Source organism: Benincasa hispida, chromosome 10 (assembly GCF_027475165.1).
Source record: "Benincasa hispida cultivar pf3 chromosome 10, pf3_genome.v1.1, whole genome shotgun sequence".
NCBI lineage: Eukaryota > Viridiplantae > Streptophyta > Magnoliopsida > Cucurbitales > Cucurbitaceae > Benincasa > Benincasa hispida.
Genome location: NC_143487.1, coordinates 5924761 through 5996849, shown reverse-complemented (window position 1 = coordinate 5996849; position 72089 = coordinate 5924761). Strand labels below are relative to the sequence as shown.

The following is a 72089-nucleotide window of genomic DNA, read 5'->3' as shown; positions in this document are numbered from 1 at the left end:
GTTATGTTAGCTAAGTGCTTCTCAACCCATTTGGAAGTTTAGTTACTCATGTGTAATGTAAAAAGAGTGAACAGATGTAGAGACGCAAATTCCATTTGATAAATAAAATCAGAATATAGAATGACAATGGAAAGTAGGGATAATGAGTCTGGTAGCAATGTCTTGCTTCCCAAGGTTTTTACATTGTGTTTTTTTTTTTTTCTCTACTCTACCCAAAAGAATGTGCTTGCTTCCGCAAGAGTCGGCCCTCTCTTCGTTTGTAGCGCCTCCCAATAGTCTTCCGAGCTTCCCAGGAGTGATCTCTCGTCGTCCCCAATCCTTCACTCGCCTCCACCTTCTAAGTGTAAGAAAACTATGAACAACGGCTAACTATCTTCTATATGACGAACTATCTATACGGCTAAGCTCCCTTATCGATGGTGGCCTTCGGTATTTATAGAGATTAAGGTGAAGAAGCTTTTCTCTCAAATGATTTCACTGATGGGATGCCATTAAATCTCTGTCTGATGCGCCGATTAATTGTCACCAAAACGTTGAGTGTACTTGCTACAGTATGTTGTTAACGGCTTGTCAACTAAATTCAAATTCGATCATCATAAGCTTTTTGTCCCATCGTGATTTATTAAGCTTTCACTTTGATGTGTCGTCTCTATACGGCCACCTTCTTGAGCAGATCTTCGTGAACGCATACGATCGCATAGCTTTGCGGTCGCAATCTTCTAATGCGCTCGGACGCTAAATTCCCTGATCGCAATTTTGCCTTGTGCCAATGCATTTTCCTGCACAAAATACATAAATTAGTTGTTTTAACGCAATTGGCACATGCGAACGCAATGTTCTCAACTTAATGCTTTTGGACACAATTTTATATATTTTTACTGTCGCAATCCTACATTGTTTATATCTTTGCGTTGTAATAACGTGCATTTCTGCCCGTTATCAGGTATCCTGTGTACCCTTCGTCTACCAACCTGTACCACTCTTTTTGGTGGGAGTATTTTTATCTTGGTATACCCTGGTGGATTTTTCCATTGTGATACATGACCAAGCGGGTTTATTGATTCGACATATGCTAATACTAGGGAATCAACACTATACAATCGGCTGCATAGAGTGAACGGATTAATATTGCACTCTTAGTTGCAGCAATAGCGTGCGAACACGGAATCTTCAAACACTGAAATTGCTTGCAATTATATTCTCGAGTGTTAAGGCTGACTATACCATCTAATCCACCGTCCTTGATATGAAATCTATAACAATCAATTAGATTTACTTGGCATCGCCTTGCTTTTTCACATTCTAAACCCATTATTTCCTCCACATAGATTGAGTGTGTCGATGTACTATTAGGCCACATTGTTCGCTGCTTATGAAACAAACCTTGAAGTACACCTCTTATGTATTCTACCAATGAAGTTATTGGTAACACTCTTGCTTATTTAGTAATATCACTGAAGCATTCAACACTATTGCTGGTCATGTTATCATATCGGTTATCGGACTGGTAACACTGTGCCCACCGTTGAATACCAACATCCTCTAAATATCTAGCAAGGGAACCATTATTGTAGTTTACTATTTGGACCCAATGACACTTAAACTCTAATTCTCGATACGCTTTACAAACATCGTGAAACAATTTTTTAATGGCCTCGCCTTTGAAGTATTTCTCCACGTTCCTTTTCAAATGGAAGGTACAAAGTCCGTGGTAAGAATTGGGGAATATGATATTAACGACATTAGCTATGCTCTATCCATGGTCTGAGACGAATACGAGGTTAAGGCATTCTCCAATTGTTGTTAGGTTTTTCATGAACCACTTCAGGGATCAGTCATTCTCACTATTAACAATTACATATGCTAGTGAGTACAGTTGGTTATTACCATTCATTGCAATACCAACTATCATTGTTCCCTTATGTTTACTCTTTAGATGAGTGCCATCTACAATGATCACGGGTTGATAACTCTTAAAGCCTCTTAGACTCGCACCTAGAGCTATGAACATGTATTTGAAATATTTTGATTATTCAAGCTCAATCTCAAATACAGTTCCAAGATTTTCTATTTTCAAAACCTCACCATATGCATGCAAGACGTCATATGATTCCTCTGGCGTCTCCCTTGAAAGAGCAAAAGTAGTTTCTCTCGCATGCCATGCCTTCGTCATAACTAATATTGACACCATATTGTTGTCGTATATCCTCAATAATACGGTGTGATTTGTCCCCCCGACCAATGCGAAACTTGTCCTTTATTAGGTGACCAATAACGAATGTGTTGGCTTGCCTGTGGTCATGATTCAATACTTAATCGAGCATGTGCGATTGAGCATGCATTTTATGATCTTGAAAATATCATATCCGCCTATTTTAATAGCTTGAACAACCCACTTACAAGTCTTGTGTGAACACCGAACACTATACAATTTTTTGTTCAATTTTTTAACCCGCAGCTCAAAGTTGTTCTTAATGGCCAACATTGCTAACCTCTTCTTCATATCACTCTTGCTGAAGAAAATTTGACCTTCTTCAATTGTATCTACCAACCCTATAGACGACTATGGTTGCATAATCAAGTCCCCAATTTTGGCGTTACTACTAGATGGTACATTGATCGGATTTTGGCGAAGTATACTCCCAACAAAATGGCCAAAATCATTTGACAAAATTGGAGTTGGTTGTTCTTCATTCACGACAAAATGACCACTCCCTAAAAAAAATTTGGATTGGTTGTTCTTCATTCACAACAGAAGGATTTTTCCCTAAAACAACCGAGGTTGTCTGTTCTTTATTCCTAACCTCTTCATCTTCTATCATTGCATTCTCACTTACACATGTCCCAACATCTTCTATTGTCACATTTGGATGCAATACGTTCATTATATTAACATCAATGTTATCATTTTCCAGTGAGACACCCAATGGACAAACATCATGCTCATTTACATCATCTTCACACATGGGTTGGTCTGATCTCTCTTAGCAATCAAATGTTGCCACGATGAATTTCTTCGATTTCCTCAAGACTTACAAATACCTGCAGCCTAGTACGGTCATACTCTGAAAGAAGAAATTTAACATCAGCATCGTTCATTAAGCATACTGGAGGAGAATCAATATTCATCTTATATTTCACCCTCATTATAATATTGAACCATATCGAATTAACTTGCATGATATCTTATACAAGATTTACCAGCTCATTGTCGTCAATGTGCTTGGAATAGCAAACCTTTCAAACGGCCTCCAGTAGAGCATTCTTCTGTATCGTCCCATATACCACCATAACATAAGAATATATACTTATCCATCCTTCAAGAAAAACAATACAGAAAGTGAGCATTTAGGAAAATAGGTAACTGTTAAATACTCGCTACTTGCTACTCGATTCTCGTCACTCGATACTCGGTATTCTCAACTTGATACTTTTCAGGTTTCATAGCTCTTTCTCCTCATCCTCGCTTCACTGGGAGCTACTTGCATGTATCAGTACACACTCACAAACTCACACTCATTCGTTCTATTTACTACATTTGTATGTCTCGCACATCGTCAAAAAAAAATTTAAAAAAAAAATTAGCAGGAAAAAGCACATTTACTTACTTGAGGTGTGAGACAATATAGTGAAATGATCTCAGTGCCTTTATAACTTGATCTCCATCAAGATAAACAGGTTTTGTGAAGTGGATTTTTTGAAGAGAAAGTGATCCCGATTTTTTCTTTCATGTTTCAGTCTTGTTTGTTCTTAGTTAATAAAAAAAAAATTACTTCACATTTTAAGAAATCGATTTAAAATTCACCATGTATATGGCCAGAAAATTCTCCAATTGTGTATGTTCATACATGAACATTAATTATAGAGCAGGTTCCGTATCGAGTGACATAGATAATTCAAAATAATCGAGTATGACGTTGATATGGTCGAATATACACGTGTCGATTGAAGCCGTATTGAGTGACCATGAAGCTAGGTATCGAGTGACTGTGCATCGAAGAACGTGTGAGGAGCCATCAAGGATCGAGTAAATTCGTATTGACAGGCACGAGGGGTGCATCTCAGGGGTGAATCGGTAAAATCACACGCTTATGACGTAACTTTCCATTACTTTCTCTACAGGAGGCCATTTTTCATTTGGGCCTCCCAAATGAGGCTATCCGTACAAGAAACCCAAACATATTATCCAATTTAATTTTTCTTAAAAGTATTATGTCAAAAAAATTGTTAAAAAAATACTTGTCTAACCTTTTACCAAAATAACAATTTAGTTCTTTATTTGTCTTGTAACGATTTGGTCCATGTAGTTTTAATTCTGTAATGATTCAATCCATGAACTTTAATGTGTAACAATTTAGTCCTTATATTTTTTAATTCATAATAATTGAGTCCCTAACATAAACAAATTTATCAAAATTAGATGTTGATTTTTATTATTTTATGATGTAGACTTTGTATTTTATTATCGACTTATTTATGCAAGAAATCTTATTAAATCTTTGACTCTAATTTCTATAGTAGGGACTAAATTGTTTCAAATATTAAAGTACAAGGACTAAATTGTTACACGGTAAAATTCAAGTACTAAATTATTACAGAATTAAAAGTTTAGGGACTAAATCGTTAAAATCAAAGTTGATGAACTAAATTGTTACTCTTTTGAAAGTTTAGAGAGTAAAAGTGATTTTTAACCAAACTTTTTATTATCCACCAATGCATTAATATTTTCATATATATACAAAATTTACTATAAATTTTGAAAATATTATTCACACATTGTATTTCATTATAGGAAAATAATATTTATTTTTTGAACAATTTCAATAAGTTTTAACTTTGAGTATATAAATTTGCCAAAATGAGTTTAGTTTAGTGTCAATTGACATGACTTTTTCCCTAATGGTCAAAGGTCGGACCCTACCCTGTAATTGTTGTACTAAAAAAAATTGAATATAAATTTAAAATTGATTTAAAACACAATAACTAAAATTGAGCAATTAAAAGTACAATGACTAAAATTGAACAAAAATAGAACAACATATTTTAACCTTTATTTTGTTGTTTTTTACAATAACATATTCAAATTTTTATTTTGAATATTAAAATTCGAAATTATTAATATATATATATATATATATTAATTTTCATATCTTTTTATTATTATTTAACAAAATCACCATGTTAGAATTGTGTGACTTTTTTTTTACCTAAAAGTAAATTTTTCATACATTTGTAATTTTAAATCTCTGACCTTTTAACCAAAAAGACATATCTCATATTGATTGAACTTTGTTGATGTGTTGTGATTTAATTAATTAATTACTCATATTCACGTCAGAGTCAAATCATCCTTTAAACCAATGCTATAAGTATTTAAATAAAAAGTTATATATAGTAGCCAGGGTGTAAAAAAAAAATTCCATACAACTCCAATTTATCACAAACTATGTTAGCATCAAGTTAAAAAACATAATAATGACCCATGTTAGTAATATCTAAAAACAATAATAAATGATAAAAGTGTGTTTAACTGCCGACATAGTTCATTTGTAGTGGCTCTTTGAAAACCAACGAGAATGAAAGTGGATTGCACCCCCGAATTTGTCATCGAGGACGATGACAGTTTAAGTGGGGGAGGATGTCACAAACTAACTTTGAGAAAGTAGATTGTGATCCCACTTGTGCAGACAGTGTAGTGGCGACACATGAGTGTCGACATATCTAGCAAAGACAAAGTGTTAGAGGTTCGATGTAGCACCCGGTATGTCGTTTTGATTCGACAAGGGCGCAGAAGGGCCTAAGTCTCGACTATGTCCGGATAGATAGATGTCTAGGAAGTCCCGAGTTGGATTGTTGCTCATGGGTCGGTTGATGATGGTTCTCAATAAGTGTGCCCGAGCAGGAGAGAGAAAGTTGATGACATCCCGACACTCGAGATGGCATCCTGAAGCATCAATGGGACTCGATAGTTCTCGGTTGGCCCGATACTTGCTCGAGTTGTCCTGCTCGACTTATGGTTCTCGAGATGGCCTAATGGTCGCGATTATGTTGTCTTTTTATAATGGTTCGGTGGATATATTGATTGAATTAATTAAGAGTTTTCTTATGTCTTTTTAAAGCAGAACGACCATAGGACAAGTATGGCAGATGATCTTAGCAGTTCGTGTGAGGATGAGGGGCAACATGTTGATGGTTAGGTTGTGTGGGTCTGCCCTCCTAAGTACTGGTTGGCTCTATCATGTGATGCAGCTTAGGATGCTTCGCATGGTAAACGGGGTGTTGGCTAGGTGCTTCAAGATCATAGGGGTGCTCATTACAGCTGATAGAAAGACTATGAAGGGATCTTTTGATGCATTATATACAGAAGTTAATGTGATTACAAAAGGGCTTCGAGATGTGACTCCAAAGGTGAAACCGCTGTTGGTAGTGGAGTCTGATTGCGTCACAGGCCGTTCTTGATTAGGAAGGAAAATGTGCTCATTTCAGTCAAGTCGGTAACAGAAGATATCATAGATATAGAAGTGAATCATGTGAATCAATTTTAGCACATCCAGTATACACAAAATGTGATGACAGATGGTTTGGCTCGACAGCCAGTGAACAAGTTTCAATCTTATTTTTGGCAAGATAATTTTCTTGATTGGTTATGCTTGTTAATTGAGCTATTGTTGAATGATTTGGTTTTCTAAAGATTTCTTTTTAAAAATAATAATAATAATAATAATACTTTGTTAAGGTATATGGGTCATTTTTTAAGAAGCCCATTTGGTAAGCCCAATCCCGTCCAAGAAAAATATGTTCTTGTCTATTTTTACTTGAAATGTATTTATCGATGATCATAGGGATTTTATTTTATTTGTTTTTTTTATATACATAATATGTGGATGAGGGATTGAACCTCAAATCTTAAGGTTGATCTTGATAGTACATATTCATGCCATATGAGATGTGCTCATGTTGGTATTGACTATTATAGTCATCTATTCTTAGTTTATCAATCTTCACTATTAAGAGCATATATATTGCTATGTATATCGTACAACAAGTTATTGTCTCGTGTTTGTGTTTGATATTTGGAGATGTTTTTGTGATGTTCTTGTTATATTAACTCGTTCTAGTATGGATAGAAGCTCGTAATGAGGGTGATGTGATCTTACTCATGAGAGTAATGATATTATTCCTGTAATTAGTATACTTTTTTTAACCTTTGAGTTCACGATGTATGAAAGTGAATATTAAAACTTCTAAAATTTAGGACAACACATTTATAACTTGAAATATGCTCAGATTAAAATAAAACCAATATTTAAGTTTAAAAATGTCATGACACACTACATAAATTAATAATATGACATTAATCTAATCACCAAAAAAAAACTATTGACTAGAATATTCTATGATATTATCTATTCTTTTAAATAAAATTTTGCGACTAATTTATATGGATGATATTTATATCGTCGACACATTTTCCCACTCATAAGAAAATGTACAGTAAATACTTGAATATAAGCATATATATGGAAAAATAGATCCAATTCTTCTCCACTTAAAAAAAATGTTTTTAGTATAATAAAGGATGAGAAGATTCAAGCCACAAACCTTTATATCACTAATATATAATATATATATTTTTTAGTTGAGAAAAAATCTATTTAATAATTGCGTATAGAGAAGTGATGAAGAAACCAAAATCCCAAATAAATTGACCGATAACCAGATGAACATTAAGTAAACGTGTTTTTTTTTTTTTTTTTTTTTTGGAGATCTTGAATTGAAAGAAGAATTTTTTAAGTGATCTAACTCCAATCTAATTTGTTTTCCTTAAATCTATTTTAACAACTGAAATAGTATATTGTACTAAAAAAAAATGAAATATTAAGTCGAAAAGTTTTATATAATATAAACCATAAACTATATTCTAAAAATATATATATAAACTATAAACTAAAAAATCAATAAAATATTAGAGACTATTAATATATTTACCCCTTAAAAGTGACGTTGAAAAACGTTCTATTTTCTTCTTCGTTCATTAATTCCTATAGCTTTTACAAAATTATTTAAATATTCATATTTGCATCCACATTTATATAAAAAATGATATTTTGTCATTTGAATAGTTGTATCATATTAAGATATATACCTTTAATCGAAAAGTCAAACTCTTCTTATTTCATATATTGCTAAACTAAATAAAACATATTTGTATTTATATTGACAATAATCATGTTCTTGATTTTGTCCACACATACCTATACTTTTACATCCACTAAAAAAAGGAAGTTGGGGAGTAAGTACAATAGCACATACTTTTGAATTTGATCATTAGGAATGCTGTAAAGAGGCATTCAATTGGATAACAATAAGTATGTCACAATGGAAATTAGAAAGTTTGATTGCTATTTTCTTTGGGAAAAAAAAACTTTTAAAATCCTTTATACAAATTTGTGGCTTGATTTGAGATTAATCCAATCTAAATAAGTTGTTTAAATTTATATACATTTTTTTTATCTAACTTCACAAATATAAATAAAAGTATCGCTAAAATAATATGATAATTAATTTTTTTGGACTAACAAAAAAATTAATAGATTCTAACTTTTTATTTGTAAAAATAGCAAATCAATACATCTCATTTGTGAAAATGGCAAAATGAATTAAAAATAAAAAAATAAACGAATTTATAAAAGTCTAAACTACCAACAACTATACAAATGAGATTTCGATTGATTTATTAAAAAATACTCGTAATTATATTGTAACTAAAACAAACGTCTAGAGATTATTGGGGCTCTAAGTGCTCCAACCAAGTGTTTGCCATTTTTTTTCTCCGAAATCAACTCCTCCACCAACAGTTGTGACACCTCCAACTTCAATTATGTTTTCATCTCTGGCTCCGTTAGGCATGACTCCCTCTCCTTCCACCAAAACTTTACCATCAGCTTTGACTTCAACTCCTTCTCCACCGGCTTTATTTATTGCTCCTTCGTAGCCACTAGTGATTACTCCAATAGCATCTTCTTCTATCTCAACTCCAACAAAGGCTCTGTTGCCAATCTAACCTCTAACAATGGTGTTGTCGTGAACTATCATTAGAACCATAATTTTCTGCACTTTACTAATTGGTCTATCTTCACTCTTCACTCAAAAATTTTCAAACTAATTAAAAAAACCTTATGTTTGATTGTATGAATTTTTCAAACTAATTAAAAAATCAAAATGCAAAAACATAGAATAAGTTGAAAAATTTAAAAAAAAAAAAAAAACAAAGAAAATGATATTTGAAAAAAAAAAAGGTTTAGTTCTGATATTTGAAAAAAAAAAATACAAAAACAACCATGTGATTTTATGATTTAAAACAAGAAGATATTTTAGAAGAAAATAAAGATGTATGACAAAAGGAACCTACAAGGAAAAAATGAGTTACACTGTAATTCAGATAAGGGTTATGTATAAAGGGTCTTTTGAAAGTTTTTTTGCTATACTTCCAATTAGGTATTTACATGACCTACAAATACGCTGAATTAGTCTCCAAGTTACACCCAACAAATACATTGTAATTGAAGATCAATTAATCAAACAATCTAAATTGCTTTTGAACTTAGCCAAAATTCTATAATAATACTTTTTCTTGTTCTAGACCCAAATTATCATTTTAGAAAGTGAGGGATGGACCGATAAAAACTTTATTTAAATAATTGCATTCATGAATAAATAAGACGATTAAAAATCGATTTAGATTGGAGTATGAAAATCCCAATTAAAAATCGTCACCTAAAATTACTAACCAATTATAATATTGTGTTTGATGCCAATTATGAAGATCTCGGAAGAGAAACAAACAATATTCGACAATGGTAAATTTGTCATGTGGATTTAAGATCCCAAGGCAAACTGGTTGATATTGACACCGTCCATATGCTTGGCCTACGAAATCACTTTGGAAAGAATAGACTTTGCGACTTGAACTCTTGGTTGATGGACGATTAACTTTCATCTATGCACCTATGAATTTGACCGATTAAGTCAAGCCTCCAAAGTAGACTTGTGGTCGATTGAGAACAACAAATAAAATTAATTAAAAAATTGAAAATTGAAAAACTAAATAAAATAAAATTTGAAATTGAAGATAAGATCAAATATAATATTTGAAAAAAAAAAGATTACATTCGATTTTAAAATTTGAAAAGTGGAGGGAGATAATTTAAGAGAATCATAATTCATGCTAAAAAAATCTGCAAATGACAGAATTAGTTGCAATGGAACTGATTTTTCATGGCGTTTCAGGGTTAAAGAAAAGTGGGAACACATGTGAGAGTGTATTTGTTATAAATTTGATGAAATTTCTATTTATTCTTCCCACGGAATCTTTAAAAAAAGATAATATGATTCAAAATTCTAAAATAAGACCAATTAATAAAAATGAGATATTTTATTATATTTTAAGACAAGTTTTTAATAAAGATATTCATGAAAAAATTTAAAAACGTAGTTATGATAACAGAAAATTTAATATAAATATAAAAAATTAGTTAGGAAACTAATATAATATAATATTTGAAAATCCAAAATAAGATAATCATATAAACAACTTAAAAAATAGATGATTTAGTTAGATTAAGAAAGAGTATAATATAAATATAAAAAGTCTATTTAGGAAATGATTTAGTTCAAAACATTTTTTTGAAGATAGGAGATCGTTGGGATACAAATTTCAATTATTTTCAAATTAAATCACAAAATTTATGCCAAATTTCCACATGAAGAGAGACACTTAGTTCCCGATGAAAATCTCAAAGGAAATAAATATAGTTTGTATTATAAATTTGATAAATTAATTATAATATAATTAATAAGATGCAGAATTAATTACAATTGTGGTTAAAAAGGTTGGTGAGGATATTTAAGATTAACGGCAAATCGGCCCACTTATGTGTCACGCAATTTGCTATATTTCAAAAGAATTCTGCGTTTTGCTATTTCTCCCAATGACACTGTAATTACTGTTATATATCTACTATATACCAAAAAAAAATAAAAATAAAAATCACCTTTGGTCCCTAAACTTTCATAAAAGTGTCAATTTAGTCCTTCAACTTTGTTTGTAACGATTTAATCTTTATACTTTCAATTTTATAATAATATTAGTCCCTTAACTTTAGCATATAACAATTTAGTCTTTGTACTTTTAAATTTTTTACAATTTAGTCCCCAACGTAAATAAATTTATCAAAAATAGATGTCAATTTTTATTATTTTATGATGTGTACTTTGTATTTTATACAAATATTGAGCCTCTAATTAGTTTATTGGTTTATTTATACAAGAAATTTCATTAAATCTTAACACTATTTTTTAAATAAGGACTAAATTGTTACAAATTTTAAAGTACAAGGACTAAATTGTTACATAGTAAAGTTTAGAGACTATATTACTACAAAATTGAATATTGAGGAACTAAATCGTTGCAATTCAAAGTTCAATGACTAAATTGTTACTTTTACAAAAGTTTGGGGGCTAAAAGTGATTTTTATCCTATTTTAATCCCTAAACTTTCATAGAAGTAACGATTTGGTCAACTTTGGTTTATAATAATTTAGTCACTATACTTTAAATTTCGTAACAATTTAATCTCTATATTTTGTTATGTAACAATTTAGTTCCTATATTTTAAAATTTGTAACAATTTAGTCTCTATTGTAGAAATTAATTATGAGATTTAATAAGATTTCATGCATAAATAAACCATTAAATTGATTACAGATTCAATATTTTTGTAAAATATAAAGTCTACATCATCGAATATTAAAAATTAACATCAAATTTTGATTAAATTTTTTTAAGTGAGAGACTAAATTATTACAATTTTGAAAGTAACTAAATTGTTACGTAATAAAATTCAAGAATCAAATCGTTATAAAATTAAAAGCATAGAGACTAAATCATTACAAACTAAAATTCAGAATTAAATTGTTAGTCTCGAAAGTTCAGGACCAAAAATAATTTTTAAACTTAAAAATATCATTGAATGAGTCTTTAAAAGATCTTAACTAATGGGACAGATTGTCACTCCATTTTTTTTAATGGGACGTGGGCCAAATTTAGAGCGCGTAAAATTTATCACTTCTTGTTAACATTTCTAGAACTAAATTCTCCGATGATTTTTTTTTTTAAAAAAAAAATATCAATTCATCAATTTAAACCTTAAACTAAGAATTGTATCAATTTAAATCCTAAATTTTGAGGGTTACATCAATTTAAATTTTAAACTTTTAGAGTTGTATCAATTTAAACCCCAAACCAATAGTTGTATCATCTTGAACTCTAAATTTTCATAAATATATCAATTTAAACCTTAAAACTTTCATAAGTATATCTAAATAAAACATAATGGAGGGTTTAAGTTGATACAATTATGAAAGTTTATGGTTAAAATTAATACACTTATAATAGTTCAAAGTTTAAAATTGATATAATTATTAGTTTGGGATTTAAATTAATACAACTCCAAAAATTCAGGATTTAAATCGATATAATTATTAGTTTAGGGTTTAATTTGATAAAATACCCAAATTAAGGATTTAAATTGATAGAATTATTAGTTCAAAGTTTAATTTGATATGACACCCAAAATAAATTGATATTTGTCTTATTATTATTATTATTATTTTATGATTTAGTTAGTAAGGAAGGAAGTCTTATTTTTAAGCAACTATAGCCTCTTGAACTGAGAGAGAGAGAGTTATTTATTTATTTATTGGGAGAAAATAGAGTTTTGCTAACTTAAAGTGGTTGACAGAAGTGAAATGATTAATCAGTGATGTTGTAAGTTTCCTTAAAAATTTCTATTGATTTGATTTTTATTTTTATTTTTTCTAACTGCCGACATGGTCACTACTAAAAATTGGACCCCAGAAAAAAAAACAAAATTTTCATAATAATTTTATTTTTATTAAATTAGAGATAAATTTAACTGCATATAATACATAATTTTTAACATCATAACACATGTCAGGATAAATTGAAGCAAATTAAATTATGGGTTTAATACTGCCGACATGGCCCAATTAACACTAAAAATCACATCTTTTTCCCATCCCCTTTGATTCAAAATTGGGTTAAACTCGCTTTTCCAAGTGATTACTATTAATTAATGATGAAATTAATTTTGAGTCAATAAGCAAAGATAATATTGTCATAAACCAAATTATTTCTCCAACATTAATCACTAGGACTCATATTGGTATTTGCATCATTATGGTTTTGAATTATTACTTCTTTTTAATCTCAAAGCGAATAATATTCAACCGCGAATCTCGACTTGCCACATCGACGATTTTTTTTTTCTTAAAAAGAAAAAAAAAATTGGGTTTGATTTTGTCTTGATATATAATTCATTGGCCCCATGGGAGATATTGTAATGTGGGAATTTTGAAATATTGGGCAATGATGTCAAAATATCAAGGCCAAATAATGCATATACACATACATATAATTTATGGTTGTTCAAGAGCAAACACTTTATTTTTTTCTTTTTCCTTTTATGGTTTGACTTTTGGCTTTTTAATTGTCTTTTTTATTTTTTAAAGAAAATAATAGTTTTGGAACTTTTTGTTTGGTAATTTATTCACTAATACAATTACAATTTCTTCTTTCTTAATCATAAGTACATTCACGTTAACTACCAGTTATAATCGTACAAACGAAGCAATTTTGAGATAAAAACAAAATATTGTACTAAATCAGATTTGTACCAACAATCACTAATTTAACAAAATATATATTATATACAGTTTAAAATATATCTTAGTTTAGGTATTTCAATTATCTCCTAAACCCACTACATATTATCAATTTTCTACAAAGAAACAGCAAAAATATTGGGATGAAACAGTGAATATTCATTTGGTTAAATATAGAGATCGATCCATATGGTCGACCATCAAACCATAAAGATATAATGTCTAAGTATAAAGGCCGATCCAAAGGGACGATCATAGAGTTCGAAGAGGCCAACTCTATGAAGGTAAATGTTTATGCCTAAAGGGCTGCTTAGATTGCAAATATTATGGGTATGGACATTAAATGTGTGGAGTTTAAATGTCTACGTTTTAAATGTATGGGATAATTAATATTTGTGTTGAATTTACAGGATAATTAATGTCTGAAAGTTAAATGAAAATGTTTGATTTACCAATTTTGTAGATAGAAACTAAAACTAAATAATTTTTTGTTTGAATACTATTTGGCTCATAAACTTTGAATCATGATCTATTTGTTGTCCTTAACCTTTTAATAACGACTGTTTTAGTCACTCAACTTTTAAAAAGTGTTTATTTTGGTCCTTACTGTTGAGATTCTATTAACTTTTAAGAATGAAATTGCATCTAACATGGGTTGAACAGGATGAAGGTGAAATAAAATGTCAATGACCAATGCACCCAAGTAGTGAAATAACCAAAATCTTGAACCCAACATAACTTTTGAGATCTCCTATAAAAATTGCTCTAGTACCTAATTCAAAATTGAAACCCTATATTTTTTTAGGCCCCGTAACCATTTGGTTTTTTGTTTTTGCTTTTGAAAATTAAGCCTATGGACACTACTTCCACCTTGTTATCTACTTTTCACCAATTGTTTAAAAAACCAAGCCAAATTTTGAGAACTAAAAAATAGCTTTCAAAAAGTTTATTATTATTATTTTATATAGAATTTGGCTAAGAATTTAACCAATGTACTTAACAAAGATGCAAATCATGATAAGAAATATGGACGAAACAGGCCTAATTTTCAAAAATAAAAACAAAAAATTCACATAGTTACCAAACGGGATCTTAGCGTGTCTAACTTATTTGGCAACCTAGTCATAAAAAAATACAAATCATTTTAACTTTTTTGTTTAAGAGTTGACAAAATTGCAATAGAAGGAACCAAAATAACTAATTGTTAAAAGTTTAAGGACTATAATGGACACTTTTTTAAAGTTTAGGGATTAAAATAGAATAAGATTCAAAATTTGAGGACCAATATAAGATGTAGACCATAATTTTTTTAATTAAATGTAAGAGAAGAAGTATTCATAATTAAATTTAATTATTTAATACATTGTTATATTGATTAATTATTTAATCACTTAAAATATCAACAAATGAATATTTTCAATTCAACATTATTTAAATTATTTTATTTAGTTAATAAAAATAATTAAATAAGTATTAGTCAATTATGATATTGATAAAATTTTGTATTAAATAGTTAAGATGACATAAAATATCAATGATAAATTTATTAGATGAAATTTATTAAGTCTAAATGATATATTTATATTTAATAATTAATTAAAATTAATAGTAATAATTAATTGATATTAATTTATTAATTAATCAGACTTTATTCGTCTCCCAAGTAAAAAAAAAATCACAAGTATGGAGGGTGTTAAAAATCCATGATGGACATTAAAGTTCCTTGGATAATAATATCCTGAATTTTAAAAAGTAAAATCTTATGAAACAAACATAAATATTAAATGTCTGTCTGAAATCCATTGTAATACTTGTGAAACAAATAGACCTAAGTGTTGTACATGTTTGGGTCATTAGTGAAATAAATCAGACAATTTACAATGGTTAGTAATAGCTTGATTAATGACGTGAGAAATTAATTGGCGAATAACCATTACGAAACTCATTTCTATATATTCGAGAGGGCTTATGACATTTGAGGTACACTGAAATATATCCCGACCTCTATACCCTTTACCTCTCTCTAAAGATAACTAACTTGATCATCGGAGTGTTAATAACTAAGCACCAAACTACTGCGAGCTTTTCTATTTTGTAAAGTGTTTGTTCGATTTTCTTCCCAAAAAGTACAAATTCACTGTTGGTATGAAATATCGATATCAACAATATATATAAAAAGAAGGTCAAACCATCAATATGAAATATTTTTAGTAAATTGTTTATATATATATTAGCTTCCAAATTTGTGCATTTACACATATACAGTAGATATTGAAGCCGCTTTTACATATATACAATAGATATTGAAGTCGCTTTGTAATATGTGGTTTCATCTCAAAATCAATTGAAAACGAGAGAAATGAAACTCGTATAGCATATAAAGCTAGAAACTAGTCTAAAAGAAAGTGCAAAGAGACTTAACGAGTAAATTAGGCTTTGGTATCCTTCAGTTAAAGGAAGATTATTTCTTCGTTTTGTAAAAAGTAATTCATGGGATCATGCTTTTTTTTTTTAATTAAAACTAGAAAAGTATCGATTTTTTTTTTTTTTTAAGGAAGTGGCGTGAGTTATTTATATCAAGAAAAGTGAATGTTAAAGTCTCTTGATTTTTTCAACGTGAAATTTTCAACCTAAACCCTAAATTGAGGGACTATAAAATATACTTTGACAGCCTTAAAAGAGAGAAAAAAAAAAACAATTAAATCGTCATTGAACTAATGACCCTCAAACTTTTAACCTTTTTATTATAATCTTTCATGCACAAATCTTGATATAATCATTTCCAAAGTTAGAAAAATATTCCATTTCCATCTCAAGATTCTCATACAATTATGCACTAATTAACAAAGTTGATCGATGATTAGTATAGGTAATTAAAGCAGAATTTAGCAAGTTTCCAATTCCAAAAAACCACAAGAGTCAAGAGCAAAGGGTTTGGTTTGGAGAAGGAAAATTATTAAGTTAGGTACATTAATGATCATAATTTTATTATTGATTTTCTTTTTGTAGAAAGCATAATCTTCTTTAATCAGGTTTCAACATTTACTAATTAGAGGGTAATTAGAGCAATTTCATGAATAAATATGGATAAAATTATGGGCCTTATTGCTTATTGTTTGCTGCATTTTCTGGTTATATCTCAATGTACTTTTTTCTCATTACAAAAAGCAGAAAGCTACTTAGAATTGATATTGTTTGTTTTCCTAAGAAATTAATTAGAACCTTCAAAATAGCTAAATTTACTTATTTAACATAATTAGTTTTCCCTTCCAAAACATGTCACAAACAAGTCCATTTATGTGTTGCTTTTCTTTCTCTTATCCTCCCATACACACACAGTCACACATAATAAAATTATAATAATATTGTCCATTTGAAATTAATATTAATGATTTCGTGAGTTTGAAGAAAAAGTTAAATCAAAGGGAAATAACTTTTAAGACTATAGTATCTAAATTTAGGCATTAAAAAAATAGAAAATAGTATTTTTTTAGAAATATAATAGTCCGTAATGAATCAAGTGTGATGCACGTATATATGAATAACGGATACCTAAGCTTAAAGAATTGTGGTCTATTGGCACAAAAATGGCACTAGTATCATAATATCTTTCAATGAAAAGTTGTGTTCCAAATGTTAAAGGATAAAATAGGTATTTACTAAAAGTATAGGGGCAAAAGAGAAAAATAAAGATTATTGTATAGAGTCCAATTTATACATACTAAATAATAAGTTTTAATTTAAAGTTTATGTAAAATTTTATATATGTAATCAATACATGATATTTAAACAGTTTCTATTATCACGAATTCTCTTAAAAGTAGTAAAATGTGTACTTGTGCATGTCTCTCATTTTTCTTTCTATAAGATGTGCTATTTTTTTAATTTCTTTTTGAACATTTTTCTTTAAAGTTTCTGTACCATTCTAACTTATTTATTCCCTAAAATTTTCTCTTTCTCTAACATTTTTTTCTCTAATACTTTCTCATTTTCTTACTAAACGTCTATGTGTCCAAAACGTCTGTTTTCTTTTATTTTCTCTCCTTTTTTCTTTTTTAGAAAATGAAGTGTCCTTACGTATATTTTAATTAGACGTTCCTCTTTTGTACATTTCTCACTTATCTATACGAATGAAGTATTTATTTAAAAAAAAAATGTATCGACATATTTAATTAGTTATACATGGATTGTACCCGAATGCAATGAATGCATCAATAAGATGTACAACTATCTCTATTCGAACAAGCATGTCTTGCCAACATCAATTATACTGATTGGACTTAATAGACATTTACATTTAAATTGCCACATCCTACAAATATAAATTAAAAAAATACTTAAATTCAACTAGTCACGTATCATCAACAAAAGATAAAATAGATATTACTGATAATATAAGGGCAAAAAAGAAAATGAAATATTTTAAATTATATAGATTTGATGTAATTCTTAAACTCATGAAATGTTTTAAATCACCAGTCGACTCAAAAGCTCAATATAGTAGATGAAAGTAAATTTAATTGTATATTATCTAACAAAATCACACTAAAATTATAGAGGGGTCTTTTAAATTATTTTCTATTTTATTTTTAAAATTGTAGAATTGTTTTGAAGAGATATTTTTATTGCTGTTAAATGATCAATAAATCTGTCTTTTGTTTTTATACTATTTTTGAGGATGAATGTATTTTCATTCATTCTTTCTTTAAATCAATTAATAGTTTTGAGTAATTATTTTATATAGTAAAATTGTTAAAAATATTTTCATATAAAACAAAATGTCATCATCATTGATACATTATTTGTAAACATTTTACTATATTTATAAATAAATTTACTTATTTTTCTACATTTAAAAACAATTAAATAATTTTTTACATTTAAAAAAAGACTTGGAGACAAAAAGAAGATTACCGAACGATTTTCTTGTTTTGTTTCGCCCATTTTCGGCTTTTTAGGTTGATTGCAGATAAAATACGTCAAAAGGAAAACCTCATTTCTAAGGCAAAAGAAAGAAGGGCCAAATAATAATAATAATAATAATAATAACTTTTTCATACAATAGTAACTTGAAACACAATTTTCCATTCTTTTTCATGTCAAAATTTTCAAAATTCCGTACGCTTTTTTGGACTCCTAAAAATATGTCTTTTTCTTTCGAAAAATAAAAAAGTGTCTTTGTTAATTACATTACAATTTTGATTCAATTTCCTAATGCCTGATTGTGATTCATATCACTGCATCATGCTGATAATATAATTAAGCGTTAATATATATATATATATATATATATATATATACCAGACTTAGTTGCCATATTTATAAATTGGTTAAATAAATAAAGGTTTATATATTACTTTGATCCCTATATTTTTTGTTTTGATTCATTTTGGTCTCCATACTTTGTTCATTTTAGTCTTTATGTTTTCAATTTTGATTAATTTTAGTCCATATACTTTCAAAATATTCATTTTCGTTCTTGTACTTTAGACTTTTGTTCCTTTTGGTCTTTGAACTTTCAAAAGATGACTAGTTTGATCTCTTAAAAATGAAATATGAAAAGTAATGGGACTAAAATGGTCATTGCTGGAAAGTACAAGGACCAAAATAAAGATTTTGAAAATATAATGATCAAAATGAACCAAAATTGAAAGTACAAGAATCAAAATAAACATTTTAAAAGTAAAGAGATCAAAATAAAACAAAAATAAAGGTATCAGGACTACAATATTATTTAAACCATAAATAAATAAAACTTTACACGTAGAAAAGAATTTTCTGTACATTACAAGTATATTAATTTTTTTTACTCATTAACAAGATATCTCATCACTAATATAACTAATACAGAAGGTAACCCGCTAATAGATCTTATATTTTTTTTTTATAGGACAGCATATTTATATATTATAAAGATATATCACTCATATGTACAATTTTTGTATCATTGGTAATATTTATTATATATTAATATTCCTAATGTTAAATATATCACTGACTTGTTTAATACGAAGTATACCAATATATATGCATATTAAATGCATAAGTTTTTCTATTTACATCATTTTCGTAATTTTTTTTTCGAGAAAAGGATATATACTTCATTAAGCGTATGAGAAAAAACAAATGAAACATTAACAGTATGAAAGCATGCCAAATAGAGCAATACGCATGAAGTATTAGTTTTTTTTTTTAAAAAAAAAACCAACCTTTTAAGATTTTGTAGACTAATGGAGTGTTTATTTTCAGGAATGAAGTTAGGATGAGTTAGACATCCTAAGTTCAACCCTTGTTTGAAATAAGGATTTTGGAAGGGTTTGAATGAATAGTAAACATTATTTAAATTTATGGGCTACACTTTGTTTTTCTTAATTTAATTTAGAAAGTTCGTTGGCCAACTTTTGGACACCACTTTCAATGACTGCCGTCGGCTAACTCTGACCGTCACCCCAACCTCCGGTCGCCACTTCTGACGACCCTGTCGGTAAACTTTCAGCCCACCGACTCTAACCAAATTTTGGTTGCCACCGATAACTTTGAAAAAAACATTAAAAGAAACATTTTTATTACATAACAAACCAAACAAACTTGTATATAAAAATACTTCTAAGAAAGAGTTGTCAAACATGTGTGTTTTTATGTTAAGGAGTTTTTTTTTTTTCTTAATCAAAAGTGTTTAAATAAAATGAATTTTTTGAAAAAAAAAAAAATTCTTACTCATTCCAAATAGACCTTAGTTTAATTACAATAATATTTTTTAAAAACACATTTTCTCTTTCTTCTAATTATTTTTTCATTTGGAGTTTTTCTTTTTAGTTATTGTTATTTATTAGAATGTCTTTTTTTTTAAAATTCTATCTCTTCCCTCCTTTGTTTATAATGTTGACTTTGTTTTAGGAGATTTCGTTTATTTTCTTTTATTTCTTTTACATGTTTCTATTTATATTATTATTAATATTATTATAAGATTTTTGTATAAAATAATAGCTCATTAGACTGCAGTTGTGTAATTAAGTATATTTACTTAGGTTGTTTGTTTAAAAAACAGTAATTCAAATTAGTTAAAGTGACAAAAGTTTAAATGAAATTTTATTTCAAAATCGAGTAAAATCAAATATTAAATTCTAAAACAATAAATTAAATAAAATTATAATTTTAGTCAAATCTCTATTTCAAAATTCATATATATATATATATCTTTCTAAATTTTTTAGTTTATTTTAAACTTAATTATGTTAAAATAATTAAGATGACAAATTTAAACTAATCTAAAATCTAACCACGGATTAAATACAAAAAAATATTTCACAAATTCAAGATCAAGCTTCTTAAACCTAGACTTCCAAAATCTATTTCTTAAACGTCTATCTAAACCTCCCAACCCAACCCCAGGCTTAACATTTTTAGGCTTAGCATTTCAAATCTACACTCAAAACACAATTTTCTTAAATGTCTATCTAAACCTCTCAACCCAACCCCAGACTTAACATTTCTAGGCTTAGCATTCCAAATCTACGTGTCAAACGCTCCCTAAGAAAAGACCATGATATGAATGTGGATGTAAACAATCAACTTTTATAAAAATATTGATAAAATGTCAATGTTCATGAATATTTATGAAAAAACTATGGATATAAAAATTTGAAAAAAAAAACAATTCAATTTGCAGATAAACATTCCTCTCTTTTTAACTGAATTACATCTTTTTATTATTAATATTAAGTTCACATTAGTGATATTTTGTTGATATATTTTTTTTTATGTTAATGATTTTTCTATAAGTTTTATGAGAATGTCAACTCATCATTCTTCATGTAGTCAATGTTGAATCGATGAACATATAAAAATGTTAATGGAAATGTCTGATGTATTGACACAAATTAAAATTCTTTGAAAAATTACATCTTATTTTTTCTGCAAAATGTTCTACAACGTTGCACATTCCCTAATTTTTTTTAATACAACAACTGCGGGATATGAGATTGAACCTCTTATTTCTATAAAGAAAACATGTCAATTACTGTTGAGTTAAGTACGTTTTGACTATATAATTGTTCACAGAGCCATTCATTTTAATGAATGAAAGTAAATTTTATATTATATTAGAAATGTCCTAAGCATCCAAAACTATAGAGATGTAACAATATTATTCCAACAAATCATGAGATGGGAGACCCTTTTGGATGAGGACCCTCCCCTCAATTTGGGTGGCATATGCTATATATTGTCACAAAACCTAAAATAAATCAACAAATAAAAATATGTGATCTGATAATAAGGAATCTTATATTAATTATTATGAAGAGGACAAATAAGGCCTAAGTATGCACACTTATAGCACAAATTAAATTTAAACAAAATTAATTAAAGACAGAACATCTTACATTTTCTATAGTTATTAATTAGTTACTGACCCTTCGTAGTCCAAAACATCTTACAAAGTTTGGATTGGTCATTTATTTTTTTTTTTTTAAAAATTAAGCCTATATTATCCACATTTCTTATAAGTCAAATTCCAAATTTCAAAAACAACTTTTTTAAAGTTACTTTTTTTAGTTCTCAAATTTTGACTTGGTTTTTTAAATCATTGATGAAAAATAGATAACAAATGAAGAAATTTGAAGGTGAAAGTAATGTTTATAGGCTTACTTTTCAAAAATAACAAACAACAAACAAAATAATTATCAAATGGATTCTTAGAATTTCATTTTGTATGTACCTATACATCGAGACGGTTAATTACACGCAATTTTTTTTTTTACTAAAGTAACCTTACTTGAATGAGAAACTTACCCACCTCATTTTTCTCAAAAAAAACAAAACAAAACAAAAAAAGAAGAGGAAAAGACAATAAACTTGTTCAATTTTCCTTAAAGAGTGCCCCCACTTCATATTAATCCTAATCTTTACTAAAGAATTTTACCCAAAAATGAGTTGATGACGTAGAAGATGAGTCTCTATTAAACATAGGCATGCTAAAACACACATACGAAGAATCTATTAGATGATATGATATTAAATTTATTTTCACTCATTAACTTAAATTTTTTAGTCAACTGATGATTTAAGATGATATCAGAATAGGTAATTTAGAAAGGTCTTGTGTTCAAATCCCTACAATGTCATTTCCTCCCAAATTAATATTGATTTTCACTAGTTGGGTCGTCCAATCGGTAATTTAAAAAAATCGTATATTAGAAAAAACAAAATCTTAAAAAAAAAAAAAAATCATATGTCATCACTCAATTACAATACACTAAATTTGATTTGATAAAATTCCAATACATAAAAGAGGAAAATAAAATATTTAAAGAATTTACATTTAGTTTCAATTATAAGGCTAGAGAACAATAACCCAAAGTTTAACTTAGTACTAAAAGATTTTTAGTTTATTAGGTTTGAGGAAGCATAAATTTTTTAATATTAGTTGAATTATACCCACTTTAATTGTTGGCTTAAATTTACAAGTACATTTATAATTTCCAACTTTGTAGACACGGCAGAATAAAAGGGAAGAGAATGAAAGTTGAATTATTTTGCAAATCCAACTAAAGAATTCTACATGGAAATCGATATGATGAGTTGGATTAACCAAAACCAACCATTTCACCACATTACGTGTCATCCATCATTTCATTTTAATTTTAAACTTTTGTTAAATAACCAAATGGACTCTAAAAATGAAAATCATCTACTTTCAATTTTCAATTTTATGTCCGGCAAATCTTTTATAAACTTAAAAGTTATTAGTGTCAAATATTATATTAACAGATTTTAAACAATCTCAAAGCACAAAAGGTAGGGATTAACTTTATAATTTGTTAAATTACAAAACTCTTTTAAGTTTATGTCAATCACATCCATGAAATTTAAATAGTGTCGAATATGTACAATTGTTAATTATTCTTTTTTTTTTTTTTTTAATAAGACCTTAAACTCTAAAAATTATGTAACCATTAGTTTCTAAACTTTTGATTTTATATTTAATAAAATCTCGGCCATTTCAAATTTATATATAAAAAATCATTCATCTATTCAACATTTTTTAAAAAAAGAAATCACGAATATATAACTGAAAGATCATAAACCTGTAAAACTAACATATTTTTTAAAAATTTCAAAGGACTATTAGATAATAATTAAAAGTTCAATATCATATTAGACGGTTTTTAAAATTGATTAGAACGCCCTATTTTATTTTATTTTATTTTTAATTGGGATTGTTTTCTCTTAATTTGTTACCTTGGTTTTTATTATTTAAAGTGATATAATTGAATTCTTAGTCAAATTCTATAAATAAAAACAAGTTTTTAAAACTATTTTTTTAGTTTTCAAAAATTTAACTTGGTATTTTAAAACGGTGGTTTGAAAGTAGATTACAAAAACCAAAAATCTACATATAGATAGATTATTTGTAGACTTAATTTTAAAAAATCAAACGATCCTCAAACGGGTATATAATTTTAACCTTTATAATTAAGAAAAGGGAAATCTATCTTTTTAGTACCCAAATTTTGAAGAATATGTGCATTTGGTCCTTAAGTTTTTAAAACATATCTACCTTTTTTATCCCCCAAGTTTATTAGAATAGGTTCATTTGGTCAATGAATTTTGAAAATATACCTATTTAGTTTCCAAGTTTTTAAGAATGAGTTTAAAAAGTCTCTAAAATATTTTTTTATAACTATCTTATATAATTACATAACATTTTGAATTACAAAAATAAGTTAAAAAGTAATTAAGATGGATAGGTTTTTAAATCTAAAACCCTAAAAAGAATTATTGCATGGACTTTTTAAATTTATTTTAAAAAAAAAAATCAAGGACTAAAAGGATATGCATTAAAAATTTATCCATATATTTAAAAAGTCGGGAATTAAAAAGGTAATTTTTAGTAAAAATAAAAAAAAATGAAAAATGAAAAAGGATATATCTTAAACTACACGTGTGGAAGAGAGAGAAATATAGGTTATGTGAAATGGAAGCAAATATCTTGGCTTGGTTGGAAAACAAAACCTCTCTCTCTCTCTGATTCATGGATTATGATTACCTTGTGAGTGAAGAAATATGAAAATTTAAAATTTAACCCCCAAAATAAATAAAATAAAAAGTTCAATGAGTCAAAGACAAGACGACACCGTTTTCTCTCTCCAACTTAATTTAATTTAATTTTCTTTTCAGGTCCCCCTCCAAACCGTTTCTACCAAAGACCCATCAACAACCTTCTCTCTCTCTCTTCCCAATATTGTAAGCAAACCCCACAACCATCACCATCATCATAATTTTATTTTTCCTACTCCATCTTTTTCCTTTTTTTTAAAAAAAAAAGATTTATTTTTCTCTCTTTATAAATTCCACACAGATCCACATCAACCCAGTTCCAACAACTTAAATACTCTCAACACAGAATATAATCTTTTGTGTCTTTTAATTAATCATAATGAGGAAGCCTGAGGCATTGGGTGGGACGACGACGACGACAAAGCTCCGAAAGGGGCTCTGGTCACCTGAAGAAGATGACAAGTTGATGAGCTATATGCTTAACAATGGCCAAGGTTGCTGGAGCGATGTCGCTCGTAATGCCGGTCTTCAACGCTGTGGTAAGAGCTGTCGTCTCCGTTGGATCAATTACTTACGCCCCGATCTCAAACGTGGCGCCTTCTCTCCCCAAGAAGAACATCTTATCATCCATTTGCATTCCCTTCTTGGCAACAGGTCCTTTTTCTTTATTCAAAATAATTATTTCAGCTAGTTAAGACATATATTATCGATTCAACAAAATCATAAATGGTTAGTTAATTTAGTTAACTATTATACTAGCCACTTTGGGTAAAATTACAAAACTTAATATGTTGGCAAAGGGGTTTTGATTGAAAGAAAACAAAAGAGCTAGAGTGCAAAATCAGTTTACGTTTGATAGTGATAAATCATGCCATTCCCATATCACTATTATTTTTATACAGATATTTCAACTTCACTATACACTATACTTTCTCTTATAAACTTTTTTTTAATTATTAATTTAAATATTGTAGACTAGTCTAAATGAAGATGACTATGATGTATAGTGAGTCGCATTTTATGGTTGGACTCGAAAAGGCCAAAAAAATATTATATTAAAGTCGTCATTTTTTCTTAAATTGATTAGTTAAATTGTGCTTGTTTTAAAATCTATCATATTGAAATTATGGATTATTATTATTATATTTAATCATTTTGTTGTTAATTAAACATATGACATGTCACCGAATTTAACAACCACTGAAATTATATTAACGTTACAAAAAAGACTTTGACATAAACTTGAAATTGCATTTTAATTGATTTTATTGTAGAGTTTAGAGTTTAGCTCAGCTGCATGCTCTCTCATGCACAAATATTAATACATCTACGTAACTATATGAATGCAGATGGTCTCAAATTGCGGCGCGATTACCGGGAAGAACCGATAACGAAATCAAGAACTTTTGGAACTCGACCATTAAAAAGAGGCTCAAGAATTTGTCCTCTTCACCATCTTCGAACACCAGCTCCGCCGGCTCTCCCTCCACCGACTCAAAACCCAATATTTTTGGCGGCCTCTTATCGGGTCAAGATCAACAACAACAACCACAAGGGTTAATGGATGACTTTCCCATCTACGCTTCCGATCCCGCACCTTCCATTATCGCCCTTGATCCCTTCCCTTTCCTCGCTGCCCACGGTGGACCATTCTTCCCCGCCACCACCGCGACCTTCACCACCGGGGTCGAACCGGGTTATTTCCAGGAAGATGAGAGTTTCTTTAGTAATCTCCCTCTTTTGCAAAGTGTTAACACTACCACCGCCGAGAGAAGCTTAAAAACCGAAACCGTAGTTAAAGAAGCTAACCATAGTAATTACTTAATGAACAACATCAACTGCCTTGCTAATCATAATAATATTAGCAACAATAATCCAAAGATTGATAACAACATCAATGGTGGGGTTGGAGCAAATTTTCTTCATGAGGAATTTTCAATTGGCGAATGGGACTTGGAGGATTTGATGAAAGATGTTCCTTCTTTCCCATGTCTCAATTTTCAAGTCCAATAGTAAACCGAGAAATTATTCGAAGAGACCACAACAATATACACGGATAATTTTATCCTTGAAGAAAATAGAGGGAAAAAAGACTTATATCGAGACGGTCACATTATATAATTTTTCGAGATGTATATTAACACTTTCACAGGGATATATTTAGGGTTTGGCTAGATTATTCATATCTATCTTTTCTAGATCTTTATAAGTTTTCATCTTCTTTCCTTTCTGCAAACTTTTTTTTATTATTATTATTGAAAAGCTGTTCATATATAATGTGAAGTAATAATAATAAAAGAAAAAAGGTCTAAGGGTTGTGGTATATAGACATTGAAGACCCTTGAAAGGCACTCCATTAAAGAGAGCTATGCTTTAAGATAGAGAAAGAAAGGGAGAAAGAGAATTAACAATAGATTATTGTATACATGTAGTTTACTACTATTGTAAAACATGCATGTACAAAAAGATATATGAATATGTTAGTTGGTGAAATTAATGGAAGTTTGTTATACTTCTCTTTTTCTTAATATTATTGTTGATATGATCATATATGACATGATAGATTGTGCAGTAAATAAATGAATGGAATTGGGTCAAAAAAATGGAAGAATAAAGTTTTTATTTTCGTCCGTCAACTTCGTTGAAATATTTGAGGTGATCTACTGAACTCTCTTTTATTCTTTAGTTTCTTGTTAAATAAAGTTATTTTTAGGTCAAGAATATGCCGAGCGAGAATTCGAATTTCTAATCTTATGGTCGAGAGTTACAAATAATTTATGTCAATTAAGTTATGTTTATGAAGAATGAGTGAGTGTGTGGTTGAGTTTGGATTTAAAAGAAGGAATGATGGGTAAAAATGGAGGTTGAAGAGAAAGGTTGTATGATTATTTCTTATATTAATGGGGTTTTAATGATAACTAAGTTGAGAGATGAATATCCATTGTCCACTAAAGCAAAATTAAACTAGGAGTAGAGATCTTTTTATCATTTATTTATTATTATTATTTTTATTTTGTTTTAATCTCTAAAACACTTTTTTGCTTTTTTTTTTGTTAGTGACTCTCCCATTTTTTTTTTATATAACTAATTATGACAATTAGAGATTAGTTAGGCACATGCTTGGTTTCAATTCTAAATCCCATTATGTAACACACTATCCCTCTCTTTCTTTTTTTGTTTTACCCAAAATAAAAGTACCCACAGATTGGGATAGTGTGTGTGTGTGAAGTATATATATGTACCATCATTTTGTTCAATTTCATCTCTAGGGTTTTGAAAGTTCTATTTTATTTGAAGGCTTATGAATATTTTCTAACAAGTTTCACTTAATGATTAATAATATCGAAGTAGATATTGACCTATATTGAGTTATTTTCAAAATTACAACCGCTTTTATTACTCTCAATTGATGTATTCTTTTGTAACAGAGAATTCATATCCTTAGTTTTTGACTCTCGGTTGTACGTATGTTCCTTCTCACATACTTTTGTTAATAAACGTAGCTTTTTCTTTCTTTCTTTCTTTTTTTAAGTTGAACTAAATCGAACAGCGAATCGATGATGTAACGTTTAAAAATAATTGTGTGGTTTCGAGTTTGCTTTTGTTTGATCATGTTAATTATCCACCTCATCTTTGCACAACAAAAAATTCAATTAGTCCTACTTAAATTGAAAAGGAAAATGAGTGGTATTGTACAGATAGAGAGAAAAAGAAGAATTACACATAAAACTAAAGGAAAAAAAAAAGGTGAAATATTCGATAAGATTGTCATGATTTTGAAATGAGTAGAGTCTTTCCTTGAATTAGGAGAGAGCTATGGAGTACTTCATGTGATAATACTCATATTGAATTGATTTCTAGATCCAATGAAGTTTCATTGAATTTTTAAATTAAATAAGATGAGTTAGACATTTAACATTTCTTAACTTGATAATAACAAAGCTTTTTTCTTTCTAATTGTTACACCGTCTTTTCATTAATGAATCTACTAAATATAATTCAAAACTAGCTAGTTTGTTAAAAAAGAAAAAAAAAAAGAAAAAAAAAGTTACATTTCAAAGATAACTAAAACTTCAAAACAATAAATTTGAAACTAATAGAATAAATTAGGAATACATAAGTTAAAAAAGGATTAAATGATACACATAAATATAAGTATAAAGACACACTATAAAATAGGGTCAGACAGAGAGAAAATGTTAAGATATGATTGCATCTTCCCAAAATTCTCTCATTAAAGCTAGCTTAGAAAATGACCCAATTGAAATATTTTACAAAAATTAGCTCATAGGTAGACATAAAAAGTGACCCCTTTTTTCCACTTGAATGAATGATAAAAAGAATGTCCCTTTTTTCCCCAATCATTTTCTTGAGGACTTTGAAGGCTAACCCATGACTAACATGTGTGCCTATGAATTATTTAATTTAGAAAACTAAAGATTTGGTTACTTGAAGAATAAACAAAGTACACTTGATCATGTCTTGGATTAGTTGCTAGAGTGATTGGGGGAAGAAAGATAGGTCATTTGCATTTTGAAAAACATTATTCTCTTTACTTAGGGTTTTATAGTGTTTCTTTATTTAAAAAAAAAAAAAATTAATAACCTCAAACATACTAACCAATGCACTAATTAACCAATATAGTTCATTTTTCACATGGTAAAAAGTTATACATGCATCAATAACATATGTATGTATATATGCGCATAATAATCATATATATGAATAATAAGCCAAAGCCTCAATCTATAATGTTTTACCTCATTTCTTTGTCCCATGTTTAGATATTTGCATGAACAAGACAACATATTTAAAAAGTAGTTAAAATAATCTACACATTTTTATATATATATATTTTTTAAAGGTTATAAAGGTCATATATGCAATATATATACCACTATTTCTTTAGTTTAATAACATGTTGGATGAGTGGAGGTTCTATTTGAAAATATTTATAACTTAGTTTAAAATTGTTGTTTCTTTTAAAATAATTGTTGATAGTTATGATTTTAGAAAAATTAGTTATAAGTAAAAATAATTTTTCGTAAATTTTAATTTTTAACATTAACAAAAAAACATTTTATGGTGTGTTTGGTAAATTAATATTAGATTGTCGTGGTTCAGCTATAATAATCAAAGTAGATTGATATTTATTTTTAGATAATTAGTTAATTTAAATCTTATTTTGATTTCTAAACTTTTAAATTTGTTCTATTTTAGTCATTAATCTGTCAAAATAATCATTTTAGTCTCTAAATTTTCAAGTTTATTCTATTTTTTATTTTGATTTTGATTTTTCTACTTTGGTCAACATTTATATTTTAATTTGTAACAAGTTAATGAAGTTTCAAATACTGGTATAAAGGTTAATATACAAGCATGATTTATAAGTTTGAGGGACGAATTGGGCAAAGCGGATTTAAGGCAAAAAAAAATAAAATAGCGACGATAAAATGTTTGCTTCTTAAAAAAATTTTAGACTAAAATAGACATTTTAAAAATTAATAATCAGTACATTTACCAACATAAATATATACCATTTTAGAGTACAAATATATAACATTTACTTCCATTAATTATGTTCAGAATAACAATTCTGTGGATATAACTGTCTTCACAAACATATATAATGTTAAAATGATTAAGTTATCTACAAATTAGTATAGCTTGAAGAGTTTAAAATACATTAAAAAATAAAAAAAAAAGGAGCATAAAATATCTTTACGATAAAGTGAACTTAGATTAACTGACTTAACGTATATATTAACGACTACTACCATTGTCCTCGAGACTAAAGAAAACGACCAAGAGCTTAAGATACTTTTATGTTGAATTGCTTTTTTTAACTTTCATTTGAATAATAAAAAATAAAAAGAAAACAAAGATGAAATTGGAGCACAATGAGATCGAGATTTTATCTCATGAAGTCGGAGCGTAAGGAAATAAAGACCTATCAATATGTTCGTGTATCAAACTTCTCCTACTTGTTGATAAGAATCCAACTCAAAATAGTAATTAAATGTCTTTGCTAATTTTTTTTTTTTTATGAAAACAATTTTACATAATACCACAAAAATACCTCAATCATTGTACATTAAAAGAGGGGGAAAAAAGGAAAAACGACCAAAAATAAGTTAGAAAAACATTGAAGAATACATGTAGATGCACTTCTTTTTATTGCAATTATTTGAAAGAAAAAAAAAATTGCATTTGGGTTGGAATTAGGGCAACATCTAGTATTGGGCCCAATAATGGGCCTGAAAATTCTTTAGTCCGGAAGAAAATTTAATATTGGAAAAGATGAAAAAAAAATAACGTCGCCTGAGAGATTCGAAATCTCGCGGGGAAACCCCATGCACTTAGCAAGCACACGCCTTAACCACTCGGCCAAAGCGACAGGCTGTTGATGGAAATTAACAAAATAATTATAATTAATTATTCTCTAGTCCTGGATCTTTTCTTCTTAATATTGTTTTAAAGCTTATTAGAAATATACGGTTTTTCTATAATATACGAGGTGCATCTTTTTATTCATCTTCGACTCTTTTGTATAAGAATGGTTAGATTTAATTTTTTAAAAATGGTAGGAATTTGAGTATCCTCGCAAATACGAATATTTTTTAATCGTATCGATTTTTAAAAATATTTATGTAAATTTAAGACAATCAAAATTTTAGGAAAAAAAAATATATTTTTGATATCTAAATTCTGGATCTAGTTTTCATTTAGTTTATACGTTTCAAACCATTATACCTTTAGTTCTAAAGTTGTGAGTTTGGTTTCAATTTGAGTCCTTAAGTTTCATAATGTTTCAATTTTAACTTTATGATTTGAGTTTTGTTTCAATTTGATTCACATATTTCAAAATCTATACTTGTAACTTTGATTTTTCATTAAATAGTCACTTTAGTATTTGATATTAATGTTTATTAATTAATTTAAAATAATTTTGAAGAGAAAATCTAAAATTAATTTTAATTGTGATGAAAAATAATAAAACTTAATTGATTATAATTTTTTAAAAAAATTTAAATTAACTAGTAGAGATTAACTCTAATGTCGGAAAAGTGGGTATTTAGTACAAATTTGAGATAAGAAATTTAAAATATTAAAATGTAAGAATCAAATTAATTTTTTTTTAAGAAAAAAATAAAATCTCAAAGGTAGAATAGTAATATTTTAAAATGTATGGACTAAATTGAAATCAAATTAAAAACTAAAAAACTAAAAATTTTCACCAATGGTTTAAGAAACAAAGTCACTTTTTGAGAACTAAAAAAGTATTTCAAAAAAGTATTTTTGTTTTTTGAATTTGACTAAGAATTTAACCATTATACTCAATAATCATGTCAATCATTATAAGAAATGTGAATGAAATAGATTTAATTTAAAAAACAAAAACGAAAAAAACCAAATGATTATCAAATTGGGCCACATAACATTTTGAAATGTATTAATCAAATAGAAACTAGACTCACAACTTATGGGGCATTTGGGGCAAGGACTAAATACTATTTTATAGTCCCCAATTAGCTACAATCAACACTATTTGAAAACCCCTATTTGTTACAATATTTACTATTTGTTGCCGTTTTTACTATTTTACATTCATCATTTTTTTATTATTTACTACGGTGTTTACTATTTTCTTTTCGAACTAAAATAGTTTACACCTCAAACACATACTATTATAACTCAAACTAAAATATCTACACCACAAAAACAAACTATTATAACCAACTATAATAACCAATTCCTTGTCCCAAACGCCCCTTTAGAGATCAAAAATACATTTTCCCCCGTAATTCTATTAAACAAATGCAATTATCTAAATATTTCAAGATATATGTAAAAAATTTCATATAAAATCAAAATAATTATCTAAAAATGTCAAACATCTATTATTTTCAGCATCAAAAAATTTAAAACATCTACATTTCTAAAAAAAAAAAAACAAAAAAACAAACAAACTACCGTCTAAGAAAAACAATGTATTATATAATTAGGCCACTTGAATTGGGTTTTCAACGTACTGAAAATATTATTAAGGAGTTTATAACGGTAAGCACTGATCTCATTGAGAAATGCACATTTTTTTTTCTAACTACAATAAGTACTCATTTTTTTTCCTTAGAAAAAAAAAGGTCGTTTTCCAAATTAAATCAACGGGCTTGTTTTTTTTCCCAACATTCTTTTATTTCTTTTACCACTTCTCAATGCATCGAACAAATTGTTATTTAAGATTCAACTATGTATCATGTTGTATACTTAGTTTTTTTTCCTTCTTTGTCTTCTCTTTTTTAGACACGATAAAACAAGAAAGCGAAAAAATACGAATATTTAACAACTTCATTTACAATATATATTTTAGGGGTATCTAAGAAGCAAGGAGAATCGTGTTGAGTTGATATTTTTTACCAACTCAATGTTTGACAACCAACTTTAAATGTTGAACTCTCCCCAATTCTCTCTCCCTCTAATGTTTTTAATAGTTCAATTCATCGGTCTCCGTTGGTAATTACCTCTACTACACTCCGGCGACATACTCTGATGACCACCTTGGCCAACCCCGACGACCAACTCCGAGCTCCGACAACCACCTTGGTAAAAAAAAACTCTGACTGCCACATTCACACGACCAAATTTGATGAAGAACTCTAGGCTCTACCAACCACCTCCGACAAGAACTCTAGTGACTAACTCCAACGACTTACCTTCGCACAATCAACTTCGACGACATATTCTACCTACCACCTTCACGTGCCTAACTTCGACGACCACTAATAAAAATAAAATGGTGGGATTAATTACCCACCATTTTATCACTCTCACTCTCACCCGTTTTCCCACGTGTTTTCATTACTCTCCCGACTCTCTCAATTACTTCGTCATTTCTCTATCTCTTATGCTCTCTTCACATTTACTCTCTTTCTCTTCTTTCGCTGTCTGATTCATCTTTCTCATCTTTCTCTCTTTTCTGTCTGACCCGTATGAGTTTTATTTTCCTCTTTCTTTTTCAACTTCTCCTTTATCTTTTTTTATTTTCTTTCCATGGCTGTTCTTTTAGATCTAATTTTTCTTCTTCCATTTCATTTTTTTCTTAGATCTAAAAAATATTACATACGACGTCCTATTATTATTTCAGTAAACAAAAGTTCAATGATATGTTTTAAACAACCTATCCCTTGATGTATTCAAATATTACATAATTTTAATGAAAATAGTGAAATTTAAAAATATGGCTCAAGTTTTTTTTTTTTTTTAAAAAAATAGTATGTACACTGATTCAACATAATAGTAGAAAAAACGGACATCAATATTTCTAAAAACATTTCACCGGTTTTAGAAAAAAGTAAATCCATATTCCACAAGTTGATATAAAAAAATATCAAATAATTGGTTTTATGATTTAAATTGTAAGATTTTGGTTTTTTCAATATTAACATTTAAGTATCTTCCCTTCTATCTAAAACAATGTCAATAGTTTCATTTGATGACACTAGGCCTTTAAGTTCTTTTTAATTTTTATGGTAATTAATGATTAAGTTGGATTTTTTTTTATTTGAATAATCACTTCAATTTGAGTGTTTAAAAAATTGAATTCAAATTTTTTTGTTATGTATGTGAATATTTTATAGAGAATTTGTTATGTTTTGAGAATGAAAAAGAATTTGAATTTTTTTCTTAGAAAATTTAGAAAAATATGTGTATAGTTGAAAAAAAAAAAACAATCAATTTCATTTAAAAAATAATACCAACTCAACTCTAAATTACCAACTCAATTCAACTATGCACACCAAACACATGTAATGTAACTCTCTAAATAATTTAACTCTCCAGATAATAATTACTAACTCAACTCAATTCTGCACATCAAACACTCCCTTAATGAATTAAACTATGGTTAAGTTAATATTTTTGTAAATGACTTGTTTTGAACAAAGTCTCGAATAAAATAATTAAAGAAAATGTTAGTTCATAAACTTGAAGACATATCTATTAAATTTTGTAGCGTAAATCTTTATTATTAACTCCATCAATTTTTTTAATTAAAAAAACTCCATAAATTTGTTATTTTCGTTCAATATTGGTAAGATTATCTAGGGATGAGGGTTAATCTATGTCAAAGCCGAGTTTTAAGTGTTTGTCTAAGGCCGAAGTTAACCCTAGCAAAACTAACTAATATTGCATATCTTACACATGTCTGATCTAAAGTCATTCTAGGATCGAAATGAGCCTACGGGGAGATGTTCGACCTTAGTCAAAGCTGAAGCCACCCCTAGCCAAACATGAAACCGAGCATGCCCTACGTCTAATAAGTTATATAATTATTCCAAATTAACTTCAAAACCATAACCGAACGAACTAAGTCGATCACGTCTATAAATATATCATCATGACTACATGTGAAATAATTGAAATTATAATTTCATATTCTCTAACTTCCACACTCTTTCACCCTCTAATTTAAGTATTAGAGTGTGTGTGGTAAACATCATTTCGATGTATATGTTTTCTCTTTTGCACACCACGTTGTTTTATCATTCAAACAAATTCACTATTTGTGCCACATGAAAGTTGGATGTGCTTTCTTAATCAAAATTTTAGCATAAAAAAAATCTTCTAATTAAGCAAAAGTCAGAATTTAGTAAGAGAAAATTCTCATGAATAGTCTCTAACCTAGCTAATCAGGATTGTTCTTTTTTAATGAAACCATGTAAACTATTAATGAAATTTTATGAAATGATACCAAATAAATTGTAACATGAAGGTTATGTATTGATGAGATGCGGTTCACTAGAATGAGATTTGGCTTAGCTGGCTGAAAGTGACAGCTGGAACTTACAAGTAGTCACGCGCCCCACGCCTCTTCGCTACTCCGTTGAGTCATTTCACCCACTTTCACCCATTGTTTCAAAATTTAATTCCACCGTTTCTCCCCAGTTTCCCTTATAATAATCTTATTTCCACTCCCACGGGTGGTGCACGTGCCGCTACATTTCACTATCGTAAGGGCAACTCCGTCATTTTCCATCTCTCGCCTTCCTGACCTCACATGTCAGATCTCATTCCCTCTCTTCAACTAAAAGAACATTCCACCAATTACCTACTGCCACGTAGACTTCCGTCTCTCTCATTGGCTGCAACTTCCTCCACGTCATCCAATGGATTCTATTTAGAATCACCACGTGGTTCGCTCTCCCTGTTCGAAAACTCCGCCGCATTAACCAACTCCGGCGGATCCTTCGAAACTAACTCTTCACCTTTTTTCCATCTTCGGTCGGATCGTAGTTCTTCAATCGAAATCCCCGTCGTCGGATTCCTGTCCAGTAGTAGTCGCTTTTCGCTTTCAAAATCTCGACGGCCATCGGAATCTTCTTTTTCTACCGTCGTCGCCGTCGCATTAGATCAGGACTGTTTAATGGCGTCACTGGCGCTTACTTCCTCATATCTCCCTTCTCTCCGGTCGCGTCTTCCGAAATCTGAATCTAATGCTCAAATTCGTTGCTCATCTCTCCGTTCCAGTCTTACCAAAACCGCCATTTTCGGTAGCGGCGTCAGAACTAGCTTCCGCATTCCGTCTTCTATATCCAATGAAGCTAAATCCGTTAAACCAGCTCTAAATTTCGGAAGTTCTCGTGGAAATCTCGGTGGTTTTATTGTCCGAGCGTCTTCTTCTTCTGCTGCTGCTGCGGTTCCGGCTCCGGCTCCGGCTCCTCAGCCATGGCAAGGTGCGGCGATTAAGCCGCTTATTGCTTCGATTGCTACAGGTATCATTCTGTGGTTTGTTCCAGTGCCATCCGGTGTTTCTCGAAACGCGTGGCAATTGCTTGCGATTTTCCTCGCGACCATCGTTGGGATTATTACTCAACCCTTGCCTCTTGGTGCTGTTGCTTTGCTGGGACTTGGTGCTTCTGTTCTGACTAAAACCCTAACCTTCTCTGCTGCTTTCTCTGCATTCGGTGATCCCATCCCATGGCTCATCGCTCTTGCCTTCTTCTTCGCTCGAGGGTTCATTAAGACTGGACTTGGTAATCGAATTGCTTATCAATTTGTTTCTCTATTCGGTAGTTCGTCGTTAGGGTTAGGGTATAGTTTAGTATTCAGTGAGGCCTTGTTGGCACCGGCAATTCCTTCGGTGTCAGCCAGAGCAGGAGGGATATTCCTTCCACTGGTTAAATCGCTTTGTGTTGCTTGCGGTAGCAATGTTGGTGATGGGACGGAGAACCGGTTGGGAGCTTGGTTGATGCTCACTTGCTTTCAAACTTCGGTGATTTCATCATCCATGTTCTTGACGGCTATGGCTGCTAATCCTCTGAGTGCGACTCTGACGTATAACACGATTAAGCAGACGATTGGATGGACAGACTGGGCTAAAGCAGCCATTGTTCCAGGATTGATCTCCTTGATTGTGGTGCCATTGCTTTTATATGTGATTTATCCGCCCACGGTGAAGAGCAGTCCAGACGCACCAAAGCTTGCCAGAGAGAAATTGGAAAAGATGGGACCAATGACCAAGAATGAGATTATAATGGCTGGAACTCTGCTTCTCACGGTAATGAACACATCTATGATCCTGTCCCTACTCTGTTTCAGTTTGAAACTTTTGCTTTTTGCTGTTTGCCTTTTGAGTTGATTGATATCTAGGAACTTCATTTCCTATTTCTTAAGCAGCTACTTGGCTCTTGTTTTACTCTTAAGACTTTGACTTATTAGTGATTTGCTTTTACATTTGCTTAGTCGTAATATCTACACGATGAAAACTACTCATCTCGAAAATTATAACACCATCGATTGTGCTGGAGCATGCATTTATTAGAGTATGTTACTTTGTGTTTCTCTATCATACTTTTCGCATAGTTGAGATGTTGAACTCTAGTGCTGAAACATTTAGTGAGGTCTGTAGTTGTTTAGTGTACTTTGTGGGGATCTCAATGTCAGTTGCCTAACTATAAAGTGGAAGTTGTATGGCCTGATTCAGTCCCTTATATTTCTGTGAGTTGCATAGTGGATATGGACATGTTAACAACTGCCTTTCTTATTCCTTGGATCAGGTGGGGCTTTGGGTTTTTGGAGGGGTTCTTAATGTGGACGCTGTTACCGCTGCTATTTTGGGGTTGTCCGTCCTTCTTGTGACCGGGGTTGTGACATGGAAAGAGTGCTTGGCAGAAGCTGTTGCCTGGGACACTCTAACATGGTTTGCTGCACTCATTGCAATGGCAGGGTATCTCAACAAATATGGTCTCATCGCCTGGTTCAGCCAAACTGTAGTGAAGGTTTGCCTTAAATTCCCTTTTTTCACATGCCCTTGGCCTTGCTCGGGCAATTCATTATCTGAGTATATGAGTGCGTGGATGCATGATTAGGAGCCCGTTTAGCATGACACTTAGACTAGGAATAATGCTTTTAATTAATTAAAAGCACTTCTTCTTAGATCCCTCTAGACAATCAAAAGTTCCTTTCCAAAATTCTAGGAATACCTAAAACCTAAAATCCCAGCATTAATTTGCATTTATTCTAAAATGTACAAATAAAAGTATGATTGACAGGTACTCAAACAAAGATAGTCCTTACTACCTTGGTTCCTAACAATACCCCATCCCTGGAAAGCTAATGTCTCGACGGCTACTCAGACAATACTTCAACTCGGTCACACCAGTCAATCAAAACCATTGGCCGGTTCCACTCCGGAAAGTTAACAATCGGCTTTGATACCATTGTTAGGTACTTAAGCACCTTGGAGAACCACATGCCAAAAGCTAGCTATTGGGGTGGGAAAGCCAAGCCACTTAAGTACCACATTGGTCATCTCATTCTAACCAATGTGGGACAAAAACATCCCATACTATCTTGGTTCCTAATAAAGTACTAGTATCAAAATTCGCCCCAAACTTGTCCTAAGACATCCTTATGTGCTTATTCAAGGTTCTTGGCTTTTAGATTGCTTCTTTGGTTGTTTTTAGGCACAAAAAACAAAAGCAAAAACAGAAAAGCAACCCATTTCTTCTATATGATCCTTTTCCCATCTGGAAAACTACTCTCCTTTACCTAACTGACTATTTCGATTTAGTACGTACCACTTGAAGAATTGTTTCTAGTTGTGCCTGTAGGCTGGGACGTTACATAAACTAATGACTCCACGCATCTGATGAATCACCATAAGTGGCATCCTACGCCGCCTAAACCATTGTGGCTGAAGATCCCTTTTGCTGTCAGTGATTTTTGTCAGAATCTGTGCTTTCTTCTTCCTTCAACTAAAGAAAATCCACAGAGAAATTAATTTGGAAAGAAAATTTTTAAGGCCTTGTTTGATAAGGAATTTGTTTTTAGTTTTAACTTTTTGAAAGTTATGCTTGCTTCTCTCCCCTTCCTTAAGTATAGTTCTCATATTTCTTAAGAAAACATTTGAATTCTTACCCAAATTCCAAAAATAAAAACAAGTTTTTGAAAACTATTTTGTCTAATTTTCAAAACCACAATTTTAGAAAGTAAATAACTAAACAAGGAAATTTATAGATGAACATAGTGTTCATCAGCTTAATTTTCAAAAGCTAAAAGCCAAAAACCAAATAAGTCACGGAACAGGGCATATGGGGTTTAATTTTGAATCTGCTAACACATCACACATGTTGCAAATAGTTCCATGAGGTAATGGAGTCTAATATCATCAACTAACTATCCATAGCTGAAACTCCATAGACTTCTGCTCGGTGGCCTCTTCCAGATTTGCTGTAATAATCAACACTGTATAAAACTAGCCAGATGTTGAATATGAGGCTCGGATTCTAATCTTTGCACATGGTTATATCACTTAAATCTTTTTATGCTGTTTGTCACAATTGGCAATCTATAATTATTACTGTGCTACGTCGGATAAGTATCTCTCCTTACAACTCACAAGTTTGTGTTCTTTCCACAGTTTGTTGGCGGCCTAGGTCTTTCATGGCAGCTCTCTTTCGGCATTTTAGTTCTTCTCTATTTCTACTCCCACTACTTCTTTGCAAGTGGAGCTGCTCATATAGGCGCGATGTTTACAGCCTTCTTATCTGTTGCTAGTGCTTTGGGGACTCCCCCCTACTTTGGAGCAATTGTACTTTCCTTCTTATCTAATCTGATGGGTGGCCTAACTCACTACGGCATTGGGTCAGCCCCTGTTTTCTATGGTGCTAACTATGTTCCTCTTGCTCAATGGTGGGGCTACGGGTTCCTCGTATCTGTCGTCAACATCATTATCTGGCTCGGCGCTGGGGGAATTTGGTGGAAGGCCATTGGTTTATGGTGAAGCAACTGATCTAAACCAATATTAAACCACCCTTAATTTGTCAATGTCTCAAGGTGCAATTTTCTTCCTAGGCCTTTGAGGCAGCTGGTTGCTGATTCTCATTTTTGTTTTTATATTTATTATTTTCAAATCACAAATGAATCCTTTAGTGACATCAACGAGATTGTAATCTGAAAAACTACAGAAGATGTTACTCGAGATAAAAGTTTACTTTTACCAGAATTTTGACTTTGCAGATTCATTGCCTTCAATTTGTGACATATTTAGTCATTCACATTACGTTTCCCACATCTCTCCCCTTAAATGAATCATACAAGGTACTAGCCTCAGTCCTACCCGCCTAGTACCAACTCTTTGAGCTAGACGATTACGTGCCGAGAATCAAAAGGGGAAGAAACTCCAAAACCTTTCAACCGTTGCTTGGAAATTCACATGTAAGGGAAAGTAGAACTCCGGACGAAAAGGAGGCTGATTATAACTTGTTGTGGGGGAATGGCAATGGAGGTTGATGGATGTTGCTGCCTATCCTTATTTTGTCCATGAATTGAATGATTCTAGTTGCTTGGTAAATCTGCCAACATTCTCTCTTAGCCTTTCATTTGAATGATGAGATAATTGAGATAAACAGACAGAAGAATGTTAGGCAGTAGAATCAGGAATGGTAGGAATTATAGTTAATGGTTGATTTTAGGGGGATGGGTTCCACCTCTTTTATGAAATCGAAACAGAGAGAGCATTTGTACCACAGAAAAGGAAATGAAGCAGTTGCGTTTTGGAAATGGAAAAGGACGTGGACCATAACATAACCCTCCAAATTGGAATCAGATAAAGATGATATGGACAAAGCTTTATGGTTTGTTAAGTGCATTCCCAACTTTGTATAAACAATAATGGTGTCAACGCATGCACTTGAGTTTACATCCATTTAAAATCTGATAACTGTTTTCCCTTTTTAGTTTGGGTAAATTGCAAAAATCATCCTACACTAAGATGGTAATTATAATTATACCCTCATATTTATATAAGTGTTAGAATTGAACTCTCGAATTTACATCATTGTAGAAATTGTGACAATTATATACATTTGAGGGTTCAATTTACATCATTTAGGGGTCTAATTTCTATAAATATTTTAAGTTTGAGGATCCAATTTTAACATTTATATAAGTTTGAGGGTTCGATTTTTATAATTGAAAATTTGAGGGTGTAATTGCAACTACACCATACTTTAGGCCTCAGTTTGGTGTTGTTATATACTACTTTGGTTTATTCATAAACTTCGTTTTTAGAATAAAGAACTCAAAGCAAAATTGTTTTCAAGCAAGTTGGAACAATTATTAAACGAGTTGAAGTTTTGAAGTTTTTAGAATTCTTGTTTTACTAACAAATTTGTTGACATGAATACAATTCGGTTGGTTAAGGTATATATCATTGATCAAGAAGTTAGATATTTGAATCATTTCATCTCATATGTTTGAACTAAAAACGAACCAATAGAAAATTTGTTATGGGATGGATATAATGCAGTGATATCATTTCACCACTTATTTAGACTTTAGAAGATATTTAGATTGCTACTAGAAAGGAATCTAGTTCTTTCCTATTGTTGGAATGTTTTGAATTTGCCATCTGGCACTTGAACTCCACTAAGAGAATGAATGGCGGGCCCTAGAATTTAGTTTAGAGAAGTACACTATATAAACTCTTTAATCTTAGAGGCGCCATTTTGTATTCAGAAAACATACCCTTTAATAATATTATTCTCCATTTGTCCCGTGAACGTAGCTAACACACTATTAGTGAACCACGTGTATCTATGTGTCAATCTCTTTTATGTTTTTTTTTTTGTATTCTTTAATTGTCGATTTTGTAACACATATTTAGTTCAATCAAACGAAAAATAATTAATTGTTTAAATAGAAGGAAGATAATCAAGCTTCATCTTCACTAAACTATGGTTGAAATTTGAAAATAGGAGGTATGTCAATGAAAATTAATTAATCGTTTAAAAAGAGGAAGATAATTAAGCTTCATCTTCAATGGAACTATGAAGGTTGAAACTTGAAAAAAACAAGTGATGGTTGAAGACTCCCACACAAAGAGGCTACCTAAAGAGTTGAGAATATAGTATATGAGTTGATGATGCCTAAAACTTCACTTTGAAGAAAATAATGTCTTTTTGTCAAAGACTTCGACCAGAATTTGAAGTAATTTTTTTTAGTACAATAAAGAATAGAGATTCAAACTATAGACCTTTTAATCGTTAATACTTATTGTATGCCAATATGTCAGTTGATCTATGTTTGGTTTGACGAAGTTTGTGTTTATGACCATGGTAGAATTCTTTTTGCGTGAAATCATATAATAATTAACCCAAACTTCAATTACCCAATTTAAAACATACAACATCAATATTAAGATCTCTCTTTCATTTTTTTTAAGATATTGTAGAAAACTACTAATAAATGCATTCATAACAATAATTGAGTAATCATTTTCTATATCTAAGAAAGAGTTGATGAATATGTGAAAAGCAACTTTATGTGATTCAGATAATTTATATCAAACCCTTTGAAAGTTTACACATTAAAGTAAAGTTGGCAATTGAGGTTATCTAGAACTTTATATTAAAAAAATTAGGTTGAGTATTGTTACTGACATTTTTTTATATTATTGTTATCTAATGTTGGCTTTTCTCATCATGACCATAATATTTCACATATGACTAATAAGGACCAAACTTTTCGACTCTTGAAGCCTATTAAACTTTAGGTAGCCAGGAAATCTTTTAAAATTTGGTATGCTAATTTCCATCGTCTTTTAAAATTTCCAAAAGTTATATGTTGCTTTCATTCCATTATAATGCATTTTAACTCAAAAAGAAATTCATATTTTAACTTCATTAAGTTAGACAAATCATCCATTAAAATATCATAAATTTTTTATCAAATGATTTATGACTAACAAATAACATAAGCATAGCTTAACTAAAACTTGTACTATCAACTTTGCGGTTTGAGATTCGATCTTTTACCATACATATTATCAAAATAATAGTAACGACAATAAATAATAGGAATAATAAGAATGACTAGCATATTTATTTTAGAAAAGTGAGATACTAAAACAAATGTATTAAAAATTCAAATACAAAAATGGCTAATTTAAAGAAAACTTATAGGTCAAAAGAGATATTTTGAAAATCCACGAACAATTAAAATAAAATAAATTAAATTTAAACATTTAATGCATGACTAAAATATTTTATTTTCTAAAATTTAAAAGCTCGTATAAAAATAAAATTGTCCACACATAAAATACATGTACGAGACAAGAATTCACATCTATAATTCTATGTGAGAATGAGAGTTACATAAAGATGTTTTATTCACTATAATGTGTTTTAATATCGAATTAAATAACTTGCATTAATATCGAATTAAATAACTTGCATTAAATTATTTTTTATTATAATAATTTGAGGTTGGAAAATTAGAACTTTTAATCTTATTAAGAGTTTGTAATGTTTTATAATTATTGAGGTAGGTTCATTTGGTCAAAATTTGTATTAATCCATATTTATTGTGGTTGAAAATATTGCATAATAATAATAATGATACATTGTTTTTGGTGTGCCAATATTATATCGGTGATTCACATTTACTTTTAGATACTGAGATTTCATTGGCCCTTCAAAAGCACCACCACGTACACCACTCTATTATCTAGCTTTTTAGATTAACTTTTAGAACTTTTTAATATTAAGTTCATATTTCCTAAAATTAACTCTTAATACATTAAAAAGATGATAACAAGCACATGTTGTTGAATTAAGAGAAAAAAGTACAAAACAAATCTTACTCAATATTGAATTATCTGATCAAACTTTAGACTTTCTTTGATAATTATTAGATTTTTGTTTTTTATTTTTTGAAAATTTAACTTATAAACATCATTTCATCTTTAAATTTCTTAATTTGTCACCTATCTTTTACCAATTTTATAAAAATGAAGTCGAATTATGAAAACTAAAAAAAATGATTTTTTAAAAACTCGTTTATGTTTTTTGAATTTGACCGAGAACTCAATTTTTACTTAAGAAATATGTAATCTTAGTGTAAAAAATTGAAATAAATAAATTTAATGTTAAAAATTCGAATGGTTACCAATATAGTCTAATAATTATTTGATACTAAATTTCATATTATTCTTCTAGATATTATTATTTAAATATTGATGCTTGAGAATATATATATATATATATATATATATGATAATGGTGCATGAGAATATATATTAGATTGATACGTTTTCTATTGCGTGAAAAATGAATTTTAGAATGTGTGGTTGAGACGAATCTCCAAATGGAATTATTTTTTTCCACTATTATATTTCAATTTAAAAACAGTAATGGTGAAACATAAGAATGTTAATGTGAATATTTTGAAAAAGAAAATCGAGAAAAAATTATAATTATTATAAATATTATGATAATAGATGTCAATTAGATGTCCATGTTTAGTGTCTAGTGACCTGTGTTATGCTCCCATTTCCCAAAATGTTGTCTATATGTTTACGTATAGTGTCTATGTAATTTACCTTATACTTGTCAAATTGCCTATAAATAGTGGTATTTTGGTGGGTTTTAGAAGACACACATATTGGATAAATTTTGTGGAGAATTTAGATAAAATTCTTATATTATATTTGTTAATTTAATTTATTTTGTTTATTTATATATTATATTTAATTTATTTTAATATTTATTTATTATTATATTATATTATATTGTTATCCGTATTCCTGTTGTGCTCCTTAAGTTCACAACACATTATTATGTTGGTTTTTTTCTCTTCGGTATAATTAATAGATTTAACATTATTTTGCATATCTAATATTTATTAATTTTTCATATAAATATAATATTTTGTAATAGTGTTAATATGAAAAATATTACAAAATTAGAATTTGTAGCATTTGATATTAATAGTAATAATTATTTGTCATTAGTGTTTGATGCCAAAATACACTTGGATGCCATAAAAATGTGACCATCAGAAAACAATTTTTCTTCCTAAAACTCGTCATAAATTGATGCACTTGAGGCTCCCAAATTTTAAATCAATATGTCAGAGAAGATATTTTTCTACATTTCGGATATGCTTTTGCAGTAGTAATATCGATAGAAAGGTTTTAAACGGTATTCTGAACTATGATTGAACAAAATAATGAGTTATTGATGAAAAATCATGAATTTCGACTAACTAGTTACACACAATTCCCTTAAGTGAATGTTGTGAATGTTAATAATCATGGTCGAGGTCGTGACCATCACAAAGGAAGAAATAATTATTATTTTCATGGTGGTTGTCATAATCATTCAAATTTCAAAAGAACCACACAAAATGATGATCACAAAAGAACAACCCCACAAGATAAGAGTTCAAAAAGTGTTGAAAATAAATGTTTCCGATGCATATTGTCTAGACATTGGTCACGTACCTATCGTACATCAAAACACTTAGTTGATCCCCATCAACCATCCTTGAAAAAAAAAATAAAAAAATGTGGAAACAAATTTTGCATACTGGGATAATGACATATTTGACCAATCTCATATTAAATTTGGATGTAGCAGACTTCTTTGAATCTTCTAAAGAAAATATCGACAAAATTGATGGAACATCAAGTGTTTCCTTTGACTTTGAAAATATCTTGATTTAATGTTGTTTTTTTTTTATTCATCTCCACGTTTTTTTCCCTTTTAGTAGATGTTAACCTCTGTATATTCTAAATGTTGTTTTTCTTATTGCAATTATTTTTTTTAATGAATAAATCTGGATCATTTTCATATGTTGGGTGACTAAAAATTGAGTAAAGAAGATCTATGTCTGGCAGATAGTGCAACTACATATACAATATTTATAAGTAGAAAATATTTTCCAAATTGACAATGTTGAAAGCAAAAGTCAATAAGATATCAGGTTCTGCAAACTTGATTGAAAGATTTGGAAAAACAAATATTATTTTTCCTTGAGAAACAAAATTTACAATTGACGATGCATTGTTCTTTAGTCAATCAAAGAGAAATTTACTTAATTTTAAAGACATATGTTGCAATGGTTATCATATTGAGACTGATAGAAAGAATAATATGGCATATCTTTATATTATATCTACTGTCTCATATGAAAAACGTATACTGGAAGAGTTCTCTACTTTATTTTCTGGATTATATTTTACTCATATACAAGTAATTTAAACATTTGCAACAATTAACCTGAAGTTTATGAATCTAGACATATTCACAATTTGGCATGACAGATTAGGTCATCCAAGGTCTATAATGATTAGAAAAATTATTGAGAATTCAAATAGACACCCAATAAAGAGCCAGAAGATTCTTCAATCTAATGAATTATCATGTGATGCTTACGCTTAAGGAAAATTGATAATTAGACCATCACTAGCTCAAGTGGGGATTGAATCACCTGCACTTTTAGAATGAACTCATGGTGATGTATGTGGACCTATTAACCCACCAAGAAACTATTTAGATATTTTATGGTATTAATAGACGCATCCAACAGATGGTCACATGTGTGCTTATTATCAAGTCAAAAATTTTCATTTGCAAGATTACTTGCTCAAATAATTAAGTTAAGAGCATAATTTCCTGATTATACAATTAAGATCGTTCGTCTTGATAATGCGAGTGAATTTACGTCTCAAGCTTTTGATAATTATTATACGTCAATTGGGATAAGTGTTGAATATCTTGTAGCTCATGTTCATACACAAAAATAGTTTAGTATAATCATTCATAAAACGTTTGTAGTTAATTTCTAGACCATTGCTTATGAGAGTTAAACTTCCTACATTTGTATGGGGACATGTTATTTTGCATGCAACGTCACTTGTACGCATTAGGCCAGTATCTTATCATAAGTACTCACTGTTATAATTAGTTTATGTCCATGAGCCAAAAATTTTTCATTTGATAATTTTTGGATGTGCAGTATATGTTCCAATTGCTCCACCACAACGTACTAAGATGAGTCTTCAAAGGAGGTTAGGAATATATATTGGATATGATTCTCCATCAATTATCAAATATCTTGAACCCTTGACGAGTGATGTATTTACTGCACGATTTGTTGATTGTCATTTTAATGAGATAAATTTTCCAACACTAGGAGAGGAATCAAGAAATTAGAAAAAGAAATTACATGGAATACATCGTTATTGTCTCATTTAGATCATCGTACAAATCAATGTGAACTTGAAGTTCAAAAGATAATTCATTTGCAAAATATAGCAAATCAGTTACCATATGCATTTATAGATGCAAATAAAGTAACTAAGTCATATATACCAGCTGCAAATATTCCATAAAAAAAAAAGATATCCCAACACAGCAAGTTATCATTAATGAGTCTGGAACACGCCATAAGCGTGGTAGATTAGTGAAGATAAAAATCCTTGAAAAAGAAAAATAATTAATATTCAAGAAGACTTGTTGAGAATGTAACTACCCATGATGAATAATGATATTTCAATAAACTATGTCATGACAGGAAAATTTTGAAATCAAAATGTATTTATTAACAACATTTTTGCATATAATGTTGCTCTTGATATTATATCCGAAAGTGAGGATTTTGAACCAAAATCTGTTGAAGAATGTTGACATAGAAAAAATTGGCTTCATGGAAAGAAGCAATCAAGACAGAATTAAAGTCACTTTCAAAATGTCATGTTTTTGGACCAATAGTCCGCACAACCAAAAGGTGTCAAACCTGTGGGATACAAATGGATATTTGTGAGGAAAATAAATGAAAATAATGAGGTTACAAGATATAAAACAAGACTAGTTGCAAGGTTTTTCACAAATACCTGATATTGATTATGAGGAGACATATTCTCCGGTGGTGGATGTAATTACACTAAGATATTTAATTTGTCTGACTATGTATGGAAATTTGGACATGCATCTTATGGATGTAGTCACAACATATTTATATGGATCTCTTGATAATGATATTTATATGAGAATTTTAGAAGGATTTAAGGTACCTAAAACATATAAATCAAATTTTTGGGATTTGTTTTCAATAAAGTTACAGAGATCGCAATATGGATTGAAACAATCAAAACGAATGTGGTACAATCACTTGAGTGAATATTTTTTTAAAGAATTATATCAAAACAATCCAATACGTCCATGTGTTTTTATAAAGAAATCACAGTCAGGATTTGGTATTATAACCTTATATGTTGATGATTTAAATATAATTGGAACCCCTAAAGAGCTTTCAAAGGCAATAGAATATCTTAAGAAAGAATTTGAGATGAAAAATCTCGGAATTTTTTTTTTGTTTTGGTTTACAAATTGAGCATTTAGCAGATGTGATATTTGTTCATCAGCCAACTTATATAGGAAAAATTTTGAAAAGATTTTATATGGACAAAACATATCAATTAAACATTCCAATGAAAGTTCATTCACTAGATGTGAATGAAAGATATATTTCGACCTCGAGATATCTTAGTGCAATTAGTATACTTATGTATCTTACTAATAATACAATACCAGATATTGCATTTTTAATAAATTTATTAGCAAGATATAGTTCTTCTCCAACAAAAAGACATTGGAACGAAATTAAGCATATACTCAGTTATCTCCGAGTAACGGTTGATATGAGTTTGTTTTATTCAAATAAATCGAATTTTGATCTTGTTGATTATGTAGATTTTGGATATTTATCTGATTCACATAAAACTAGATCTCAAATATGTTTTTTATTCATATATGGAGAAACTGTTGTATTGTGGCAGTCAGTGAAATAGACGATAACGATTACTTCCTCAAATCATGCTGAAATTCTTGTAATTCACGAGGCTAGTCGAGAATGTGTATGGCTAAGATTAATAACTCAGTGAAGGAAATCGAGCATGAGGATTTCCATGAGCAGCAGAAAGATCGTTCCAATTTCCATTCGAATTGATCAAAATCAATTATAGTTTAAGAGCAGAAACTAATAGGTCATGCATATCTAGAAATTACAACATGCTAAGATAATAGAATCAAGGGATAGAGTATGCGTACCTTTAAAGAAATATTCTTTAAGAATCCCTCAATCAATCTCCAAGCGTCCAAGATCAGCAATGCTCGAACACAACGACCGGTGCACAACACGATCAACAGCACGAACACAACAAACGGCCAACGGCTCCTTGAAACCAATCGAGTTGAGTGAGGATACCACCACAATGGTTACCTTGGTATTCTCAGTGTGAGAATCCAGAAGTTGTGGGCTTTGTATGAACTTGGCTTAAGGAAGAGATTGGAGGACAACGATCGTGTAGACGATCAAGCAAGTAGGAGATAAGAAGCATCAATCATATAGACGATGTGCCCGATCATGTAGTAAATGGCAGCCTATCGTATAGACTTAGCCACGCGATCGTTTAGCTATGATCAGCTGATGAACTATCGTATAGTTAAGAATGCACGATCGTTTAGTCTCTGAGAGCTATCGCTTAATGAAAAAATTTCACTTGATAACTTATCCATGAGAAACTTTCCGAATGAAGTAACTACTAATTTTAGAAAAAAAAATCTTTTTATCTCACGGTTACCATAAAACCACCAATAACCCCTCACTCAATCGGTTATTAGAAAAAAAGATTTAATTATCAAATAATTAATATATTATAAATATATACGACAACCAACTTACCATATTATATTTATAACCTATAGTTTTAATATTTCATCTCATGAAACATACAAACCATAGTTCTTTTTCTATTTTATGGTACTTAATGTAAATCATATTTACATTAATTATCCACTTGATGTATCTCATACATCACACCAATTATATCATATATAATTTAATTTTCTCATGTTAATTTGAACACTTCATACTAACTCCAAGAACTGATTCTCAACTTGAATCCATTGAGCTACCAAGGGGATCTTATGGACCTGAAGCTTGAAGCTCCAACGGTACGTGAATAATTGACTAAACTCTTTAGTCATGGGATCCACCATCTATTAACTTCCGACACTCCACTAAAGATCGACAGTTGCACCCTCCTCACTACAGATATATTTCTGTGTTCATATCAACCAATCAACAGTGCGATAACTCTTCACAGATCGCTCGTAAGTACAGCTAGACCAATTTACCATTTTGCCCCTATAGTTACATCTAACTCTTTAAATTCCTCTAATGAACATAAGTCATAGTCCTACTATGAATGAGTCATCTCTTTCAAATAGAGGATGTGGCCACTATGTTTAAGACCCGGAATCAGCTCTTAAGGGAGCAATCTATCTACTTACCTATGCTTGCAGGGAATGAGTGAATTCCATCTTGTGTAACTGAGTTTCCAGCTCCCCAATCAAACAAATCCCCAAAAAAGGTAGGCTGGTTGAGTTGACAATCTCGTCACTCTCACCCATATTAATCAAAGGATTGCCCTCAAAGGCAGAAGTTCCTAAAACACTTAGGATTAAGGTCATGTCACCTATGGTCGTTTAAGTGAGATGTAAGTATCAAATATCAACGACGTTATATAAAGAGATGAATCATCCCGTGGTCCAGTCTTATACAAACTCTTTGTATAGGACACCTCCGCTCGTATGTCTCCACATGAATATTCAGAATCAGACCATCTATAGTAGTTCACGACACTTGTAAACCTCTATAAAGCCGATTGTATCTGTAGCCTCACCACGATAAGGTCTCCTTAATCCGTATACTACAAACCTTTTAGGTTATTACTTAAGGCATGATCCACTTGTATATCTCATATACATGCTTAAGTTTACATACAATAACCACGAATCTTTGTTTATTGGATATGAGTAAATGCAAATAAAATAACTCTTATTTTATTCATAACAATGTGTACAAAGTTTACAAATTGTGAGACTCTAGGAGAATTAGGACACTAATCCCAACACTCAACACATTCACGTTTTGTCTTTTAATAAAAAACTTCCAAACAATATTATACGAAGACAACACAAAATGCACATCCCAAATCAAATGAGGATATATTAAAGGAGATAGAACATAACATATTTCACCAAAGATTTTCTACACTCATGATCTTGCAGAAAATAACGACATCAATTACAACAAATTTGTTCGAAAGATAACCTGACAAACTTAATTACAAAGGTATTACCTATCGCAACCTTTGAAAAACTGGTACACAATATTGGAATGTGCGTCTTAAATATCTCAAGTGATGTTTTAATGAGAGAGAGTAAATATACTTTTTAAGAGTACAAATTATATGAAATATGTATTTTTTTGTTATCTTCACTAGGATTTTATTTTCATTGGGTTTTTTTCCTAGTAAGGTTTTATATACATAATGGGCATTTAAGGAGGAGTATTATAAATATTATGATAATAGATGTCCATTAGATGTTCATACTTAATGTCTAACGTGTCTCAACATTACATATTATTAGTGTCCATGTTATCCACCTCCTACTTGTCAAATTGCCTATAAATAGTGACATTTGGTGGATTTTGGAGGACACATACATTGGGCAAAATCCATGAAAATAGGAGAAAGTGAAGATTTTAGAGAAATTTCTTATTTCATATTTTTGTTATTTTATTTTAATATTTATTTATATTTAAGAAGATTCTCATAAATAGAAAAATCTAAAAAATATTTATACTTTAGAGCAAATTTTTTTTTTAAAAGTGCTTTATATTTTTGGAACTTTTTGTTATAAAATTTAAATATTTTTAAATATTTAAAAAGATATATATTTTAATATTATATTTGATTGATATTCATATTTCTATTATGCTCATCGAGTTCACAACGATAGTAGGAATAAGCGATTTTTATTATGCGAAATAGAAAATAATTTCCCTCACAATATTCTCCAATTGGACAAGTGTAGGGCTATTATAGTCTTTCAACAACGAACCAATTCTGAATGCAGAGTGGGCGCTTTCCCAATTTTGAATTACATCCTGCCACTTGTCTCAACAACATTAAAATATTTGACACGAGTCTTGTCCTAAACCATTAAAATTCTAAGAGAAATTTAATTAATTTATTTTCTAATATAGTAAAATGAATCAAATTATTTACAAATTTAGCAAAATTTTACTATATATTTACGATAGACCGTCAATAGACCATTATAATATTATATATGTATCTATTTGTATCATAATAGATACAAATAGTAGTGTATTCAAATTTATATAGATAGACTACAATATTTTGCTAATATGTATAAATATTTTCAGTGTCATTTAAAATAATTTCTCAATTTAATTCATGGTTCAACTTTTTTAGAAAATGTACTTTAGATTCTTTCTTCTCTAAATGATTATTTATAACTATTTTAATCTAGTTGAATTTTGTCCCGAATTTAGATAGATGTCGTAATATTAATTTGAATTTGAAAAAAAAATCCAGTGCAAATTTTTTATTTGATAATTTGTTAAAAAAATATTCGCGTGTATTTCTTAAAATATGTGTTCAATACCAAATTAATAAGCTTCCAAGAAAGAGAAAAACAAAGCTAAATTTTTGTTTTAATTTGTAAGTTTTGAATATTATTTAATAGTTAATTTTTGCAGTGATCAAATTTAAATTTGTGTCTAATTTGATATCATTAAAAGTATTGAGTTTATAAAGATTTTGTATTCTTCCTTTTACTAAAATTAGTTAGTGAAATAGAAAAATTTTAATACATTGTATATAATAAACTATTTAATTAAATTCAGAGTTGAAATCGATGAAGTTTAAAGTTAGGTTAAAAATGAATTCAAAGTGATAAATTTAGGGTAAAAAAGTAAAATTTTATTTTATAAAAATAAATAAGGAGTATTTCATTAAATATAACTAATTTGCACTTCAATATTCATTATATTTACTACTCATTTCAACTAATTTATGCTACATCAATACATTTTTATGTTCGTACGTTTATAATGTATACTAAACGTCACTTAATCTATCTTTAAAATATCATATTATCTATTTTGTAAAAAAAATCAAGATAAATCAAAACAATTATTTTTCAAACAACTTAGGAACTAAAAGAGTGAAGAAAAAGGAAAAATCTTAAAATTTCAATTAAAATCTAAAAAGAATTATAGAAGTTAGTATATCACTCAAGTTTCAAAAATTGGAATCATTATGGACTCACTTATTGATTAGATAAATAGAGTAAATTGACATATTACAACAAATAATTAGATAAATAATTCTATGGTAGCCAATATGAACACATGTCATTTAGTTAAGACATATAATTTTAATCAAGTTTTGAAAAAAAACCAATCAACAAATTATTATTATTATTATTATTTTGATAACGAAGTATTATTCTTATTATTATATCATTGTCTTAAAAAAACGACTTATTATTTTGGGAAACTAATTTATTTATCTTTAACTATTTAAATAGCAACCTACTTTTACTAAAATTTTATTAAAAGAAGGAAAACCTTTTTCGAGGTAAATTCCAATTAAATTCCAAATTCCAAACCATATTTCATATTTGTTATTAAATGGGTGGAAATTATTCCAAAGTACAAAAAGTAAAATTACGTAACTAACCCTGACCGTCCTTCTTTTCTTAGCGGAAAAGACAATCAGGCCCCTTCTGTTTGCCGCTCGACTTTTGCCCGCCAACGCCAATGTCCACAGCGCATGTGAATGAATGGCGGAGTAATTCTTCCCTAGAAAACGCCTCACTTCCAGTTGCTTCTCTTCATCAACTGACCAACAATCTCCTCCTCTTCGCCTAAGGCTTCTAATCAACTTCATTTCCCCAATCTTTCCAATACCTCAAACACCAGGATCATCACAGTTTTCTGTATCTAATTCTTCTTCTCCTCGAAATTTGGCTTCAAAGAAACAGACCCACTTCTCCTTTTTCTTCTGCGCTTTGAATTTGAAGTGGGTTTTTCTCCACGTCGTCGGAGTTGAGGTATCCAACTTGAAATGTCTTTGTGGAACTGTTTGAACCTTTTGGGAAATTTCTTCTGTTTAGACTTTGGGTTGAAATTTCTTCTTGGCTAATGGTTTGTGGATCGTGAAGTCTACAAATTAGGAAGTTTAGTCTAAGGATTTGAATGCTTTTTGGCTTTTTGTACATTGAGTCGCTGGCCCAATTCCTTAAACTTGCCTTTTGGGGTAAAAGTTATTTTAGAGTCTGTCTTGGAGTTAGTTTTCCTGACGCGGTAAATGAATTGGGTTTCGTTTCATTATTATATATGTTGTCTTCAGTGTAGCAAAATTTAGAGTTGTTCCTTCTGGCACTTGTAGCTGAAAGTTCAAACCCACTTTTGTATCCTGTGTTGGGTTTTGAAGCAATTGAAGCATCGACGTTTTTATTCATTCTGCAGGTTCTGGGAATCGATTTTGAACTTCTTTGATCCTCATTTGGGCGATGATGATCTGCCTGTGTACCTTGAGAATATAGCACCTTGATTATTTTGAAAACAGTTCAGTGAATGGCCTTCTCGATCATGTCTGAGGAAGATGATCCTTATCCATCTTGGGATAAAACAAGAACACCTATTCGTATTTTCTTCAAGGATGCTAGGTAAAGAAGCTGCCGAACTTTTTATTCCCTGCTTGTTTTGCCTGATGTTCACTAGGCTTTCTAACAGCAGTACAAATGAGGGACTGTATTTTTGCCTTCAGGTTTCTGCGTTATGATCTATAATGTTTTAATAAGAACCCTTCTTTTCAATCATGGTAATTCTGTTCTCGTTTTCTCTTTGTGTGAACAGACGTGTTTTTAAGTTGGATGAACTTGGTCGGGAAATAGCACAGATTGCTTTGCCTGCTGCACTGGCTTTGGCAGCTGATCCTGTAGCTTCTCTGGTCGACACAGCATTCATTGGCCAGATAGGTAATTCTGCTTTCTTTTGAAGTTTTCATGAACATTTTTTAGGAGGAGGGGGTCTCCTAATTTTCTCTTATCCCTTGTACAGTTTTAGTTTGCTAGTAGTGGTAACAGGACATGTATCATTTCTCCATTGCTTTCTCTTTAACTTTGTAGTGTGTTCATATTGCTATATCATTGTAACAGGTTCTGTGGAGCTTGCTGCTGTTGGGGTTGCTATTGCTTTATTTAATCAAGTTTCAAGAATTGCGATTTTCCCCCTTGTAAGTGTCACCACATCTTTTGTTGCTGAGGAAGATACTATTGGAAGCCTTTCAAATGAAGCAGAGGATAATAACGATAGGGAGACAGGATTTACAAATGATGAAAAAAGTTTGATGATCCCACAGAATGGTATGTTTTCCCTCATCCACTATTTAACCTTCCCCTATTTTGAAGATTAAAATTCATGAAAATATTTTCTTTTTAGTCCTAGGCCTTGCATCCTCTGATTTCATTTATTATCCTTGACAGGGAAAGGTGAAGATGCACATCATTCAAAAAAACCATTAGATAAGAAATTTGACCATGGTAAAGTTGAGAATGGAAGAAGATATATCCCATCAGCCTCATCGGCTTTGGTTATAGGTGGTGTTCTTGGCCTCATACAAGCCATCTTCTTGATTTCTGGGGCAAGACCTCTTCTAAACTTTATGGGAGTGAAGTCTGTAAGTATTCCCTGTTGTAAAATAATCAGATTGTTTTTTGTATGCTGTTTAATTAATGCCTTAAGACTTTCTTATGATTTTAGCTGCATAACATGAATGTAGGATTCACTGATGATGACTCCTGCACAGCAATATTTGACACTGAGGTCACTCGGTGCCCCAGCAGTTCTTCTTTCTTTGGCCATACAAGGGGTCTTTCGTGGATTTAAGGACACAAAAACTCCTCTTTATGCAACCGGTATACATGCATATAATTCCTAAGTTCTGCTTCTGTTTACCTAACAGCAAAAACCACATTTTCTTTTGAAACCTCTGAACTACCTGTGTTCACATTTTCCCCCTTGTTCTACTTCAGTGGCAGGAGATGCAACAAACATTATTCTAGACCCAATATTCATATTCATTTTTCGTTTAGGCGTTAGTGGTGCAGCCATTGCACATGTTATATCACAGTAAGTTTTACGTTATATGTTGCTGATTACACGACATCCAAGAATTTTCCGCCTATTGTTTTTACATTTACTCTTTTTTTTTTTATTATTTTTTTTGTAGATATCTAATTGCACTGATACTTTTTTGGAGATTAATGGGACAAGTTGATCTCTTACCTCCCAGTATCAAACATCTGCAATTTAGTCGGTTTCTGAAAAACGGTAAGCGTGAGATTCGTGTCATCTACTGTAAAATCTAAAGATTCTTCTCTCGTTTGAATCATGTCATAAATACTTATTTGTTATTTCTTCAATTAATATCGTAGTACAAAAGATTCTGCCATCAGATTACATGCGATATAGATCTATGCTTAACAGGGGAAAAATTCTTCACTAGTGGGAAATGTAAAATCTGAGTTTTGTTTTATGACCTCTCTGTTTTCATTTTTTTTTCTTTGTACATTCCATGATTTCACATCTAACAAATATCTGGAAATCTCATGCCAAAAGGCAAATAATGGTGGACTATAATAAATCCCATTAGTTCTGCTTTATTAGCTGAAATTAATTTTTAGATTATACCATGACATCTTCAATCTAAAAGTCTGGAATTTTGTAGTAAACATTGTTCATTTTTCGACAGGCTTTCTATTATTAATGAGAGTCATTGCTGTGACATTCTGTGTGACGCTTGCTGCGTCATTGGCTGCACGCCAGGGATCGACGTCAATGGCTGCATTTCAGGTCTGCTTGCAGGTTTGGTTGACAACATCTCTACTTGCCGATGGACTAGCTGTTGCTGGACAGGTTTGGAAAAGATTTTTTTCCCAATACAATTTTGTTCTCTCTGGCAGATGATTCAGAATTTACAAGCTTTTCATGGTCCCAAGTTCCTTTCATTTTAATAAATTTGCTCTCAAGTTTAGTGTTTGTAATGTTCTTTAGGCAATACTAGCAAGTGCCTTTGCCCAAAACGACCACGATAAGGCAACGGCTGCAGCATCACGAGTATTGCAGGTTCTTAATTATCTTTTTTACAGGTCTAATCACTTATAATAAAGGCATTTTCTCTAATATTACATATTAAACTATACTGCAGCTGGGATTGTTTCTCGGATTGGTGCTTGCCGTCTTCCTTGGAGTTGGAATGACTTTTGGAGCAAAGTTATTTACTAGCGATGTCGATGTCATACACCTTATTGGCATAGGCATTCCAGTATGGCTTCTTGTCTGCCTGCTAAAGCAAACTACTATAGAAAAAACTACTCACTTCAATATTGAACTGAAATAAAAACTGAATTTTCTTATAATTAATACAGTTTGTTGCTGCAACGCAACCAATCAACGCCTTGGCATTTGTTTTTGATGGCATCAACTTTGGAGCTTCTGATTTTGCATACTCAGCTTATTCCATGGTGAGTCTACCGTCCCCTTGTTCTCTTACTCAAGAAGAAAAGGCCACGGTAGAGCAATTATACAAAATAATAACTGCAGTAGCTTGGCTGGTTATTGTCCCAAAATTTGGGGGTGAGGGTGGGACCTAACGATGACACGAACAGTAACTCAAGCTTTCATCAAAAAAAAAAAAAAAAAAGAAGAAGAAGAAAAAAAAAAGGAAAAAGAAAGAAACAGTAACTGAGGGAAAAATGAACAAGATTGTACCATTTAATTTTTCATGTTGCTTATTTAGGATACCTAGTGAAGCATAAAAACTATTGGGGCCAAAAGACTACTCTCACTCGTAATCCAACCTTTCTAACTTGACATTCTGTCTCTTCAGGTTCTGGTGGCAATTATCAGCATTTTCTGTTTGTTCATTCTCTCGTCAACTCAAGGATTTATCGGTATCTGGGTCGCCTTAACCATCTACATGAGCCTACGAACATTAGCCGGATTCGGGAGGTATGTTGAACATTTCCTTTCTCATCTTACAGATCTCATGCTGTCCAACATTTGATACTATGAACACTCCAAAATCAGCTAGTATCTGTGACAATCTAATGCGTTACGATAGTCTAACGTTTTTGAATTGCGCACCTGCATTCATTTACAGGATAGGCACTGGAACAGGCCCTTGGTATTTCCTCCGAAGATAGGTTGGAGTTGTTTGTATACATGGATAAGCTGTTGGTGATGTTTCTTTTACAAATTATTCTCCAAGAAAATACCTTTCGATATCATTATATGTACAGAAAAGAAAGGCAGCATGTTCTTGCACTATATGTATACAACAAGAATTCAAGAATACAAGAAAATAGAAGATGTATCGAGTGGTTTGTAGCTGTAAATGACAGTGTTGAGATTGAGATAAGTGTAATAGCAATAAAAATAGTTTCAAATTTTATGTTAAGTTTGTTATATGCAATCCTTTTACTTTGAAATTATTATTTCAAAGGTCTTGTAAGCGTGAGCAGTTTTCTTCCCCACCCTAATTTTATTATTATTTTGTGTTTTAAGGAAAGTTTCATCATATTATTTAACCTGTCATGTGGGCAATATTCTTCTGACTTCTTTACCATCCATTGGCTATCTGCGTCCAGAAAATCAGAAACTAAAGCATCATTAAATTCTGGATTCATGAAGACTGGTTTGAATAATCCAAGGATCATTAATGTGGGAAGTAAATGCTTTTCAAAACCTTTTGCTACAAAAGAGGTAGAGAGGTATGATTAAAGTGATTCTCGTACAATTTTATCACTCAATGATAACCTAGGTTTCCCTTAGGTGTGAGATTCCTCATAGTGTCTTAGCCTTCCAAGTTGAATAATTAGTGAAGTAAACACTGCAACAATCTTGGCTTTAGATATCAGTTTTGAACTGATATCATATACTTATGGTGACGGATTACAAATTGCCATTGTATCCGGTGACATTGTAGGTTACAATGGTGCTTGTGCTTTGATTGTATCGCCACGTGCGGAGCGACCGATGTCTTAAAAAAGGGTTAATTTTAAAAGAAAACAAAAAAGGAGTCGCCACCCATCTTTTTTTTATAGCAATTTTTAATTAAAAAACAAAATTTGGTCTGCGAAAGCTAGAGTTGAGTTCAAGAGTCATTTGTGTATGGAGATGTTAGCACCCCACAATACTCATTTAAAAAATGGGGGCCATATCTCATATCTTAAATTAAAATCATTATTTAAATAAAGTTCATTTGGAAAAATAAGATTTTTTTAAAAAATAATGTCTTATTTTACACCTCGTTACTCCAATATTTGAAGAAATGATCCCATAAAATAAGTGGAGCAATTTTCATTGATTTGACTATATTATAATTGTGGAAAAATTCCTCACCTCAAGAAAGTGAAAAACTATTACATTTTCTCAATATTCATTATATGATAATCTTTAAATAAAGTTTTTTTATTTAAAAAATATTAATTAAACTCATTTTTTTTTCTTGGGATCAAATCTCGGACTTCCAATAATATGATCTCTCAACTCAAGAATTCTAAGAAATCGGACTCCCAAATTTTCTAGATTCCATCATAGGAATTTTTTAGAAAAAAGCACGGTGAAAATAAATTATTAGAAAACCTTTTGAAATAATATGTTAATTTTTAAATGTTCCAAAAAGTTGTAATTTAAATGACTTTGAAAGAGTTAAAAAAAGATTAAAAACTTAAAAGAAATATTAATTAGAAATTGAAATTAATTTCAATATGAACATTATTTAAGCAAAAGTATAATTAAAGAAACATAATAATGAATGAAATAAATATAACCGAGCGTATTAAAAATTTAATAAAAATGTATTGGAGACCGATCTCGGACTCCCAAAGAATCAACTCCTCACCTCAATAATTTTAGAAAATCGGACTCCTAAATATTTCTAGAACCCGTCGACAGAAATTTTAGAACAACGTCCTTGAACCAAATATTTAAGAAAAGAGATTAAAACTCATTTAATAAAACTCAAAAGGAGTTAATTTCAAAGACTTGAGAATAAATAAAAATTGCTAGAAAAATTTTACTTAAAAAAATGACCTAATTTAAATATATAAAGTTACATTGGCAAAATATATAATTTAACAATGCATTTAAAACAATAAATGAACAAACAATGATATTACAAAGATATTAAAAGTTTAATAAAACATATTGGAGGTCTTGGACTCCCAAGGAATGACTTCCTTACATAAAGATTCTAGAAAATAGAACTCCCAAATATTTCTAGAATCCATTGTCGGATATTTTTTTAAAAAGAAAATTAATTAAAAATATTAACAAGTTTAAACAACTATTAGCAAGAAAAAAGGAAGAAAAATATAATACTTAAATATGCATATGAAAAAAAGGGGGAAATGCTAAAGAAACAATAATAATTGCTATAATAAAAAAATAATTAAATTAAAATGTTAATTATAAACATAAAATAAAGATAAATATATAAAGAATAAAGTTTAAGAATAAACTAACAAAGGAAAAATAATAAAAAAGAATAATAATATTAACCCAATTGAATTTGTTTTTACTAAGTTATCTTTTTCTTCATCTATTTTGTTTCTCTCTTCTCTTCCACTCTAAACACTTTATTGTTTTTTCATCTCTCTTATTTTGTTACTAAAAAAGAAACTCACAAGAAAAAGAAAAGAGTTCTTGGACCAAAAAAGTTGAAATGCAAGCCCTGCCAATACATTTCCAATTAAGTTAGAGTTTTTCTTGTGTGTTGGATATTGACATTATATATATATATATATATATTTTGATTTTCTGTGAAACTCTCCCTTGATGTATGTAAGGAAGAAGACTCTATTTCTAAAGAAGAGAGGATTTGGGGTATGGTTGGTCGGTTTCGAGGATCTTGGAGTTGTTGTGATGGAGGTTCTCTAGGGTTTCTAGAGAAGGAGATTTTTTTTTTTTTTTTAAAAAAAAAAAAGAGAAAAGAAGGGGTTTGTATGAAATGGTGGCCAATGTTTTTTTAGGAGAAAACAGGGTTTTTAAAACTAAAAAACCTAACTCCAAATGTTATTTTCTTTTTATTGATTTTTATTTCAAACTTAAAATTTTACCAAACTTGTTCTATCCTTAAAAAGGAAGGACACTTTTGGGCAATTGAAACCAAATTTAAATTTTCTACATTTGCTTTGTTTTTTTTTACCCTAAACTAAATTGTTTACTTTAACCAAACTAAAATAAAAGTTAAAAAGAGGTAAAATTTAGAAGAAAAAAAAAAGGTGAAAAACCATCAAATTAAAATTAACAAAATTAAGTCAAATTAAAATAATAATTAAATTTATTTTAAATAAAGCCAGACAAAAATAGGTGGCTACTGAAGGAACTCGTTTACAAGGAGATCCACAAGCGGAAATAGATCGTCCAAATTTCATTTTGATTGAAAACAAACATTTACAGTAAACACAAACAGATTATGCATTTTAACAATTATTACAACATGTTTTTAAACTAGAACAAGAGTCTAGAGATTATACCTTTGAAGAACACTTCTTCGTGTAAATCCCTCGAACTATCACAAACTCCTCGAACAGTCACGAATTCCTCTTGCAGCACAAAACTCGAACCAAAAGGTGAAGACACTACCACTTGGTATCTTCGGTATTCTCAGGGTGAAAACCTAGGGGTGCTGGGCTCTGACTATTTTGGTTAAGAGGAAGTTTGAGAGTTTGGAGGAGGAAGACAATTAAGGAAACTCTATATCGTATAGCAAAGAAGCCTCAATCGTATAGTGAAAATCTCCTATCGTATAGACTCTGCAAATCGTGTAGTTTTCTGTAGGGAAAAAATAAAATCATATTTTATTTATTCCATTTTGTCATAAAAACCAACTAACCACCCACTAAAGTGGTTAGAGAGAAAATAGGATTATTATTAAAAAAAATAAATAATATAAATAAATATGATAACCAACTTATTATATTATATTTATAATCTATAGTTTAATATTGCATCATATACGTTATAAATTATAGTTTTTTTTCTCTATTTTATAGCATTTAATATAAATCATGTTTATATTAAATTTAACAACTATGAATCTCATTCATAGAAAATATATTTGGATCATATTCAAATATTTATTCCTTCAATTAAACTATAATGTATCAAATACATTATATCAATTATATCATATATAATTAAATTCACTCTTATTAATTTGAACAATTCAAACTAACCCAAAAACTGATTCTCAACTAAATCCTTTTGAGCTACCAAGGGGATCTTATGGACATGTAGCTTGAAGCTCCAACGGTATGTGAATAATTAATTAAACTCTTTAATTACATTATCCACCATTCGTTAACTGATGGGCACTCCACTAAAGACCGATAGCTGCACTCATCGCACTATAGATATATTTTTGTGTCCATTGGATATAACTAATCAACAGTACGATGACCCTTCACAAATTGCTCGTAAGTACAGCTGGGTCAAATTACCGTTTTGCCCCTGTAGTTACCTTTAACTCCTTAAGTACTACTGATTCCCCTAATGAACAATAAATCATAGTCCCACTATGACTAAATCCCTCTAGGGTCAGGAGACGGTGTGGCGCCACATTGTTAAAGACCCGGAATTAGCCCTTAAGGGAGCAATTTATCTATTTACCCCTGCTTTGGGGAAGGAGTGAATTCCATCTTCTATAGCTGAGTTCCCAGCTCCCCAATAAGACGAATCCCCAAAATGGTAGGCTTGGTGAGTCGGCGATCTGGCCACTCTCGCCCATACAAATCAAAGAACTGCCCTCATAGGTAGAAGTTCATAACTCACTCAGGATTAAGGTCATATTACCTATGGTCATCCTAGTGAAATGAAAGTCTCTATTATGAACGACGTTATATAATGAGACTAAGCATTTCGTGGTCCGGTCTTATACAAACTCCTTTGTATAGAATATCTCCGCTCGCATGTCTAATACATGAATGATTAGGATCAGATCATTTGTAGCACTTTACAATATTTGTAACATCTACAAAGCGTGCCATACTTGTAGTGTCACCAGGATAAGGTACCCAACCTTATCCATATACTACAAACTATTTATGTTATCACTTAAACATGATCCACTTGTATGTCTCCACATACATGTTTAAGTTATAACGATAACCTTGGATGTTAGTTTATTGGTTTGTGGTTAATGCAACTAAAATATCACATATTTCATAGACAAAGTGAATAAAATATCAAATATTATTAATCACATACAAGTTTGTTTATATAAGGTTTACAAACTATAGAACCCTACGAGATTTAGGCCATCAAACCTAACAGCTACAACATGCCCCCTTTGTACATCCTTATAGAAATAGAAGGTGGACGAAGGTGTAACCACTATTTTGTATTAGAAGATGGACGAAGGTGTAAACACTTCAAACATATTAATGATGTCAAGGGCCAGGGATAAAACAAGCGCCACATGATAAAATAAAAAAGAGTTGGAGACCAGGGATAAATAAACATTATTGCAACAAAGAGGTGTATAGGGCTAGGGATAAACAAACGTCACATGAAAAAATAAAAATGCTAGAGCCCATTGATAAACAAGAGCTATTGCAATAAAAATAAAACTTTGGGAGCAAGGGATAAGCAAGCACCACCGTATCAAAAAGTGTCAATGGCTAGGGATAAACAAGTGCCTCATGACAAAATAAAAACACTGGAGGCCAAGGATAAACAAGTGCCATCGTAGCAACAAGGTGTCAAGAGTCAAAGATAAACAAACGCCTTATGAAAAAGTAAAAAAAACTGGAGGATAGGATAAACAAGTGTCATCGCAGCAAAAAAGTGTCAAAGGCTAGGGACAAACAAGCGCCTCATGATAAAGTTAAAAAGAGCTGGAGGCTAGGGATAACCAAGCACCATCACAGTAAAAAAATGTCAAGGGCAAAGGATAAACAAGCGCCACATGATAAAAAAAAAAAAAAGCTGAAGACCAAAGATAAACAAGTGCCATTATAGCAAAAAGTGTTAAGAGCTAGGGATAAACAAGCGCCATCGTAAACAAAAGTAAAAACTGGGGGCTAGAGATAAACAAGCACCACCACAGCAAAAAGTGTTAAGGGTTAGGGATAAACAAACGCCTCATGACAAAATAAAAACGTTGGAGGCCAGGGATAAACAAGCACCATTACATTAAAAATAAAACACTGAGAGCCAGAAATAAACAAGCACCTCCATAGCAAAAAGTGTTAAAGGCCAGGGATAAACAAGCGCCCCATGACAAAATAAAATCGCTGGAGGCTATGGACATACACCAACGTATATAAGCAGAATAGTTATACAAGTTATTGCAGCCTTTTACTTAGAATAATGAGGGTAGATAAGCAGAATATGCATTGATTTTACTAAGAATTCATGTTGAATATTATACTTGCACTGAAGTACACTAAACATTCTTACTGACCGCATATCATGGATTAAATTGCGTCCAAGTGTATATTTTGCAGTTGATTGTAGGAGCTGGCCGCATGCACTAAATTTCCACTCGATGAACAAATATTTGATCGCATGTCTCGGGATCCCTAACCCAGTTTCAGTAGATTTTTTGTCACAATTTCATAATGTTGACCATGATTGCAGTGCTGACATTATCACCTACCATGTCAGAAGATGATGATCGATTAGAGTGGGAATCCCAACAATTGTTAGCACATGACTCTCTATATAGAGCCTTGATGCCCATGAAGAAAATGTCCAAGAGTCGAGATTTTACCTAAGAACACCCTTAGGCTCAATCCTTGTACCACAATAAAAGAGAGAGCAAAAAACATTTTTCTGAGAACTTCCATCTCCAAACTCCACCCTCATTCATCATCAGAGCAAGAGTCTGAGAGGGCCTTCTCCACTCCATACCACCATCTCATCACCAGTGGCCTTGACATACATCTATTAGAAGCAAGAAATTGCTGACAACTGCCATTTCCTTTACTTCTTACCGTTGTTTATTGTTGTATAGCATTTTGACTTAATAGATAATTCATTTTGTAAACAACTACTTTATTTTTATCTATATATATCATCATGTCTACTTTCAACATCTTCTCCACCTTTACCTTCGCTTTCTCATTTACCATGAGTAGCTGATCTTCACCGGGTATGGGGGAGGGTTAATACTATGAACTAAGTTGAATCTTTAAAGGTTAACCCTGTTCGTTTAGTGTATGACTATTTAAATGCTTGCCTATGATCACTCATTGAGTCAAACAACTATGACTAACTGCCCGAGAGGTTAAGTAGTTGTGGATCTCATTAAGCAAAGTAAGAAATGTTTCTAGAGATAGAAATAACTTTATGCTCAATGCAACATCATTCACGCATAAAATAAATATAACAAGTGTGGCTGGCCGCTGAGAGGTGTGCGATGAATGCATGTTGCAAGCTAGGATTATCCTTCAATGTTAAACTTAGGAATGTGGTATTAATTTCCCCCAAACCCTGCCACCTCCATATATTTTACACATGTTAAAGCTGCTGTCTATCTTAATTTTCTCATAATGAAACTCAAAATATTCCATGCTTGTTTAGATACTATCACTGCATAAATTTATTTAATCACATGATTTTTGACTCTCTTATAATTATCTTAGTTTTTGCCACATTCACATAATTCCCACACATTCATAGTACAAATCCTTGAGTTCGAACTTGGCTCACAATGTGAAACTTGTAGTTTGTTTATACTTGGCAAACTATAAGAAAACTTGTGACACACACATGATTAACTACAACTAGGCGCATAATAAGTTCAACACATAAACACTCTAGTGTAGTTCAAGATAGAAGCATACAAACAGCGCAACAGTCACATGTCCGCCTCCACCTCTTTTTATCATGCTTTCATCCTATGTTTTTCATTTTGCTAGTTAATTTACTTTCTATGCACTTTTCTTAGTGTATGACCGCTCGTTTGTTTCCTTATGCAAGGGTGGCAGATGTCTTTTTATTCATAATGCACCATGTGGGGGTATGACTAGTTCTATCTTCACATCCGAGAGTTGTATGCTAGGCATAAAAGACTAAATTTGTTTTAAATCTATCTATAAGGGACCTTTTGTCTGAGGCGGGTTCTGTTTAGGCTAGGGTTCTTAAGCTGACGGAAATGGAACACCCCTACCTGGGAACCTACCTGGAAAGGTGAATTAGATAAATTTTCTACAAGCATGCGAAAATTGGTCAAAGACTCCGTTAAAGAGTTTAATGGATGATGATCAAAAGTTGTTTAACTATCCAAGGTAAAAGTTATTCTTGAGCAAACCTAAAAAGTCACTTAGTTAAAATTCTTAGCCGTGTTTTTTTTTTTTTTTTTTTTTTTTTTTAAAGTAAACTAAACCCTAGGTTATAAGATATTCATTGGGAGGAAGAGATGTATCTGATATGTCAATGATTCCACCCACGTTTTTCCCTGAATGTTCACACCGTGATATTCATGCTTGGCCTCGTGGTGCCCTGGGAACATCCCCCTTCGGATGGTGTTTGCGTGAGTCAATATCAAGGTGGACGGAGAGAATGTTTATAATAAGTGGGTGAAGGGTGTGTGTCAACACATCCTACGGTTTCTATCATTGGTTCACACCGTAAGATCATTTTGTACTCCCTCGTGGCGTCCTGGGAGCATCCCCTTTCGGATGGGTTTTGTGTAGTTGGTCAAGATCAAGGTGAACTCCAGAAATGGATAGAGTCGCTTTAGGTTTTGCCCCAATCAGATTTTTTCCCTTCGGATTAGCTATTTGGGGCAGATCTTTAGGGCCTAAAATGACGGGTCACACTTAGGGAGATTGTTAAGTAAGTTAATGATCTCTTGACCAAATCAAGGATGACTAGTCGTTATAGGTACTAGAATTGTTCTGGTATTAATGACTGGTTGAGTACTTCTCAATCTAGAGGAGGGATAATTGACCCCCATTCAGTAGCTTTTGTCCTAAACCTTTGAAACATCATTGCAAAACTAGATATCATACAAGGTTCATATTAGTTTTGCTAAAACTTTATTGGATGTTGTTTGTTTTACAACGGGTATGTAACACCCCAAATTTTGTTTTTAATGTAATTTCAATATTTTCTAGTATTAGAGGGCACTTTTTGAATTTTGAAAATTCAAAATATAATTATTATGATTTAATTGCTAAGAAATGAGTGTTTCAATTTCATGGTTTAATTGGAGGGAAGTTATGGAAATTAGACTTTTAATATCAAACAAATTAAATTTGAAATTAATGTCAAGAATTAATTTCATTTTGGAAGGAAGAAGTGTTTCAATTTAATGGTTTAATTAGAGAAATGAAAATTGGATTTTTAATGTCAAATTAAAATTTAAAATTAATGTCAAGAATTAATTTCATTTTGGAAGGAATGAGTATTTCAATTTAATGGTTTAATTGGAGGGAAGTTATGGAAATTGGAATTTTTATGTCACACAAATTTAATTTGAAATTAATGTCAATAATTAATTTTGTTTTGGAAGGGGATTATATCACACAAATTTAGTTTGAAATTAATGTCAAGAATTAATTCCATTTTGGAAGGGGGTTATGTCACATAAATTTAATTTGAAATTAATGTGAAGAATTAATTTCATTGTGGAAGGGGGTTAGTTAAATTCCTTGTGAATTGAAAATTTTAAGGGAGAAATGGATTAAAAGTTGGAAGTAGGGTTTGATTGAAGGAAGATTTTGGAGATTGGAATCTTGAGGGTGGTTGTTGCTAAGGCTTCACTGAGGAATTGAATTCAAAGATTTATAATTGAAGAGTACCGCTTGGATCGATATCTGAATCTAGTATCAAGGTAATTAATCTTACTACTGGAACTGCCCACGGGCTAGACACTAGATATATGCTAGCATAATAGATGAATATCATGACAGAACGATAGCATGATAAATGGATAGTATAGTATGCCCGATATATATTTTTGTATGAGAATCTGAAAGATTTATTTGTACATGTAGATACTTGCATGCTAGTAAGAGATGATACTTGATTCACTATGAGGATATTGAGGCGTATATGCATGTTGTATAGCCATGTTGAGGTGTATATGTATGTTATAAAACCATATTATGATAATTGTGATGTTGAGACTGTGATAGTGTCTTTACTGATTAGTTAGATTCCCACTAAGTATTGTGTTTCCTTTGGGATTCACCAGATTGTGTTTCCTTCGGGATTCACCAGATTTGTGTTTCCTTTGGGATTCACCAGATATTGTGTTTCCTTCGAGATTCACCAGATTGTGTTTCCTTCAGGATTCACCAGATATTGTGTTTCCTTCGGGATTCACCAAGAGTTGTTTTTCTTCGGGATTCACCAGGGGTCGTGTTTCCTTTGGGATTCACTAGAGGTGGTGGGCATACTTAACTACAGTAGGATAGAAACCAGTTTTTCATATATGTATGTGTCTCATGAATACTAGAGCAGTTTTTATGTTTTGCCAGAGGTAGGCATCTAGAGGACATAAATGCCTAGCCTGACCCCAGTAGTGGGGTTACTTACTGAGTATTTTATACTTATCATTTCTCATGTTGTTGTTTCAGGTAAAGGTAGAGATGCACCGACAATTCACAAGAAAAATTCGTGATTGAGCCACTGGGACCAGTTTTATGCTTCCGCTCATGATATTTAGATTTCTTTTCATGTATTTTTTCAACTTTTAGTTTTGTTGTTTGAAACTTACTATTCAGAATTGTTATTATCATTTATGATTTATAGGTACCCATTTTTTGTTTTTAATATTTGAATTTAATGGAGAACTTTTGAACTTACCTTATTTATTTAGCATTTATTTCACCATAAAAGGGTGTGGTTTTAAGTTCCATGCATGCATGTATTTAGTAATGACCTAACTTAAGTTCTAGGGGGTCGGGTCGTTACAGTTGGTACTAGAGCCCATGTTTTAGGTTCTATAGACTGACTTACTATGTAAGTCTAGATTGTCCTTATGGCCCATGAACGGATTCCTCGTCATTGCCAGGTATGTCTTATCAATTAAAAGTTTTATGGTAGTTGTGCATTAAATATTTGTTTAGCTTAAATGCATTAGTTATATTCTAATGCTAGGTCAGTGGCTTGTTAGAAGTTATTATAAGCGGATTATTAAGGTACGATGCTACAAAAGGAGAAAAAAATAAAATTATGAGGTCACTTGGCACTAGTTTATCTCATGAAAATTCTGTTAGAAACAAACAAATATATACCTTAGTTCAAAGATCTTAAAGGTTGATGAAACTATGTAGAGTTATGATAATTCAAGAATAAAGGTATTTAAATGTTCAAGTCAAGGATTAAAATTCTCTAGATAAGAATACATTAAGGATTAGTGTTATGTTTTTTGTTGAGTAGTGCAATTGGTGTCAGTACAAATAAATTTCTTCACAGGCCACATACTCAAGTATAAGGTTAAAGTTGTTTTATGGATAAGAAGGAGAAAAAGAAGAGACTATGGATTTATTTAAGGTTCTGAGATATTAAAACCAAACATTTTGAGAGGAATTTTGGAAAGGATTAATAAGTCATAATCACTTTGATAATACTACGACTTGATGGACTAGGTAAAGTATGTGTAGTGATATGAAGGATTCTTTTGGAATATCTAGCTAAATTGGTGTCATTAAAAGAAACCAAAATAGTTGGACATGATTTTAGACTTAAAGGGGATAAAGCAAAGTATTATTTGTTTGGGTTGAAGGATTATTTTAGAGTACCTAGATTAATTAAATCCATAGCCTTATTGTGATGAGGAGATCAAAGTTGGACAAATATGAACAAACAAAAATATTTTGGAGTTTAAAAGCATGAAAATTGGCAAAGGAGAATTCTACAAGATGAAAATTCTTAGTGAGAGAGATAAGACTTATGGAGGAGTTAAGTAAATATACTTTAGTAAAAAGATTATGTTCCACTTGGAAAGTGGAAAAAATTTTTATCCAAGAAAGTTTACTCTTTTGGAAACAGAAAGGAATTTAATGTATTCAAAACTCCCAGTTAAGTATGGTTTGGAGGTATGATATGAGAGGTTACAAGGAATTTGTTTCGGTGTAAAAGAAAAATATCTCATTATCGTGTGGAACTTTAGGAGAATATGAGTTGGATGGAAAGATAGCTTACATAGGTGATCGGTATCAAAATTTTTTTTAGCACAAGAATCTATTACCAAAATAAAAGTTTGAGAAGGTATAAGCTAAAATGGAGTTACTAGTAACAGTAGATTAGGGTTGGCAATGGGACCGGGGCGGGGCGGGGGGCGTCCCCCGTCTCCGGCCCCGTAGGGGAAATTGTCCCCCATCCCCGTCGGGGAAACAGGGTCCTCGCGGGGCCTCATTCGTGACAGACTTCAACGGAGGGGAAGGATGAGCGTGTAAGAACGAGAGATGAGTGAGAGCGAGAGGGGAGGGATGAGTGAGAGTGAGAGCACGAGCGCGAGGGCGAGAGCGAGAGCGAGAGCGATGTAAAGAGCGAGAGGAGAGGGATGTTTTGTTGCAGATTGCAGAAAGCGAGAGGGGACTGGGGAGGGGATAAAAATATATATATAAATTCGGGGTCGGGGATTAATCGGTGTCGGGGTCGGGGCGGGGATACCGTCCCTATCCCCGGACGGGGCCCCGAATAAATTCCCGGTTTGACCCCATCCCCGGTCAAACCGGGGAATCCTCGCCCCGTCGGGTTTTTTTGCCAACCCTACAGTAGATGTTCAAGAACTATTGACATGGTATGTTGAGGTTTCATTAGTTAAGAGGTAAACCATTGAGGGCATTAGTAAGATTTAAGGGATTTTGACGTAGTGTGCAAGTTCGAAACATGAACTAGCAAGACCATCAATTTGATTGAAAGAGGAAATTAATCCAACTCGAAGTAGACAAAAGTGGTATATGCACAAAAGTAAGTAAGTTGGATCTTCCAATATCACCATTGGCATAAGGGATAGATTGGTAATAAAGTTGAGTTAATAACAAGAAGTTGCTATAGGTGGGTTTGGAGCAGTACAGGATAGTACGTTTTCCCTTGCATGGGCACTGAATTAACTAGCTCTAGGGAATACAAGTAATTCAAGCTATGACTTATGAATTAAGAGGATTTTATCGTAAGAACTAACTATAGGGATCAATTACGGTTATTACGAGGTTATGGAAATGTGTTATCAATTGACTGATGCTTTACCATCTAGGGACTTCAAAACCTCATTTTCAGAGGGAATTTTAGACTCATCTGCAACAGGGTCTAAGTAATGATATGTGATTGTTTTAAGGCTAAAGAATAATATGAGGATTGGCTTAAGAAGTTTTATAGACAGTATAGAGCCTCATGATAAGTTTCTCATGAATGTGAGACTTAATTAGATAGAGTTATTCTTAGACATGTAGACCCTAAGACAGACATCACAGTCAGCGCTTTTAGAGTAGAAGCAGTATTCAGTTGAGCAAATTTGTTCTGGTACGTATCTTCAAATGACGCATTATATAGCATAACCAGTTTCTCCACTACAAATATGAAGTTTTCCATATGATAGAATGGTAAGCTCAAATATATGTTTTTAGTGGATAAGAATTTCTTAAGCTCATGACAGTTTTCATAGTTCTCAGCTTGAGCGTGTTAAAGTATTGTTGGTTTTCAGCATCTTAAGTTTCATAGTTATATATGGAAGGGGTTGTCACACCTCTTTTGATACTAGTTTCAGCTGTGTCAAACAGTGACTCTCGTTTTACATCTAGTTTTTGGAAGAGTCTCCAGTTAGCATTGGGTACTCGATTGGATTTTAATACAGCATTTCACCCACAGATTGATGGTCAGAAAGAATGGTTGAACCAGACATTGGAGAATATGTTGTGCACTTGTGTGTTAGAGTTTTCAGGGAGTTGAGACTCTCACTTGCATTTGATGGAATTAGCATAATAAGAATTATCCGGCTACCATTGGCATGTCGTCGTTTGAAGCCCTCTATGGGAAGAGCTGCAGGTCTCCTGTGTGTTGAGATGAGGTAGAAGAGAGGAAATT

The 72089-nt window shown here is 30.9% G+C and overlaps 3 protein-coding genes and 1 non-coding gene across 5 annotated transcripts; 3 read left to right on the top strand and 1 right to left on the bottom strand.

Annotated features, from left to right (window-relative positions):
• The first annotated feature begins 25110 nt into the window (after positions 1–25110).
• Positions 25111–27334, top strand: LOC120088891 (myb-related protein Hv33-like). Its single transcript, XM_039046331.2, has 2 exons — positions 25111–25460; positions 26156–27334. The coding sequence occupies exons 1-2, from the start codon at positions 25186–25188 to the stop codon at positions 26817–26819; spliced, it is 939 nt and encodes a 312-aa protein (XP_038902259.1). The 5' UTR covers positions 25111–25185; the 3' UTR covers positions 26820–27334.
• A 3787-nt stretch (positions 27335–31121) lies between these two features.
• Positions 31122–31203, bottom strand: TRNAS-GCU (transfer RNA serine (anticodon GCU)). Its single transcript has one exon. It is a non-coding gene; the product is annotated as a tRNA-Ser (tRNA).
• Positions 31204–35710: 4507 nt separating this feature from the next.
• On the top strand, positions 35711–40311 carry DIT1 (dicarboxylate transporter 1). Its single transcript, XM_039045530.2, has 3 exons — positions 35711–37362; positions 37862–38083; positions 39727–40311. Exons 1-3 carry the CDS (start codon positions 35863–35865, stop codon positions 40087–40089), a joined length of 2085 nt encoding a protein of 694 aa, XP_038901458.1. The 5' UTR covers positions 35711–35862; the 3' UTR covers positions 40090–40311.
• A 13272-nt stretch (positions 40312–53583) lies between these two features.
• On the top strand, positions 53584–58497 carry LOC120089484 (MATE efflux family protein). Of its 2 annotated transcripts, XM_039046969.2 has the most exons (14): positions 53584–54085; positions 54504–54703; positions 54894–55015; positions 55196–55402; positions 55523–55716; positions 55819–55954; positions 56072–56168; positions 56269–56369; positions 56791–56954; positions 57093–57164; positions 57247–57363; positions 57467–57562; positions 57928–58049; positions 58201–58497. In XM_039046969.2, exons 2-14 carry the CDS (start codon positions 54612–54614, stop codon positions 58241–58243), a joined length of 1563 nt encoding a protein of 520 aa, XP_038902897.2. In that variant the 5' UTR covers positions 53584–54085; positions 54504–54611; the 3' UTR covers positions 58244–58497. The 2 variants fall into 2 exon arrangements, with proteins under 2 accessions (XP_038902897.2, XP_090162132.1); XM_090306006.1 differs by lacking the exon at positions 53584–54085 and having other exon boundaries at positions 54154–54703.
• The last annotated feature ends 13592 nt before the right edge of the window (positions 58498–72089 follow it).

Bases quoted from the DNA above. Each gene is read 5' to 3' on its own strand.
- LOC120089484 (XM_039046969.2), top strand. From the start codon at position 54,612: ATGGCCTTCTCGATCATGTCTGAGGAAGATGATCCTTATCCATCTTGG. The intron at 55,955-56,071 runs GTATACATGCAT...GTTCTACTTCAG, and splicing joins AACTCCTCTTTATGCAACCG to TGGCAGGAGATGCAACAAAC. The intron at 57,165-57,246 runs GTTCTTAATTAT...ACTATACTGCAG, and splicing joins CAGCATCACGAGTATTGCAG to CTGGGATTGTTTCTCGGATT.
- LOC120088891 (XM_039046331.2), top strand. From the start codon at position 25,186: ATGAGGAAGCCTGAGGCATTGGGTGGGACGACGACGACGACAAAGCTC. The intron at 25,461-26,155 runs GTCCTTTTTCTT...ATATGAATGCAG, and splicing joins CATTCCCTTCTTGGCAACAG to ATGGTCTCAAATTGCGGCGC.
- DIT1 (XM_039045530.2), top strand. From the start codon at position 35,863: ATGTCAGATCTCATTCCCTCTCTTCAACTAAAAGAACATTCCACCAAT. The intron at 37,363-37,861 runs GTAATGAACACA...TCCTTGGATCAG, and splicing joins CTGGAACTCTGCTTCTCACG to GTGGGGCTTTGGGTTTTTGG. The intron at 38,084-39,726 runs GTTTGCCTTAAA...TTCTTTCCACAG, and splicing joins TCAGCCAAACTGTAGTGAAG to TTTGTTGGCGGCCTAGGTCT.